The sequence below is a fragment of the Vicia villosa genome, linkage group LG2, assembly GCF_029867415.1.
Source record: "Vicia villosa cultivar HV-30 ecotype Madison, WI linkage group LG2, Vvil1.0, whole genome shotgun sequence".
NCBI lineage: Eukaryota > Viridiplantae > Streptophyta > Magnoliopsida > Fabales > Fabaceae > Vicia > Vicia villosa.
Window position 1 is genome coordinate 80,374,135 of NC_081181.1, and position 72,089 is coordinate 80,446,223.

General features: G+C 36.7%; 1 protein-coding gene and 2 long non-coding RNA genes across 6 annotated transcripts; 2 read left to right on the plus strand and 1 right to left on the minus strand.

Moving 5' to 3' along the window:
* Nucleotides 1-8,586: 8,586 nt before the first annotated feature.
* On the minus strand, nucleotides 8,587-15,488 carry LOC131651567 (protein COFACTOR ASSEMBLY OF COMPLEX C SUBUNIT B CCB4, chloroplastic). 2 transcript variants are annotated; one of them, XM_058921226.1, is made up of 7 exons: nucleotides 15,082-15,486; nucleotides 14,886-14,985; nucleotides 14,573-14,646; nucleotides 13,984-14,168; nucleotides 13,771-13,841; nucleotides 9,043-9,126; nucleotides 8,587-8,824 (listed from the first exon to the last, which is right to left on the minus strand). In XM_058921226.1, exons 1-7 carry the CDS (start codon nucleotides 15,378-15,380, stop codon nucleotides 8,744-8,746), a joined length of 894 nt encoding a protein of 297 aa, XP_058777209.1. In that variant the 5' UTR covers nucleotides 15,381-15,486; the 3' UTR covers nucleotides 8,587-8,743. The 2 variants fall into 2 exon arrangements, 1 of the variants encoding a protein (XP_058777209.1); XR_009298419.1 differs by having other exon boundaries at nucleotides 8,788-8,824; nucleotides 9,043-9,122; nucleotides 15,082-15,488.
* Nucleotides 15,489-27,137: 11,649 nt separating this feature from the next.
* Nucleotides 27,138-29,161, plus strand: LOC131651568 (uncharacterized). 2 transcript variants are annotated; one of them, XR_009298421.1, is made up of 4 exons: nucleotides 27,138-27,808; nucleotides 27,925-27,949; nucleotides 28,053-28,192; nucleotides 28,657-29,161. It is a non-coding gene; the product is annotated as an uncharacterized LOC131651568 (long non-coding RNA). The 2 variants fall into 2 exon arrangements; XR_009298420.1 differs by having other exon boundaries at nucleotides 27,139-27,949; nucleotides 28,657-29,160.
* Nucleotides 29,162-32,505: 3,344 nt separating this feature from the next.
* Nucleotides 32,506-35,581, plus strand: LOC131646342 (uncharacterized). 2 transcript variants are annotated; one of them, XR_009297426.1, is made up of 4 exons: nucleotides 32,506-32,878; nucleotides 33,130-33,204; nucleotides 33,609-33,727; nucleotides 34,311-35,580. It is a non-coding gene; the product is annotated as an uncharacterized LOC131646342 (long non-coding RNA). The 2 variants fall into 2 exon arrangements; XR_009297425.1 differs by having other exon boundaries at nucleotides 32,512-33,204; nucleotides 34,311-35,581.
* The last annotated feature ends 36,508 nt before the right edge of the window (nucleotides 35,582-72,089 follow it).

Sequence of the window (72,089 nt, forward strand, 5' to 3'; positions counted from 1 at the left end):
GGCTTCAGACAGGCGTTCCTCGGAAGATACTCTTCTAGCTTGTTCAACATACTGTTCGTTACGACAGTCGTTGTCTACCGAAGAGTCCCCCCAGTCATCGTCATCATGTCTTCACGTAAGTTCGTTTCCCTCTTCGTTGCTTTATTCTTTTCCTTAGGTTTTGTGTGCCCTTTCCTTAGGTTTTGTGTGCTTGTCTTCTTCGGCCTGCGTGCCATTTTATGTTTTGTTGGGTTATGCCCGGATTACTTTTGGGGGCCTGCGTGCCCGGCATTTTGATTGTAACCTTTGGACATCGCCGACCAATTTGGTCGGCCGTTTTAATGTTTTATAATCTTGCTTTCTTGCATCTGTTTATTTGCACCTTCAAAATGTTATCGTTGTATGTTCGCATCTTGATAACTTATCTGTTGTGCTCGTAAGTCGAGGTATTTCCTCCATACTTAGGATAACTTATCTGTTGATAACTGCTGACTTATGCTCGGATATGCCGAAGAGTTACCTCTATACTTGTGATATTATTGGTTTTTATGGACTATGCTCGGCCTAGATTGATTGCCCGGGCGTGTTGAGTACGGTCCGGGTGCGCAGAGCAGGTGTGCGCTGGTAGCGAGTACGAGACCGTGATTGGGGCCAAGTCCTCGCGGCGTGAACGATCCCATCGCGAGCTGGGGTTCTGCCGTGCAGGTACTTCCACGGAGGGTCTAGGTGTAGAGTCCTCCGTGTGGTCGGTCCTCCCGTTTTGTGGGGAAATTCGACCGTTGCTGTCGTGGAGTCCTCGCGTTCGTACCGAGGACGCGGGTTCCTGCCCGGCTAGCACCCGTGTTGGATACGGGTGTCTGGGGGCGTTAGGTTGGGTCTAACTGTAATAACGTCTGAGTTTTTCAGCGTTCCAAGGCCGAGCAAGTTTTACTCCGAGGAGATCCTCAAGGTAGTAGGCGCCGTTCTCGGTTTTATCGTAAACTCGGTACGGGCATTCCCAGTTTGGGGCTAGTTTACCCTCGCGCGAATCCTTCATATTTCTGCGGAGCACCAGGGCGCCGACTTCGAATTCGCGCTTGATAACTTTGGCGTTATAGCGGAGAGCTATCTGTTGTTTTAATTTTGCTTCTCGGAGGGAAGATCCTGTGCGGATCTCCTCGACCATGTCGAGCTCTTCCCTCATAGCTTCGTCGTTGAGCCCCTCTTCGAGGGGTGACTCGGTGCGCCGAGAAGGTTCTCGGATTTCCACGGGGATCACGGCTTCGGTGTCGTAGGTTAGCCTAAACGGAGTTTCGCCCGTGCTCGAGTGGGGGGTTGTCCTATATGCCCAAAGTACACTATGTAGTTCTTCGACCCAAGCTTTTTTGGCTTCGCCGAGTCTCCTCTTTAGTCCTCGGAGGATGACTCGGTTGGCTGCTTCGGCTTGCCCGTTCGTCTGAGGATGCTCGACTGAGGTGAAGTGTTGCTTCGTGCCGAGCTTGGCCACAAACTCTTGGAACTTTTTGTCAGTGAACTGGGTGCCATTGTCGGTGACTATGGCCTGAGGCACCCCGAACCGGGCGAGTATGTTTCGCTTGTAGAAACGGAGCACGTTTTGAGATGTGATCTTGGCGAGCGCCTCGGCTTCTATCCATTTCGTGAAGTAATCGACGGCGACCACGAGATATTTATTTTGGTACGAGCCGACCGGGAATGGTCCGAGGAGGTCCATTCCCCAGGTGGAGAAAGGCCAAGGTGATGATAGAGATTTAAGTTCGTTGGGGGGAGCCAAGTGCATGTCGGCATGACGCTGGCATTTGTCGCATTTACGGACATGTTCTTTGGCGTCTTGTTGCATGGTCGGCCAATAGTAGCCGGCCCTGAGGGCCTTCCTCGCTAGTGATCGGCCGCCGAGGTGTTGACCGTTGATCCCTTCGTGAAGCTCTTGGAGTATTTCGAGCGCTTGGGAGGCGTCGACACATTTAAGGAGAGGAATGGAGAAGCCTCGTCGGTATAATTTGTTTTCGATGATAGTGTACGAGCAGGCTCGCCTTTTAATGGCTGAAGCTTCCTTTGGGTCGGCGGGAAGTTCGTCTTTCGTGAGGAAGTTGTATACCGGGGTCATCCAGCAGTGGTCGTCCCCGATAGCGAATACTTGTGGAGTTTGGGCGCTTTTGTCTATGCTCGGTTTGGACAGGATTTCCTGGATTACCGACTTGTTTCCACCCTTTTTCCTTATGCTCGCGAGTTTGGATAATATGTCGGTGCGTGAGTTATGTTCCCGTGGAATATGCTCGACCTCCGCTTTGGCGAATCTTTTCATTTTTTCTTTGACGAGCATGAGGTACTCGGCTAGTGTGTCGTTTTTGGCTTGGTAATCGCCGCTGACTTGGGATGCGACGAGCTGGGAGTCGGTATAGATCATGACTTCGCGAGCACCTACGTCCTCGGCGAGGCGTAGGCCTGCCAGGAGAGCCTCGTATTTGGCCTGGTTGTTTGATGTGGTGAAAGATAAGACCAAGGATACTTCGATGACGAGCCCCTCGTCGTTTTCTAGGATTATTCCGGCTCCGCTTCCCGAGTTGCTCGAGGCTCCATCTACGTAGATGGTCCATTTGTTTTCGGCGGGAGCCGGGCAGCTAGAAATTGAGGTCATCTCGGCAACGAAATCGGCGAGTGCCTGAGCTTTAAGCGCCTTTCTTCCCTCGTATTGGATATCGAATTCGGATAGCTCGAGGGACCATCTTAGCATCCTCCCGGCCATGTCTGGTCGGCTGAGGAGTTGCTTGATGGGTTGGTCTGTCCGGACGACAATGGTGTGGGCGAGGAAATAGTATCTCAGCCTCCTGGCGGCCGTTATTAGGGCCAACGCGACTTTCTCTATCTGCTGATATCGCACCTCGGGCCCTTGTAGGGCTTTGCTCGTGAAGTATACGGGCTTCTGTCCGTCTTCCGTTTCTCGGATTAAGGCCGCGCTGGCCGCCTCGTTTGAGACAGCCAGGTAGAGATATAGGATCTCGTTGCCATCTGGTCGGGATAGGACGGGCGGTTTGGAAAGTACCTGTTTGAGATGAGATAATGCCCGTTCGCACTCCTCGGACCATTCGAAGGTCGCTTCTTTCCGAAGCAACTTAAAAAATGGGAGGGCATGCTGGGCGGATTTTGCGACGAAGCGGGATAGTGCTGTGAGCATTCCGTTTAGTACTTGGATAGATTTTTTATTGTTAGGGGTAGGAAGTTCCGAGAACGCTTGGCATTTATCCGGGTTGGCTTCTATTCCTCGCTCGGTTAGGTAGAATCCGAGGAACTTGCCCGCCCGTACTCCGAAGGTGCACTTCTCTGGGTTAAAACGCATCTTGCAGGATCTGGCCTGCTCGAACACCCGTTCAAGATGCGCCGTGTGGTCGGCGTCTTCTCGAGATTTGACGATCATGTCGTCCATGTATACCTCGAGGGTGTCGCCGATCTCTCCTCGGAAAACCTTGTTCATCATCCGTTGGTATGTGGCTCCGGCGTTCTTGAGTCCGAAGGGCATTACGTTGTAGTAATAATTGCCCGACTCGGTCATGAACGCCGTGCACTGCTTGTCGCATCTCGCCATGGGGATTTGATTGTATCCTGAATAAGCATCCATAAACGACAATAATTTATAGTCGGCCGAGTTGTCGACCAGCCTATCAATATTAGGCAATGGGTATGCATCTTTGGGGCATGCCCGGTTAACATCAGTATAATCAACACACATTCTCCATTTTCCATTAGATTTTTTTACTAGTACAACGTTTGAGAGCCAAGTTGAATACTTGGCCTCGGAAATAAAATTTGCCTCTAGGAGGTCTTTTACAGCTTTCTCGGCAGCCTCCGCTTTCTCGGGAGACTGCCGACGCCTACGTTGAACTACAGCTTTTGCGGTCGGATTGATGGAGAGTGTGTGGCAGGCGACCTCAGGGTCGAGTCCGGGCATCTCTGCTGCGCTCCAGGCGAACAAGTCGGCGTTGTTCCTTAGGCAAGCTATGAGCTGCTTCCTCGGTGTATCCGGGATGTTCTTGCCGATCTTCACAGCCTTGTCGGGGTTGTCACCCAGAGGAATGAGCTCGAAATCCCCGTCTGGAATGGGCCGGATAGGGTGAGCTGTCTTCGGTTGTGGCTCTTCGCCGTTCTTTAGCTCTTCTTCTGTGAACCGAGCGTCGAGGTCGACTGAGCTGACGTCTATTGTCGTCTGCCGATCTTCAGGAGGGGATTTAGCTTCAGCCCTTGGTTTTTTGTTGGAGCTGGAGGGTGGGGCGATTAGCTCCAGTCCCTTTACTGATGCGTCGAATATCCTCCTAGCAGCTTCGATGTCGGCATTGACAGTGACTACTCGTCCCCTCTTCGTGTAGAACTTCATCTTCAGGTGAACGGTTGAGGGGACGGCAGTGAGTTCGGCCAAAGTGGGGCGCCCGATGATGCAGTTGTAGAGGGTCTTGCAGTTTATCACCAAGAACCGTGTCTTGACTTGCCTGGAAGCTTCCCCCTCCCCGAAGGAGACGAGCAGTTCGACGTAACCCCACGGCTTTGTGGTTGTTCCGTTGAATCCTTGGAGGTCGGATCCTACGTAAGGAGTGAGATGTGAGTCGTCCAGCTGTAGGGTTTGGAAGAGGTGGGGTACATGATGTCGATCGAGCTTCCCTCGTCGACCAGGACCCGACGGACGTCGAAGTTCGCCATCCTCGCTCGCACGAGCAGTGGGATTGTGGCGTTCGGGGCGCCGCCGGGTAGCTCCTCCAAGTAGAAAGTGATCGGTTCTGACCTCCCTTTAAACCTCCTCAGGGTCGGGGTCAGGTCCGTGGTGGCGCTGATCAACTCGTCGAACTTCCTTTTCACGGAGCCGATTGTGAGGGAGCCAGGGTCCCCGCCGTTGGATATCAGCATTGCTGTCGGGAACCCTTCCCAGATGCTGAGGGCAGACGTCACTCCGACCGAGGGTATGAAGTCTTCTGGTCGGGCGACGGATAACGCCACCTGCAGCGGCCTGGCATTCGGTGAGTTGCCCTCGTCGGAGCTCCGACGGTCATTCCTTCTGGGAGGGTCTCCTCTCTTTGTGTACTTAGAAAGGTGACCCTCTTTGATCAGTGTCTCGATGGCGTCCTTCAGGTGTATGCACTCGTCCGTCAGGTGCCCGTGGCTCTTGTGATACTTGCAGTATTTGGACTTGTCGGTCCCCGGCCGGGAGGGATTCGGTTTCGGGGGCCTGATGTTGGAGTTTCTGAACTCGGTGTTTATGCACTCGGCCAGGATCTTCTCCCGTGAAACTTTCAGGGGGGTATAGTCGTTGAAGTGTCCTGCTGGCCCTCTGCGATCCTTTGTGTCGCGGGACCTGTCGTCCCTCTTTCTCTCGTTTGCTCGGGGTGCGGCGGACGGGTCTTGGCTCGAGCTCCGAGTAACGCCATTTCCCTTTGATGCTTTGACTGCGGCCGCTTCGCCTTCCTCGAAGGAGATGAAAGCCCGCGCCCTTTTCAAGATGGCGTTCATAGATCGCATTTTTTCGATCTTTATCGCTTTCCTGAATTCGCTGCCGGGGAGGAGCCCTCGCTCGAGGAGATACCTTTTCATGTAATCGGTCGTCTCCACTTGGACGGCCTCCTTGTTGAATCTGTCGAGGTAGTCTCGGAGAGGCTCGTTGGTCCCTTGGACTACAGCTTCGAGGTTTGCCTCTGATTTCGGTTGACGGCGGGAAGCAGTGAAGTGACTCAGAAAGAGTTCCTTGAGCTCGGCCCAAGACTTGATGGAGTTAGGAGGGAGATTCCTGTACCAGATCATTGCCCCCTTCTGGAGCGTGGTCGGGAAGATCCGACATTTGATGGAGCCGTGGACGACGTGATACTCCATGACGGCCTCCAGGTTCCTGATGTGATCGTCGGGATCTGTAGTCCCGTCGTACGCATCCAAAGTCGGGGGTTTTTCCATTCCTCGGGGAAGGCGGGCCCTTCGGATGCTTTCGGATAAGGGGCTGCGGAATTCCTCCTCGTCGCTGGCGCTCGGAGAGATCGAGTGTGTGTTACGCCGGGCGGGTTCCTCCTTGCGAGGTTTCCTCCCTTTCCTGGCGAGCCTTCTTTCCTCTCTGTCGGGAGAAGGGCTCTCCTCCTCTGTGGGCTCAGGCCTCCGATTTTTCTTGCTCTTTCGCAGAGGGGAGCGCGAGTAGGACCTCTGGCGGCGGGATCTTTTCGGTGGAGATCGCGAGGAGGATGGTGAGCGTCGGCGAGTCCTCCTAGGCGGGGAGCGCGAAGAGGAGGAACGCGATCGACGGTGCCTCCGCGGGGGAGAACGATGACGATGCCTCTTCTCCAGTTTCTCAATCCGTTCGCCCTGGAGTCGGATGAGGCGGTTGGTCCGCTGCAGCTCTTTGAGGATGACGAGGGTTGCGGGGTCGGTTTCCCCACGGGCATCAGTAGCATCCCGAGTCTGCCCATGGTGAGTTCTCGGTCTCTCAAGGGAACGGGTGGAGGAGGAGGCAGTCTGCCCGTCCCTGTGGTCAGTCTCGTGTTGGACGCGAGCCAGCGGTTGTTCAGGCTGGGTTTGGATCAACTCGGCGTTCCGATCGTTCCGAGCTGTTTCCTCTCCGTTGTTCTGAGGTTGGAGCTGCTCGGGCTCGTCATTCTGAGCCTGCTCGACGTGCTGAGGCGGTGGTCTTCTGATGGATTGGGGGGTCTCATGACCTGACCTCCCATTCCCTTCAGCAGAGCGTCGTCGTCCCCCCCGTCGATGCAGAGCCGGGTTGGATTCCTCGATCATTTTCGTGAGACGGAAAGGATCGGGGGTCGGGACGAGGACGGTGTTGTTGTTGTTGCCGGCCATGACAATCGAAGGATGGATTAGCTTTGATCTTTGTTTCTTTAAAGAAGGGGGAGCTTGTTCCCACAGACGGCGCCACTGATCGTACCTGATCAGAAGAGTCGTCAAGGCCTGCTCGGATGCTGGGTCTTCGTGAAGTGAGAGGGGGGGTGTACCCGCAAGGTACTCCGATGCCAAAGTGAGTAGAGGAGCAAAGGAGAGCAAGTACTAGCTAAGGTTAGAAGAGAATTGAATACCTGACCCTCTAGTCAAAGAGGGTATTTATAGCCCCCAGCGCTGGGCCATGATCTCGCTATTGGGTTGGATTCCCAAGCCCAACTAGGAGACTGCCAGGTTTCCTGAGCGGAAATATCGGAGGTGCGTGTATGCCCTCTGTCCTGGTTAACCGCTCCGAAGTTCAAGGGAGACGCGGTCTTTTAGGAGCCACGTGGGATCCGTGCTGTTCGGAGGGTTGGATATGAAGGAGCCCCGCGCGGAGCAGGGTCCTCGGCAACGGAGGTGCTCGTGGGAATGTTAGTGCCGAGCGCTGGCTCACGGGGAACACGCGATCATGCCGGGTGCCACATGCTCCGGGGATACGGGGCGGCCGAGCATGTCTAAGGTGAGCATCCTAGGTGCAGAAGAGGGTCATGGAGGAACGTGGGCCTCTGAGGTTTACTGGGCCGAAACTATATTGGGCCTAACTTTGGCCCAGTCCAGAACAATTTTTATGAAAATCTATTTGATATACCTTCAAAATTAAGTGATTTTTTAAAATTTTAATATCCAAATTTTTTCCCCACAAATAGATGAAATACCTAAAATCACATTTTAAGAATAACTATTCAAACAAAATTTTCATTTGAAAATTTTATAAAAAGTTTCTTTATAAAATTTTTTTTCACAAAATTTGGTAACACTATAAAAATCATTTTTAAAAAAAACCAAAACAAACGGACCCTAAGACACTAAGTTGCTCTACATCATTTAAAGATAGATTTTTTATCTACTCGCATCCAAATTCAATAACTAGGAGGAATTGTAATATTTTATTTATCCTCAAATTTCTGAGATTTGAGGTGTGAATGTCCAAACTCTACGATTCTAGAGAGTCAGTGCATCACAACAATTCACAAATATTATTTTATAAATAATTAAAATAAAAGTTAAATTTCAATAAGTATTTAACGGTTACGATTCATTAACAGTGTAAAACTGCTTTACACTGTCAGTGTATATCAATTAAATTCATAACTTTGTCCCCGTCTGACCTCCTTCCCAAAAATTAACGGGAAAAACTCGATTTAAACAGGGACAGTTGCGGGGTAGAGAAAATCCGAGTTTTATTTACAAAACAGGGATGCTAGCACCCGTCTCACACCTGCCAACTAAATTTAATTTATTTCATTTATTTTTAATAATTTTATTACTCATTTACACTTTTTAATCTTACAATATCATCATGTTTTTAGAATTATTATTTATTTTTTAAAAATACAATTTAAATAAAAATTATCATACATTATAATTATTTTTGAAATAATCAATTTTTTAGTTTAATTATTAATTTTTATTGTTATTGAAATAAATATTTAATTCAAAAAATATATAATTTATACAGATAAGGACAGGATGGAGAAACTCGTTTCTTGTTGAAGGCGGGAGCGGGCGAACAATTATTAACCCTGACCGAGTTTAGGAGCGGAGGCGGGTCTGCTTAAACCCGCCCCCGCCCCTGCCCCATTGCCATGCCTTGCCTATTCTGGAGGAATTGATTATTTAATCTTCTACAATATCTTCTTATTACTAACAAATGAATTAGACTGGCAAGCAATCAATTTAAAACTGCTGTAAATAATTAATAAAATAAATACATCGAATCAATTTTAACCTCGTATTCCTAATGAAGAACAAGGATATATTACTACTGTAATCAATTATAAACAAACAGAAGCTACTTGAACTTCTTTGAAACTTAAGTAACTAAGTAAGGGTGCGGTTTCACATATTTTGCAAGAGTAGAATCCAGCTTCTCTCCAATATAAGTTATCCATGCCTGTAAGCATTTCAATAGTTATGCCAAACAACAAATTTTAAACACTTGAAACAACCAAATTAATTTGTTTTGAAGAGGTAAAAACATGAAAACTTATTTTTATATATTAACATAACATATCGAAGTCCTCTGATAATATAACATGTTTAAAGATTAAAATATTTTGACATATTCAGATAGATGTCATTGAAAAAAAATATATGAAAGATGAGATGTACCTGATCAGAAGTAGTGAAACCACGTATTGTGTCACCACCAATAATTGCAATTCCTCTATCTCCAAGTGGTTGTAAAATTACTGCCTAACAGATAACAATTGTACCAATAACTTTCGTTATTAAACATTACTACAACATACTCCATCTAGACTCATACATAAGTAAAAGTAACCAATTTTACACTAGTTAAAAATATTATTTAACATCATTTACTTTTTTTCAATGTGCGAAAAAATACAGTTATATTTCTCAAACTACTCTTTCACTTCATTCAATTTTCTATAAGAACATTAGTAAAAGCTAGTGTTGAAATGATGGCATTGAACATAATGAAGTTAGTTGGAATTTGTTCATACTTGAGTATACTAAATATAACTTATTTTTTAAGTATATATCAGTTCGGAAGGAGTATTCGACAAAATCATAGAATGCAAAGGAGGGAATCAGAGGGCAAGGAAGAATGTTTCTGTAATCTCAAGAAAACAGAGCAGTTTTACATGATCAGAGGCAAGGAGATCAACGAGTCACAATTACCAATCAGTTTTTATCCTGGCCCTCCTTAAATTGTTTCCTTGCTTCTTTTCTTTGACTGACGTACATGATTCAGTCAGAAAGAGTTGCCAAAATCTTATATGGTAACTTTTTGCCATAGATGAAAGTTGCATCACTTAAGAATACATATAAAGATACAAATCACAAGCCAAAATAAGGCCTCCATATAAGATATTACTCCTTCTGTAGTTTTCTTTACACATACCTCCTATTCTATCTTAGATGGAATATGATAGGTATTTTGGTATTATATAATATAGTATGATATATGATGCCTCCACATAAGTAGTATGGGATGCTCATTAGAGTACTTAAGTGGCTTGGTTATTTCTTCTTAATTACTAGCTTTTAAGGGAATGTTCCCCAATTTCAAGTGACTGGGTACTTATCAGAATAGTGCTTCCCTTCAACAGAATGGGCAGATCTTGTCCATAAAAGGCTTTAAACTTTAAAGTAACTTGTCTCGGAGACATTGCTGAAACTAGTGTTGAACCATAATTTTGCCTTGGCATAACCAATCCAACAATTTCGTTAGTTTAGTCCTTATTATATAGCGCAGACAACCCACTCGGTAACTCAGCAAACCATCTCTTTAAGGTTGTTTGCTTGTGAGTAGGAGGCAATAATGAACTTCAATTAGGTACCCACCATCAAAAATAGTTTCTTCTATGATTCCCTCAATCTGGTCTCTCCGATAAAATGGATGAAAAGAAACCATGTAAACAAAACATCACAGTTATTTCACTGGCAGTGAAAGGATGGCTAAGGCCATAAAATGGGCATATTTGGCTAAGTGAAAGGATGGCTAAGGCCATAAAATGGGCATATTTGGCTAACCAATCAACCGCCACCCAAATAGAGTATAGACCTTTTGCTTATTCTAATATAACCCTCCTATAAAATGGTGCCACATCGAATTGCCTTCATTTATTGCCATCAATTATTTTTCTTACACTAACTTATTTTGGGCCATTCTGATAATGCTTGACTCTGAAATGCTTTTGTTCTACTTCCTTGCAGAGGTATATTGTCACAGACCATACTGAGGACCTGAACCATGCTGAAAAGGAAATGACACACGGGAAGAGGTTCCCCAAATCAGGCCAAACATAACAGGGTTAGGCCCAAATATTTGATAGGCCATGAGGTGCCTAAGAGCAGAGGAATTAACTAACAGGGTTAGGCCCAAATGTTTGAGAGGCCATGAGGTGCCTAACAGCAGAGGAATTAACTTGCCAAACCCCAAGTTGAACCTGACACCCCCCATATTTTGATAATTTCCAAACTGCCCATAGACAAATTTGAGTTAAAAAGTACGAACAAAATTTCCGGGAACATACATTTCAAAAAATTTGGTAAAAAATACAAGTGTTTTTACCATAAATTTCCGGTAAAAAAGCAAACATTTCAAAATTGATGGTAAAAAATTTCATGAATTTTTTATCGGAAATTTCAAAATTTCTAGTAAAAACGCATACATTTCAAAGTTGCTTGTAAAATTTTATGAGTTTTTACCTGAAATTTCAAAATTCCCGGTATAATTTCGAAATTTCCAGTAAAAACTCATACTTTTTAAAAATTGGTAACTTTAGGCAAGGGTATAATGGTAAAAGCATGCAATATGGAGAGCGACAGGTATAAGTAAGGGGGTGGCAAGTTAATTCCTCCTAAGAGCACCCACATCCAAAGAACCCATTTGGGTTCTTTAAATGGACCCGACTAAATATTTTATATTATTTCAAACTTCTCAATTATTTAAACAACTCCTCTACATTTTTAAAATATCCAAACAATCTATCAAAAACTCTATAATGGGTCCCATTAAACACAATATACCTCAAATTTAATTTTATATAAATATTTTTACCCCAATTTATTTATGTATAGGAGCATAATTGTGCAGAAAGACGCTTGCAAACTAAAACACGGGACAGCAAGGTGATTATCCATAGTTTTCTAACACGGTTACATCGGAATATGTGAAAGAACGGTAAAAATTTACTGATATTCATGCTCTAAGAGGCTCAAACGAGTGCACTCTAATATAAGGCCCATTCTCATGCAACCTAGCTTGTAAGAAAGATCTAGAAGATCTATCCCTGTTTTATCCTTAGGATTCTGTTGGTAAGGACAATTGCTAAATGTATGAATCATCATTGACGGCTATAATAGACTAACTAGAGTACTATAAATGTAAGAAAGGGGCTATGGACTAGTACATGAGAATAATCCAAAAATAAATATAGATTTGTTTAGTAGGAGTCCCCCTCGAAGGAGAACAAATTTTTCTTCTCTTGAAATTGTGCATTGAAAATTCATCCCATGATAATCTTTAAACAGGCTATGACTGAAGCCTCGGTTTTAGCTTTAGCTAACTTTGATGATGAGTATATGCTGGATACTGGTGGCTCTGGGCTTAGCATGAGGATTGAGGGCAGTTATCTCTTAGCAAGAACACCCAATTAGCTATTTTAGTAAGAAATTCTGCCCTAAAATACTTACTGCTTCAACATCTGAGGGAAGCTCTGTGCTATTTCTTCTGCAGTCAAGATGTGGAGAACTTACATCCTTGGCTGCAAATTAACCATTCACACTGATCAAAGAAGCTTAGGGAACTCATGACTCAGGTGATCCAAACCTCGGAGCAACAATTCAAAGTGGCTGAGCTCCTCAAGTACTGTTACGACATTGTTTATAAACCGGGCCCTCAGAACTATGTAGCAGATGCACCTTCTCTAATAAAAATGGTTGAACCACAATTAATGGCAATCACAGTCCCTCGCCTTGAGTTTTTGAAGAAGATGCAGGAATGACCAAGGAAATGATAACAAGTCTCCACGTAGATATCGCGAGAGGAGGGAGTGAAATCTTGTGATGTGTGGAGATTGGATTACCTAGTCAATTAACCTACGACGCTGATGTGCTATGGGTAGCCACATTGATCTACATGACACCAAGACTGGCATCACTTTCACTTCCAATCAGCTTGCCGAAATTTCCACCTTGAGGACAAGGTTTGGTGGATGAGGAGGGGGATATCGCGGTCCATGCGGAGGATATTCTAATACTTCAAAAAAAACAATTTTTTAAAAAACAAACAAATCTTTTATGTTTTTTTAAAAAAAGATTTTGTATAGAATGATATGTGAATGCTTATTATTAAAGCTTTTTTAATTTTTAGAATACTAAATCAACATAAATAATTTGAACAAATTGTCTAAGCCCTCCAAAACCCTCCAAACCCCTCCTCAAATACAATTTTTTAGTTCCCTCAAATTAGGGGTTTTTTGGTTTTTGAATAAAAATAAATTCTTCAAAACCTCCCCACCTAAATCCTTCTATTCTTTTCACTCGATCCTTCCCTTTCTTTAAAGTCCTCCCCTCCCTTCCCCTCCAAACTCCCAAGCAAAGCCTAAGTGTATAAATCATCACTGACAACTATAATAGTACTAGCTAGAGTAATATCTATGTAAGTAAGGGAATAAATAATACATGAGAATTATCGAAGAACTTCTTTATTTATTTAGGAGGAGCTCCCCTTAGAGGAGAACAAGCTTTTCTGCTCTTTAATTTGTGCATTGCAAATTCTTGGCATATATTGTCCCTAACCCCTTGCTAGAAGGGTCTATCTCAAGTCTCAACCATAAAATGTTGTGAAAATCCATGACTCCTGAGACTGGAAGCACTGAAATTACAGCCTTCTGTTTTCAAAATGCAGTTTGGGCCTTCTTGTCTCGCACATAACCGTCTTTAAGAAGTTGAGTTGCTATTTGGTTATCTTGATATATCCCGTCATGAAATATCTTCAGTAGCTTGTCAATTCAATATCTTAGCCCCTTTACATCTCTTGTTACAGGCAACAGACACACACACGGTGTCTATTTTACTAGGACCAGCCACAATTCCCTAGCAGAAATTATGTGCCCCAGTCCAAGAGTTTACTTATAGGAGAAAAAATGAGTCTACTGTGTCTACACATTTTATTCAGAATCAGACTATACCCAAAGGTTCACAACAGTTTCTTGATTTACTTGTCCCCAAAATCTACCTACACTCCACCCACGTTTCACTCTTTCTAAACAATAGTTTGTGCTTCATACAAGTTTTGAATATAGACCAAAGAATTAGTTAAAGCACAGGGTATTTGAACCAGTTTAACACAGAAAAACACAATACCTGAGTATTTGAAGGCAGAAATGGTAGCTCAGACTTCCCCGGATAAAGAGATAGATTAGCCAAATAACTCTCTGAAAATGTATAAAAAATATTCAAAACATTTTATTTACTACTGGAGCACACTTCAATGAAAAGTACTGAACTAGTGGCAACTAGAGCAGAGGCCCTTGTGAGGAATGATTCATGGTTGACAATATACTGTCAGAAACTTACGAGTTCCAGATTTCACAACACCCTGGTATACTGATCCTTGCATCAATTTATCGGTGTCCACACTTACAACCTCACCATTCCCAGGAGAAGACTCTGCAGCAAAACCAAATTGAAGCACACAACTGCTCTCATAAACAATAACAAGTGATCGGCAGCAGGTGACATCTGACAGAGATTCCCAAACCCTAATAATAGTTTATAAAAGATATTTTACTGTCAACAAACAAGGGAAAAGCTAATTATTTAAAGCAATAGCTTCCATATTACTGGCTGAGATCACAGCACATGAACTTTCCACATTATATAAGTAATAACATGTTGGCATGTTGCTTTCTTTTCACACCATTCATATCTAATTTATTTAAATCACAATAGTTAAGACAATCATAATATGAAATATCCAAGCCCTAAAGCATCCATTCTTTTACTTCACTTACTGCAAATTTGATGAATTATAACAACCAAAGAACGCCATATTAATTATCTAAATTTTCAATCATTAACTTTTTATATAGAATTGAAAAGTGCTTGACCAAGGGATGAGTTAAAAAGCCAAAATTAGCTAACAAGTTGACATAAAGAGCATTACCAGAGCAGCTCGGTAAGTGCAACATCGGGGAGGTCAGTGCACAGCTTCTTGCATTCAGCTCCCTGAGGATTTACCTGGACAGAAACAAGCCTATTATCGGCATCTTTAAGTCAGCTTATTTTGGAAAAACAATAGCTTCTAGAGAAAAAAAATTAAATTAGATTCTGATTTAAGAAAGTTTGAGGCTTTTTAGTTAGAGAAATAGTTAGAGAAAACACAAAACAAGCCATAACAGCCACACCTAAAAACAAATTATGAAGCTAAAATAACAAACAGATAAATGAAAATGGAAATGCAAAGGTAAGAGGCTCACCACAGCTATAGTTTTGGGTTTTATGGAAAGCCATACAAGGCCAGCCAAAATATTAGTGACAGCCAATCCTAAAGTTAAGAGATCTGCTCTAGATTGTGAACTGCAAAAATAAAACACTCTAATTAACAATCATTAACTCACTAATTAACAATCATTAACCTAACAACCTTTTAATTAATCGAGAGAGATTGAGGACCTGCCGGCGTCGGCGACGGGAGCTATGCCGGAGATGGCGCGATTGAAGAGGACAGCGAAGAGAGAGGTGGTTCCGATGTAGATTGGGAGGGGGCGAACGACGTCGTCGTTTTGTGAAGCCCAATCAGCGAGGAAATCGCGTTTGGGCTTTGGGCGTGGGAAACTGTGAACAGTGGAAGAATGAGAACGAGAAGGAGAAGATGAAAGAGTGAATGCGGTTTTGGGTTTTGAAGTGGGGTTTGATAGGGAAATGGGAGTGTGGAAAGTAAAATGGAGACGGAGCGCGGTTCCCGCTTCCATGGAAGCTTTTCGGTTTTGAAGATGAGGGTGATGCTGACAAACAATGGACTGAAATAATAGTAAAATGTTTTTTATTTTTAGAAAAGGATTTTTAGTTTTGGATAACAAAAACATTAGTCAAGATTAGTCTTTCTATCCTTTTTCTCAATACTGGTGCCTATAGTGTTTTGGATATCAATTTGAAATTTTGTGCGCAAATATGAATACTAATTATGAATACCAAAAATAAGAAAGTTTTTTTTTCAAATAACCACTATTTCAGAAGAAAAAAAATTAAAGTAACCACTTTTCAAACAATAAAAATTTACCACACCAGAATGCGTCACACTATGTGACACATTTATTAAAAATAAAGAGGAGGTGTCACACTGTGTAGCGCATGCATTGAAAATAAAGAGGAGGCGCCACAATGTTGGTGAATGCAATTAAAATTTAAAAGGAGGTGTCATTCAGTATAACTACTCAGTTGTTACCAAAACAACTAAGTAACCACACTAAATGGTGTCTCCTCTAAAAATTTAAGTACATGTCACATTGCATGGCATGACAGAGGTGCGTGCGCCATGCAGTGTAGCGTCTCCTTTTTATTTTTAATGCATGCGTCACACCGTGTGGCGCATCCTCTATGTGGCGATTTTTTTTATTTTGAAAGTGGTTACTTTGATATTTTTTCTGAAAGAGTGGTTATTTGAGTATTTTTTTTTAAAAAAAGAGGTTATTTAAAAAAATAGTCTTTCGTTATTTAAAAATTTAGAAGAAAAAGATTGTGGTTGAATCAGTTTTCAAATTTTTTAAGGAAAATGATATTTGATGTGTCTTGGTCTCTTGGGAAATGCCACTTAGTTGTATTCTTCTTGTCTCTTGGCCTCTTCGTCCACTTTCATCTCAACCTTTTGTGAAACTTCGACCATATTGACTTCGACACATGCATCTTCAGTGATGCCCATATCCTGCAACTTCACTACAAGGCCTTCAGTAGCCTTAGTCACGTCATCAACCTGCATGAAACCATTAGCAAATTCTGTTGTCACCATCTGGGTGGAACCTTCAGTGATTCCATGTGTGACATCCTCCACTTCGACCATAACCACCTCTTTGGCACAGTCTTCAGTGAGAGCAACCATGTTAATTGCAGATGATTCGGCATAATGAGCCTCACTTATTTGCAGGGGGTCAACATCGATCCTCATTTGGGTTTTTGATTTGTCCCCAAATTTCAGCCTTCCTTTAGTGATTGTCTTTTGAACGAGATCCCTGAAAAGAAAACATTGAGATGTCTTATGGCCCAAAAAATTATGATATTTGCATAAACCCCTCTTTTTCCTTTGTTCTAAAGGGGGTATTTTAGCACCTGGAGGTACTATCATTTGGTCATCTTTAACTAACAAATCAAAAATTTCATCACATTTAGTGACGTCGAAGGTATAAGTTTTATTAGGGAACCTATCTCCCTTATCAGGTTCGATTGGATTTTTACCATTCGAAGACGCCAAGCCCTTACAAAAGTTAGGGGTCCTTGCTTAAGTTCAGCAAAGTCTATTTCGCCTTCTTCGACATCGAAAGGCTCTTCATAGCACCCTTATTCGCCTTCATCGTATTTGACATAGGCTATCCATTATTTTCTATTATTCTTACTTGCTCTAGCTTTCTCAATTTTCAAGTGTTCTATTTGTTGAACCCTACCAGCCAATTGGGCCATGTCTCGCAGGTGTTGGGTATCTAGTTTCTTCCTAATGGAATAATCCAAACCCCCTACGGCCATTTCGACCAACTCATGTTCAAACACCTGAGTAAAACATCTGGCTTTGAGTAAACGAAACCTATTTAGATAATCATTTATTGGCTCAGTGAACTTTCACTTCACACTTGTCAATTCTTTCAAGTTAATCTTGGTTTGTCCCATGTAAAATTATTCATGGAACAATCTTTCCAATTGTGCCCAGATATGAATCGAATTCACTGGCAACGTAGTGAACCATGTAAAAGCCTTTTTTGTTAACGAACTTGGGAAGTACTTAATTCTAAGGTTCTCATTCATGACAATTTCACCTGCTTCTATTAAGTACCTAGCCACATGTTTAACAGTAAATTCGGTAGTGTCCCTAGAAAATTTGGTGAATTTGGGGACCTTCCATCTAGGGGGAATATCCAACTATAGGATGTATTCGTTCAGAGGGAAAGTGTAACTTGGCCAATGAAGGCCAACATTTTCACCGTTTCGAGCCATGATTCGTTCGATTATGGCTGCCAAATTGTTGTCTACTGCCATATTATCATGTCAAATTTGATGTATGACTTCGTCAACATTCCGGTCTCTATCCACCATTACTACCCTTGGTTCTCTCTCCCTCTCTCTTGGGATCTGTTGTTCTTGCCTAAGATGTTCGATCCTTGGTGGTTCGACAGCCCCTCCTTGATTTACCATATTTGGTTGGGGTGTATTTCGTTGATTTTGGTTTATTGTTGGGTCTTCTCCAAGAGTTGCCCTTTGATTTTCTCTTATCCAGACCCTTTGAATTTGTGGTGGGGGTTGGGGTACACAAAAAAACTTAGCGATGCGCGTCATTTACGCTGCAATGTACTGGTTCGCCTGAGTGGTGTTTTAGATTAAAGGGTTAAAAATGGTATCCATTGTTTGTGCAAGCATTTGGACTATTTCATGGTTTCTTTCTTCCATTTGTTGTCTAATCACTCCTACGGAGTTATTTGTGAAATTTGCCATTTGGGACGAGAATCATGTCCCAAAAGGTTGGCTAATTCGACCCATGTTATTGACAACATACCTAGAACCTTGTAATGGAGAGGTTATGTTCATTATAGGTTCTGAATATGTCAAAGTTGAATTATGAAAACCGGTCATAAACGAAGTTGGCATGCCATAAGGTTGTTCGCGACCATTCATAGGCATAGTAAAACTGGGAGGCCCTAAGGGCCTTTGAGAAATATTCCCTGTAACACCCCAAATCTACCCCGAAATAAACAGGAAAATCAGAGTGCAAAAATCTTAAAACTAATTCAAACATCATGATTCGAGGCGTCACATTTAATCGACTAATAACACATTCACATGCCATGCTCATCAACATAGATACATAACACATATAAAGGAGGGCCATATTCAATGCATTAGTCATCAATGCCAAAAAGTAATCACATCGCAGCGGAAATCAAATATGAACAACAATTTAAGTCATAACATCATGGCCAACATGGCGCAATATATCCCACAAGTCTCGACATAACATAATGATGAAATCCAACAAAAGGTAAACAACAAGAAGCAAGACATAAGCAAGTAATTCGACATCCCCCTGAGTGTTACGTATCAGAGCATCGACACATTGACTCGAGCTATAAGGTACACGACTACTCTACGTCATTACCTGCACGTTACCAACAGAGGATAACATTCAAACAGAAGGGGTGAGATATTATTCAGTATAAAGAAACGTATGATAATATTCAAAGCGTAGTAAAGATCATACACATATCACCACTTCTCATCACATAACATGTTATACAGTTCAATTCGCTAAACATCTAGCCATACGGTAAGATCGTCAAGTAACAAGTATAACTTCATATTCCATTCACAAATATAACACCAATACATCAAGCAAACATCTCATCGCTACGTCTCAACAACATCACATCACCATATCATACAAACACATATTGAGCATAACATTACATTCCATTTAAATGCGACTCGACTTATGCAAATGCATGTGGTATCAATTTGGAGTAAAACTCCCACCGTCTCAATTTTGCCATTGGGCACACCGTCGCTATTTGCCAATAAGGCCACTGTCGCTTTTGCCAAAAGGCCACCGTCACTTATGCAAATGGATATGAACAATGAATGCAACATCCACACCAACACAACACATACAACACAGACAATATGTCACAACACCACTAAAAATGACCATCATCCATAAGAATGCATCACGTCATTATCACGTCACTATGTTGCATCATCATACAACAACAATTCATCTCACAACAACAATTACATCATACAATAATCCAATTCAAGAAAAGGATCCATAAGAGTTTCCAAAGATATTCAAAGCATATACACTAGAAAGACATCAATTAGAGCTTCACGAAGGTTCAAACGGCATACAAAAAGGAGTTACGGATCAAAAGATACATTATTTTAAAGTTTGGACAAGTTTGGTAAAACAGGGTCCGCTTAGCGGCCCACAAGCGTGCTTGGCAGAATCTTTTTACGAAACAGGCTTCGCTTAGCGGACTGGATCCTCTTAGCGAGCCTCTTTAGTTTTCCAGATAAAACAACATCCGCTTAGCGGACCCACATCCGCTTAGCGGGAGCACGATTTTGCAGAAAAACGATAACAGCAATCAGACCTGCATAATCACCCTTTCTCCAGCCAAAACTCATTCTAAACAGCAATTAAACATGTATAAACACGAAATCTACCATCATCTAACATCAAACATCAATCAAAACACATTTCTAATCACAAATTCATGCATTTTGTTCATAAACCCTAACATTTCTACACAAGGATAATCCATGGTTCAATCATATAATCCAACCCACCCTAAACATCATCATACATCCCTTTAGCATGAAAAAATTTCACCCTTACCTTAGGTTTGGGTTGAAGCCAACTCTATCTTCAACCTTGAGATTCTCCTCTTCCCTCATCTCTTCTCTTCTTTCACCAAAATCCCCAAAGGAGCTTCTAATTTCTATTTCCTCTAAAACCCTTGTTTTGTGAAACTCTTACTAACTTTTTAATTGCTAATGGGCTCTAATTAACACTCCCCACTCACTAATGTCCACTTAGGCCCAATAACTCGTCTAACTCACTAACTCATGATATTTATTATAAAAACTCAATGAATAACACGAATATCACATAAGCATATAATTTATCACTTAATGATTAAATAAATCACATAGCACATAATTAAATAAAATACTTAAATGAAAAACGGGTGTTACATTCCCCATCGGTGGGGGGTCCCTGGTGGACCATGTGGTCCTACATAAGTCAAAATAGGGCCAATTTGAGTGTTCGACTGCATTGGCGTCGAACTTGTTAAAGACGATATAGCATCTGAAATGGGTGCCAAAATCGAAGAGACTAGGGTGGTACTTCATTATTGTTAGGGGAATTTTGGCTACTTGGCAGACTTTGATTTGCCATTTTCCTAATGTATCTTCTTTTAGGTATTTCTCCGTTATTTGCGGCTAATTTACCACTTCTAAGTCTCGTACAACAAAGAAAAATACTAGAAAATAATGAAGAATTTTGTTTTTACAAGAACAAATATTTTCAATTGAAGCACAAGTCCCACTAGGCATGCCAATTTGTTTACAGTAAAAATTAGTAAACAAACGCTAGTCTTCCAAAAAACAAGAGTCTTTGGTTACTCACAGAATCGACTAGATTGATCCTAGGACATGTGTTATTTTACTTTAAACTTTGTTCTTGAGAATGAAGAACATTTTGACAATGCTCATGATTTTATGATAACATTTGTTTTTTTTATCTAAGTGATTCTTTAAAGTAATGTCATAAACTTGTAAAGAAAGCAAAATAAAGGCAATTGAAAGTAAATTAAAAGAAGTAAAACTCTGGAAATAATAAGTTATAAAACTGTAAAAAAAAGATAAAGATGGTGTTTACACGTACATTCTCAAGGGACTCTTTTATCAACATGTAGATACTTTGAGTGTTTAGTGAGATTTTGTACCCAAATGAACACACGAATTCTGATGCTAAGACTCTTATATATACTAAATTGAAAATAAGCGTTTCTAACGGTCTTTCGTTCAGAACATGTCACGTTTTGTTCGACATGCCTTCCTTTCTCCCTGAAGCTCCATGCGTCTTCTAATAAAACGAATAAGGACGAAGTTCAGTTATTCCTTTATTCAAATTCAACTTATCCGTCGAAGGCCACACCCCTTTCTTCGAACAAACATAAAACTTAGCAAATATTTCTAAGTTCACGTCCAATGCTTCCTTCTTACAAAGGGTGAATTCGACGGCATTTCAACAAACATGTTCTTTTGTCGAAAAACTCGTAATATCTTAAAAAAGATATTTTCTTTCCTTTGTTGATAACATGGTGTCGAAAACTCCATCTAACAACTTGATAATCAATTATATGGATAACCTAATCAATTATCAACATTAAAAATGCTTGTGGGTCTTTTCCTTTTTTAGCCAACTTTTGTCCTACAAATAGAAGGATCTCTTTCACTTCCTTACACACCAGAAAATGCATTTGAAGTGCATTTATCTCACTATTCTCTCTTTGTCCCTTTATTTTCTTACTTTTGCCTTAGTGATTTTGAGAGTGGTGTTTTATATTTGTGAGGTTTTGTGTGGTGTAAGGAAAATATTGTAAATTATCATTAGGATAAATTTTTGTTTTGGTTGTAAGCTAAACCAAGTGAAAATGTATTGTTTGGTTGTAGAGGTAAACTAGTTAAAACTTATGTTTTGTTGGGAGGTCTCCGTTATTAAAACTCTCAATCGGTTTGTGAGCTTGCCCTGTGATAATAGCTCTCTGTTAGTTCGAGATTGTCTTGGTGGTAGTATCTCAGTTGGCTGTGGAGGGTCTCAGTAGTTAAAACCACGTGTTTGATTAGGAAGTTAGCCGTTGTAAAACTCCAATCCTTGTATAAGGAGGTTCGTGGTCAAAACCTGTCAAAAGCTCTCAGCTTAATGGAAACTCCCAAGAAGGATTCCTTGGGGAGAGGAATAAGTCACTTCACGAGACGTAACATATATAAATCTCAGGTTCTTTTCTCTCTTCCCTTAACTCTTTACTTTCCAATTATTTATTTCTCCTGCATTTCCATTATCTCATTTCTAATGCTTTTATCGTGTTCGTTTTTCCAAAATATTTTTAAACTCTGATTATGTGAAATTTTTGTTTTGAAAATGTTTTTCAAACCCACACAATTCACCCACGTCTTATGTTTAGAGTCATTTGACCAAAAACTTCAAGGGGAATGTTCTAAATCACCTGACAATTTCTCCTTCACATTTGCACTTAGTGAGCTAGGCTTACATCAAAGTCTTCCAATATTGGTATGAATATAAAAAAAATGTTCTGACCTTGACACTCTTTTTCATCTATTTAAAGCCCATCGTAATTATGTTGACTCTTTGTTGGGTCAAGGTTTGATTTCTCTCTTACAGAATTGCAAGATGTTCCAGGTTTATTATATTAAGGTTTAATATCCTTTTTAGTCCCGTATGCTAACCTCTGGTTCATTTTAGTCCCTTAACTTAAAGAAGTATCATATTGATCCCCTAACTCTTCAAAGTGTACCATGTTAGTCCTTTTTACCTAATTAGCAATGAATTTTGCGTAATATTTTTGAGTTTTTCCTTCTCTAATTAGATAAAAAAAATGACTAATATGGTAAGTTTTGAAGAGTTAAAAGACCAATATAGTATTTTAAGTTTAAGGACTAAAATAAACCCTGAGGTTAACATTCGGGGACCAAAATGGAATTAATCTTATATATTAAATGTGTTATTAGATATAATTATCAACGCCTCGTGAACCTAGAGATGTTACACATATAAGGACATATTGTGTGATTTTGCAATGCACTAGCATTAATTATAGAAACATGGTACACTGTAAGGCAGTGTGTACTTAAGTGCAATAAAGAACACCATAAGGTACAATATACTTAAATAAAATTAGGAGCACCATAAGGTACGATGTATTTAAGTAAAATACGAAACATCATAACATACGATACACTTAAGTGAAATATATACCCTGTAAGGTACAATGTGTTTATTGAGCTTGTTTAGCTTGTAGCTCACACAAGCAGTTGGAGGTGGAGAAAAACACAAGAAAGGAGGGTTTGAATTGTGTTCTTCAATATTTATTTCCCTTTTTGATAGATCTTTCCTTCCTTCTAATAGCTCGTCTTTTTGGATATGCTTTAGATAGTGTTGCGGAAGCATTATAATGCATAACCAACGAGACATACATTCATTTAGTTTCTTTTCTTTATCAGAACTTCTGACTTGGTTAAGCAAACTTCTGAATAAGGATTGCATAGAAAGTTTGAGTTAAATGAAGGTTCAAAAAGTAAAAGACACATTCATTTTTATCCTGGTTCACCTTCTCAATAAGGCTACCTCTAGTCCACCCTCCTCAGGTGATTTTGCCTCTCTCAGCCGAGGACTTAATCCACTATAATCAATCTTGATTACAACTGCACAAGTAACCTTCTTGTGACTAACCATCCATACAAGCTACCCGCAAGTGACTAACCCTAGATGATGAATCGTTCAATGATCTTAGCAAGATATAACGTTCATCAACCTAGAAACTCCTGCACAAGCTACCTGCAAGTGACTAACCCTAGACAATGAACGGTTCAGTGATCTCAATAAGATATAACGTTCATTGACTATACACCTCTAATAGTCTAACTAGAATTCTTGGACATCTCAAGTATCCAAATCAAAGGGGTACTCAAGGAACACCAATTCAAACTAGAATTTTTCTTCTGAAGATTACAAGTGTGCTTCTAATTAAGCATATTTTTCTCCTATTCTAAGTGCGTATTTTTTATGACACACTGACTAGCAGTCACTTCTGGTGCCTAAACAATCTATCAAAAGTTTCTTAAGAAATAACATAATACGAGCAACAACTCTTGTGTTTTACATATTATTACAAGAAAAAATATCTCGTAGTCTTCAACTTCTGGATGTGATCTTCTTCTTCTGAAAGCAGATTAAGAGCAATAGCTCTTGTTTCAAATTGTTTCTTTAACTTGGTCTTCTCTTTCTTGAGTAAGGGATTAGAGCTACAACTCTTGAATGTAATTCCTTCTTGTAAGCCAGTTTCTGATACAATCATTATTCTTGTTTTTGATGAATGTCGTATAAGGCCTTTTAGCATAACATCTGCACACTCAATGAAATCATTAGTAATAAAATTGTTACTTACAAAATATATGCTTGTTATCATCAAAACCAAATTCTGAACATAGATCTTAATCTTGTTCTAACAGTAGTTATATAAACAAAACCCTTGTGCTAAAGTATTTGTTACTTGACCAAATTCGGTTTGTAAAACCTTAGCAGCACCTCTCTCGCTCTCTCTCACTCAAAGTCTTCATTCATAACATCTAGCACCAAGATTGAAGACCATCTTCGTGTGAACTAATTAGAGCTCTTGTTATTCGTTCAACGCTCATGATCATTTTTAATTCCGCATCAATAGTTAATCACCGCAAGAGGTAACAATTGATCATACAATTATTAAAAATAATAATAATAATAATAATAATAATAATAATAATAATAATAATAATAATAACACTACTAGAAATTCACGATTTACCAGCGGAATTTCCTGGGACAATATTAAATTCAGATAATTTTCCTACAGATCAAGATTTTGCAGAAAATTCCGCAGGAATACCTGCGGATTTTGCTGCAGATATATATTTTGAATGAAAAACAAAACTATATTACTGAATCTGCAGATTAAACCACACTAGATTACATTATCCTAATCCGCAGGTAACTCCGGAGCAAAGCTTTCTGCGGATTTCCTTTTTATTATTTTTTGATTTTTAAAATATTTTTCTTTTAAAATAAAATGTTTTTTTTTGCAAAAAATTTAATATATTTAAATTTTTTTAAATTTAATAAAAGTTAGTTTTTAAAATTTAATATAATTCTTCAATTTATGTTTTAATAAATAGTATTTCTATGTTTAGTATTTCTTATCATTTGAAAAATAAAATTAAAATATGTTTAGTATTTCTTATATGAATTTAATGGAAATACACCGACAGTGTAAAGTAGTTTTACACTGTCAGTGAAATCCAAACCGTTAACTTTTATAAATGTTTGACTTTTTCTTTAAATAAAAATTAAAATATTTATTTTTAAGGGTTGTGATGCACTGACTGTGTAAAGAATTTTACAACGAACGACAGTGCACTACCTTTGAGCTCTATATGAATTTAATGGAATTTAAGGGTTCTTATAATTATTCAGTATAAAAATATTTATTAATTATAGGTTAATTAGTGTATATGAATAATGGTGGGGAGAAAAAATAGGGTTCAATCGTGCTCTCCTCCTAATTTCTCTTGATTTTTTTATTTAAAAAAATTGATTTAATTATAACCGAATTAGTGTGTATGAATAAAGTTTTATTTAATAAAAGACAATTTTTTAATATAAATCTAATTGCTTAATAAATTGTTAAAATAATTTAATTTAGTCAGATTAATTTATTACTTAACTTTGAATTAATTATAATCACTTAATTTTATCAATTATTTTTAATTTTATAATATTAAATTATGACAATATTTTTATTAGACTAAAACTTAATCAAATAAAAGTCATAGTTAAACAAAAATAAAAATAAAAATAAAAGATATGAAAATTTAAAAAATAAAATTGAAAACCACAAAACTCAAAGCCCAACCCATTCATTTGAAGAGTATGTTATGTTAATCGCATTTTTTAAGCGTGCAAGGAAAATGACTAATTGAGTATCATATCAAAACCCTAAAATCCACAAAACTCAGATACATCCGCCGTATTATCGAAATCAAATTGGAGTTGCATCAAACTCATCTTCCGGGAAAACGCCGCCACACCTCACCGCCGTTAACCACACCTCGCCGCCGGCCACCACAAACTCTTCCAGGTTTTCCTTTTTCATTCACTTTATTTCTCCGATGTCCCTTCCCTTTCCGTTATCGCACACAACGATTCCACGATTCCATTATTGCACGCTTAGAAAATGCTATTAACATATTAGGGAATAGTTTAATTTTAATCAACAATTAGGTGAGTTTGGTTGTGTTATTTATTAGGGGATTAGGGTAATTGATTTAAAAAACATCAACTTTATGCACTGTTTTTATTTTGTAATTGATTTATCTGTTTCTGCCAAGATAGGGTAATTGATTATGTGGGTTTATCTGAATGAATGAGCTTGTGTTTGGTTATGGGTTGGTAAATTGAGTGAATCTAGACCATCACCATTTCTTGAAGATAATGGCTTTTCCTAAAGTGCTTTTTAGTTGAATCTAGATCATGGCAGGTGTCATACGGCTCGGAATTAGGCAACCGCGGTCCAATGTTTGACATGGATTTGTCTGATTTCATGGACGAAGACAAGCCAATCTCATATAAGAAAGCAAGAAAATACTTTGCTCAAGGTCCATCGCCAAAGTTGGTAACACAAGTGCATCACTTCATACACACAAGCCATTACCAGAATCCTATTATGCTAATATATGATTAATGACGAACTAATCATGTATAGATAGCTCATTAACTTTTTTCCAAATTCTGATGAAAATTGTCTTGAATGTAGAATGGCAAACAACCTACAAACAATGCAAGGCCTCCAACAATGCACATAAGGGGACAGCCAGTTGGACAGAAGTGTGTGTGCTGCTCATTTTAACCACAAGATATCTTCTAATCTATTTCATTTGGTTTACTGATCATTGCTTGTAAGATTTTTTTTTGCTATGTTATTATATGACTAAAATAGTGGGCCAATGTAAGAATTTGCCTGGTGGTTTGGAACTGACATTAGTTTGTTTTCGTTTTTCGTGTTTGCAGCGTTGAGAAGCATTATGAAGTTCGGACTCACATTTGTGGATCTCTGTGCTTTTGTTCTGTCAGAACCCATTTCTTCTGTTTATGCATCAAGAGGGATTCAATTCTTACAGGCAAAAATAATATTAGCATTTTTTATAATAATAATTTTTTTCAAAAAAATTCATGTTTATCCTTGAATCATGGAAATTGTGCTAAAGGTTGTCTGTAACATTTTATTTTGACTTTCAAATACATGAGTTTTTGTTAATATCAAAAAATTATAATCTTTTTATTAAATATTTTTATTTTCATACCTGTCCCTACATTTATTGATTTGTTTACTGGAATTTATTATTTATGGTAAAAAAATAAGTGGGTTTTCTTGTTATATTTTGGTACCGTGAATGGGATAGATAGATTTGAAAAAGGTGTCATAAAAAAAATAATTGAATTTCAATAGTTATGTCTGCTTATGTCCACCACTTGATTAACTTTCTGCTATTGACAATATATATTTTTTATTTCAATTCGATACTCTAGATTTCTAATTCATTGAGATTGCTATTTTATTTATTATCAGAGGTAAAGGTAATGATAAAAATAAATTCTAGTAATGGTTTACTTTAATGTTCCTATTTACCCTGTGATCTTGCATAACAGATGAGTTTAATATTCTTTCAGGGTTCTGTTACTGCAAGTGTGGGAATCTGCCAGTTTTATGGGGTCTCACAGTACTTGCCATTGTTCTGGGTTGATTTTTCTGCTATTGCTCTCTGTTTCAAATCTCTGCATTCTGCGTTGCTTAAATAGTGGACCAATGTAAGAATTTTCCTGGTGGTTTGGAACTGACCTTTTTTTTTTTTTAAGAATTCCTTTTCTCCGTAAGCACGCATCATGAGGTCAGTTCGCCTTTGATAAATTCTGATGTGGTGCAGGTCTGTTTGTTGGTGTATATAACAGGTCCGTGTTGCTGCGAATCTAGTGATGTTTTGGAATGATTTTGGTACAGAATTTAACAAGGTCACGGCATGGTTTTGTTGATATCTTGGAACTGTTTTGACAGGTTGTGGAGGCATTGTATCATGGTTTTGTGATGAATGAAGATGAAGGAACACATGGGAAATTGGAAGCTTAATGAAGAGACCTTGAAGCAATTTTGAGGAGGCTTATGGAAATATGGTCACGTACCTATGAAAGATCAAGGTGAATTAATAGTGGTAATTAATTGTTAATAAACATAGCTTTATAATAGTTTAATAATATTTTGTAAACATAGATTAATTTCATGATTTGCTTGTTTAATTATACAAACATGGCTTTTTCTCTCTTATCATCAACCAACCCTTAGCTTTGTTCAACGTGCTTCTGTTATGTTATGTGTATGATAATTGATTACAGTATAGGCATGTAAAGTGTGTATACTCTATCTTAATCTTCCTGTTGTTCATCCATCAATGTGCTTTTTGTTATATCTTCCTGTTATTGATCGAGTCTTTTGATAATCAACATTCATATAAGGGGTTTTGAATTTTTCATCTTTATTTTATATGTTATCCCTTGGTCATCATTGTATTGTATATTTATTTATTTATGTACCTGAAACTACATATGAGATATTTATTTATAAAGGAGTAATAATGGTATTGATCATGTACATGAAACTACAGATGTCAAAGCATTGTGGATTACTAGGCAACAGAAAGTTAAAGAAGCTTTTACTCATGCGTTGTTGGGCTACAAAAAATATGCAATGGGTTATGATGAACTTATGCCGGTTAGCCAACATGGAACCGATAGATTGGGGGGGATTAGGGGCAACAGTAGTGGATGCTCTTGATACAGCTATGATAATGGGTATTGACGAAGTCGTTGCTGAAGTGGGATCCTGGGTTGAAGAAAATCTTTCAGAGAGAATTAGCAATAAAGGCCAAGTAAATTTATTTGCAAATTGTAACCGTTCTTAATTAGTTACACCAATTAGTTATTGTTTAATATAGACTTAACCATTAGCCTGTAGGGAGATATGAACTTAATGTTATTGTTTATTGTTCTGTTCTGCTATGGATATTAGTATTGTGTGTATATAAATAATTTTTTATTATTATAATTGGCTTATCTATTTTTTATTTATTTTGATCCATAACTACTGTCTTTATCTTATAATAATGCTTAATCTTAATGCATCATTGGCTAGAGTTGTCACCTATTTCAAATTAATAAATTTGAGATAGAAATGACCTGCGGAAATTTCCTGTGGATTTAGCTGCGGGTGTTTTCCTGCGGATTTAGATGCGGACTTACCTGCGGAATTTTCTGCCGAAATTATAACTCACGAAGGTTTTAGCTAGGGATGATAAACCGCAGGAAAATCCGCAGGTAACGTGTTTCCTGCGGAAATTTAACTCAAATCCGCAGGTAAATCCGCAGGAAATTCGAGTATTTCTAAAAGTGTAATAATAATAATAATAATAATAATAATAATAATAATAATAATAATAATAATAATAATAATAATAATAATACATATAATTTAATAGATCAAAGTGAGACGGAATATGCGCAGGTCAAGTACTAGCATTCATTGCCTTCGTAATTAAAAATTGAATTTTATTCGTATCCATCATTGATTAAATCGATTTTTTTCTATTTGATCCAAGACGGAGGCGGGTGGGTCAGACCGGATTCGGATTTTTTACTATGTTCTAATTAGAAGTTGATGAATCTATCCATGCTTCTTTGCGAACAAAAAAGTAGTGCTATTTTGATTTGAATCACCCATTTAACGTGCTAGTTTTATATGACTTTATATCCCTTTTTGTCGCCAAATCACACCATCACACTCACACCACTCAACTTTCAACGCCATTGCTTACCCTATCAAAGCTGAAAACTAGTAAAATCTAACTATCTCTCACAAAAAGTTGCCAAGTGCCAACCACATACCCACCATCAAGAACAAGTCACTACCACAACCACATAAAAAAGCTATGTAGATGATTTGTAGGGTCCATTTTTCTTATCATATATTCAAGCATAAAACCACACCCACAACTTTGGATGATTTTAACAAGACAGAAATGCTATTACTATTTTACTATAACGTACGATACAATCAAATCTTTTTCAAAGTTGCATCGAATATTCTCAATTCACGGTTCATAAACACCCTTGTTTTCCACCATCCCCTTCTTTTTTCTTTTTTAATATAAAAATATTATTTGCTTGTATTATTAGAATTTGATTAAATATAATTCATTAGTTTTTATAAAGCTATATATTTTCCATTCACATGCTCACATTTTCCACCAATTATATCCATGAGTGGCAAAGTGGAAACTTTCAACATCAAGGATCAACGCATCTGAGATATTTTAAGTTTATTAATCATGTAAGTTTAGGCTTTCATGATGTGTATATATTGATAGGCTTTTGCTTCCAATACTTAAAGTTTTTATGAGGTCAATTTCATATCCTAGCTACAATCACATCCTACCCACACTTCACACCTACCAACGAGCCTTTTAATTAGAATATCATTTCTACTATTTACATATAAACACTTCTTGTAAGTTGTATCCTTAATTTATATGTTTCTACTTTTACCCTTCACAAAATAATAATCGTTTTGTTTTTATTATAAAAAAAATTCTTTTTAAATATTTTGAATAATTAATATATATATATATATATATATATATATATATATATATATATATATATATATATATATATATATATATATATATATATATATATATATATATATATTGAGAGAGAGAGAGAGAGAGGAGGGATCGAATTACACCCGAAGAGTTACACTCGCTCAATAACTTCATTTTGAATAATTTGTTTTTAAAATCAACCGTTGGATTGAAACATACTATCATATAGAACATTCCATAAAGTTTGAGATTAATCTATAATGATTTACCATGTCATTGAATTACATCAAAATTTACATTATATGAAAGTTCATTTTGACATTAATCTTTGAATATAAATTTAAATAATATGTTTACTGCAAGAACTGTCCGATTGGAAGATCTAACTGTTATTTTGCAGGAAGTTTCCATATCCCAGCATGTGGACGATGGCTTTCTTTGGCGGTTGGATCCTTCAGGATTTTGCGTCAGATCCTGTTTTGACTGACTAGCTGGGTTTCATTTTGCAGGTGATCGAATTCATTCAATCTTGCATCAGGCCATCCATAATTTGTGGAAGTTGAAAGCCCTAACAAATTTATTGTGTTTGGTTGGAGAGTCTTGCGCAACATCCTTCCAACAAAATAGGAGCTTTCTCAGAGGATCGTGTTGCCTGATCCACTAGACTAGAGCTGCCCCAACTATTTTGAAGACTTTGAATAAAGCATCCATATGTTTCTTTAATGTCACGTTGCAAAACAACTATGAAACATGGATGTTGTTTGGCTTGTTGAAGTTGTTGGTCGATCAAAACTTTCTTTGCCTAGTCATTTTAAGACTTAAGAGGTAAGCTATCCATTGGAATTCGTGGTTTTATTTGGGTTGTTGTTTGTTGGTCCATATGGACAAATAGAAATAGTATTCTATTTAGGGAAAATTTTAAAGATGTAAAGAAAATGCTAGCAATTGTTATCTTGGGAATGGTTGGTTGTCAAATTCAATGATTTTGACAATGTAATTTAGTCGATTGGATTGCAAATCCTTTGTCTTGTATTTCTAGGAACTTATAGCTCTCTTTTATAATGGTTTGAGTACCCCTTCTACTCATTCTTGCTTACAAAAAAAATCAATTTTGGTGAATGATTCAAAACCAGAATGTTAAAATACACACAAAACAATAATGCCACAAATTTTATGAGAAATTACAAGAATACAAACACTCCAGGATCTAGAGTTTGGCCTCTTCCTTTCCAAAATATTTGAGAGTTGAGTCTCTTACACTACTCACTTAATAATTCCTAAATACTCATTTCCACTAAGGGCGACATGAAACGTGTGCCATTTTTTACCTTAGTCGAGGTTCCACCAAGGAGAAAGACTTAATGGTCATGAGTTCGTTCTCCAAAAACTGCATTTTCATTATTTCCAGAACTGTATGGCGCGCCCCACAATTTCTCTCGATTATGAGAAAAACTGAGATAATAGAGTAGTATTATTACCTCGGTTAATAATTTTATCCGATGGGATATCATTGTTATTTCATTTTTTCTATAATTTCATTTTAACTTGTATTTTAGATTTTTTTTGCCATTTTTTGAAACTGAAACATACCTTTTGCCCATTTCACAAACACAGGCTCTCAAACAGAAATATTGTACCAAAAATATTTATAAACATCAATTACAAAGTCAAATGGCACACACCTTATCATACAATAGAAAAAAGTAAGATGAGAATTTGGACAACTTTGACAAGTGTGATGCTCACATCAATTCTCATCTTTTGTGACGTTACTTTAAAAGGAAACTTTTTTCAAAAATAACTGTATAACTTTTAAAATATTATTATAATTTATGCTTTGTTTTAAATTTTCACATGAAATCAAAAAAGGTTGGGTCACTGGATATTTCAAACGTCTATTAATATTTGATCTTTCCAATATTTGTTGTGCTTACCCTTTTCCTACCACATTAAATCTCAACCCTAACTCCATCTCTTTTGTTTCTAGCACCGGTTCTTCAAGAAGTTAATTTCCTTCTCTTTTTTAAGACCTGGTTCATGGCATCTTCAAGTTTGTTTTGGTCTTCAGTTGTGAGGCGGAAGTCTGGGCGATGGTGGTTGTTGTGCGAGATTGAGTGGTGCTTCGCGAACAGCAGACAGAGGGAGTTCCTTCGAATCTGTAGGTGGCACGACGACGCGGTTTCGTGGCGAGGAGCGGTGGAGCACGATTATGGGAGTCGCATTTATGGTGGCAGCTTCTTTCATTATCGTCGGAAACCTTAGATTCAGTCCTCTATTTCTTTTTCTCTATTTTAGATTTTCCGTCTTTTCTCCCCCTTGCAATGAACTTCGTGGTCCTTTAGATTTAGGAAGCTTCATATTTGATTTTTGACAATTTTAATCCTTATTTTGTCTTGAGGTTCAAGTCTAGTAACTTATGTAAAGATATAATTATCGATTTGGGTAGATTAATGAAAAATATCTGTTTTTGTGATGCAGATTTGGATGAGGAGGATTCAGAAGATTTTGAGTGAAGATACAATTGAATTGTGAAGATTTGGACCTCTTTTACTGGTAGGAGAAACATGGATCTATTTTGATTTTGATTTTGATTTTTCTTATCTTTTTAATAACAACTATTAAATAAAGGAAATACCAATAATGACCTAATAATATTTTAACAAATAACAGTAGCAAAAAATTTAAACTGCCTATTTGACATGAATGATGATGATTTTGTTGATATAATATTAATAGGTAATCAAATTACTCAATATTTCTTTGGTAATATAATGACATGCTATTATTTGAGAATTTCTCAATGTTTCTCTGGTAGTCAAACTGTTTAACTTGAATATCAGTTAATAATAATCTTAACTGTGCTATTAGGTGTAAACTATTTCCAACGAAGCAAGTCATGATTAAAAATATTGTTCACTATACTTTCAGCATAAGTGTGAGTTGTTGTTTTGTGATAGGGTTCGAATACTGAAAGTTAATTTCAACGGAGTTGATGCATGTGAATAATTGGCCTACGAGAAAGCGGCCGAAAAAAAGGAATTTACAGAAACCTCACCATAGTGCTTTGGGATTGCAGGTGAGAATTATGAATAATTTTGCTTTATATTCAATTATTTTAAGTTATATGATTTTAGAATATTCTATAGATTCATGAACACACTTTAAAGAAAAACTTTACGGCTATGTTTGGATATCATAAAATCAACGGAGAGGAATGGAGTGGAGCGGAGTGGCATGGAGCGGAGTGGAACGAAGATACCATTCCATTGTTTGGAAATTTTAGGACGGAACAAGGTAAGTTGTTCATTCCGCCCAAATCGGAGGGTAAGAAAAGTTGTGGTAAGTGATGGAATGGAATGGAATCCATACCATTCTATTCCGCTCTGCTCCGTTCCATCCTTTTTAAATTATTCAAACAATGGAATATCATTTTATTCCATCCCATTCCGCTCCGCTCCATCCGATTCCATCAATCCAAACAAAGCCTACATTTTATACAAAGAGGCAGTTAGTTTGCGAAACTTAGAAGCATAACTTTTATTCAGTAAAAATAAGCTTATTTAGTTCTGATGCTACGATTCATTTGAGCTTGCTAAATGCTATTTTTACATTCATTGATAATAATTGATGGCTATAAGAAGATGCTTTTGATTTTGTAGCGTAGTCTGTTGTATTGTTGAAGGATAGAATAATATGACACGAGCTTTAAGAATTTGAGTTGAAGAATTCAAGATTAAACCAAGAGCTAAATTGGAGACCCTGAAGATGTGATAGCACATATATATGTAAAATGAATGAATTTTTGTTGTATAAAAACAATATTTTAGCATAAACATCATTTCATATATAATTTATTCCAAGTAGTATAATTCCTTGTGTTTACCATAGATAGCATCTAAATAGTATAAGTTAAATGATTATATACTTAATGTTATCAAATAATTGTAGTATTACTAACACTTGCTTATATTAAATTCAATTATTGAAAATTTCTTCTCTAAATGGAATGGAGCAATATTACTATTACTACTAAATCACAAGTTCAATAACAGGTAGGAGAAAACAAATCCAATAATTGTTACGTTTGAAATAAGATTGATTTTAGAACATGATTGTGTTAATTTTGTTATATGATGTTAATTGTTAGAATTAGACTTGATTGTTAGTAAAATCAGTTGGACTGCAATGAAGTAGTAAATGGTGGTCACGTCTAAAATAGTTAAAAGTCGTATAGATGATGAATTTCCTAATGATATTGAGACTCAACATTTTAGGCAGTTGAACCAGTAAACCATCAGATATATCAAAGTTCTGGTTTTCCAAAAGGGAATGATTTTGTGTGGTTTTTGGTTGAGATTTGATTTTGTTTGGTTTAAATGGGATTGTGATTTTGTGTGGTTTTTGGTTGAGATTTGATTTTGTTTGGTTTAACTGGGATTGTGATTTTGTGTGATTTTTGGTTGAGATTTGATTTTGTTTTTAATTTGATTTTGAAATGATGAAGATTTGAATAGAATTTGATTTGATTCATCATCTTGGTGTCTTTTTCTTATGGTTAATAGATAGAGACAGTAGTAAATAATAACAAACAATAATACTATTAATAATTCTAATACTTGATAATATAATACTTATAGACAAAAAAGACTGAAATAAAAAATAGGAAATGGTTAGAATTTAAAAAAAAAACTGAACTAAACTTAATTTCAAGTACAAAATAATTTGACTACAGTTATTTGAAATTTTAGTATATACATGTTTCTAAGTACTATTGCAAAGTTTATTTAATTTTTTTTGTGTTTCATATTTTTTTTAGTACTTAAAAGGACTATTCAATTACTATTATTTATCTTTTATAATTTATTAAAATATTTTTTCTTATATTTCTACAAATTGTTTTAAAAAAATTTGGAAATTATTACTACTAATATAATTTAAAACTATATTAATTAATTAAAAAACTAGAATAAAGTGATTACATTAAATTTATATAATTGTGTTACACATTAGTATAATTAATTTGATATCAATTTTAATTTACTACTACTCATCACATTAAATTTATATAACTGACATTCATACCAATTTAAATTATTATTTTAAAATTATTTAATTGTATTTGAAATTAATTTAACTAATTTTATTTTTGATATTATAAATAAATTTGATTTTAATAATTAAAATTAATATCAATTTTAATTCTGATATAAATTTTGATTTACTACCGTTAATAGTCATATCAATTTATTTTTGATTTACTACTCATCATATTGAATTTATATAACTAACATTCATACCAATTTAAGAAAAATTTCTGTCTCGTGCCTCGCAGGGGAATACACACTAATAATGTTATAAAGAACTAAAATAAATTATAAATCAACAAAAGAAATAACTAAAATTCAAATTGTTGTAGGCCATCCAAAAGTTCTCATATTTGATTTGTAACCGACCATTAAACACCTATAATTTGAATATCATTTGAAACCAACTAAGATAATCAACAACAACATTAAATATTTTAACCATTGATCTCAACAACAACAACATTTAAAATTCAATCTTCAACAACAAATTCAAACTTCAATATCAAAATCATGCATCATATAACACTAACTTTATGGGGGTTTTTAATTTTCTAACTTTTACTTATAAAACTATGCAACATAGAGTATCCTTCGACATCTCTACATGTTGGAAGAAAATAAATATTAGTAAAAAGAATAAAAAAGTAAAATTAATAAATATACATTACTAAGTGATATGTAACATTTACTCACTAGTTTTCTCATATCTCCTCTTGATGGTCATGACGAATAGCATGCATATCGTCTAAATCATTTTCTTCAAATGAGAGACGTACATGTGTGGCGAAAGAAGGGGTCTCAAAATCTAAATCTTGATTTTCATCACTACCAGAAATATGTTTTCCTAGTAAATAAGCTGCCTTTCGAAGATCAACCTGTATAAACCCTAATTCATCGGTTTCTACATCAACGTTACTTTTAATCCACTTGCACTTAAATAAATACACTTTAACAGTAACATAATTAATCTCCAAAATCTCTTCAATGATCCCAAAGTATGTTCTAGATGCTAGTACATGATTGTTATCTTTGGAAATAGAGAAGTACGTGGATTCAGCTTCAATTATAACCTCACTATTTTGCATGGTACTACGATCATCCTTTGGTTTTGTATAGAATGAAAATTTAGTAATATCGTATGCATTCAAATTGATTACATTAAACTTTGACATACATGACTTCCATTAAATTTTCTCTGATGCACTACTCTCTTTAGAAACCATTTCATTAAACCAAGTCATGAAATTTTTGTTATGCTCTGTCAAATTGATTACATTAAACTTTGACATACATGACTTCCATTAAATTTTCTCTGATGCACTACTCTCTTTAGAAACTATTTCATTAAACCAAGTCATGAAATTTTTGTTATGCTCTGTCAAAATCAATTTTTTACTCATCCGGGGGAATTTTTCCTTGATAAGACTTTTGTGAGTGGATAAGTAAGGTTTAACTTCATCAACGTTATTCAATATTGTAGCTATGAAAAATTGAGACCGAGACCATTGGATTGACCTGACTCGTATTTTAGTGAAAGTCGCCACCGCACTTTATTGTTTCCAAAGGAAATGGGAAAAAGAGCGAAACGAAACCCAAATAAGTTTTACAAATCAAAGCTAATAAAAGAAAACAGAGATCTTAGGTTCGGGGGTTGGTTATGCAAGGGGAAGATATTAGCACCCCTCACATTTATAGTACTCTACGGGAACCTCTTTGAAATATATATTATTGTTTTATTGGCATAATTGTTGTTTGTGAAAATAGAGTGAGATGGTGAGAAAAGAAATTTTAAAAGTGTGCTCGGCAAGATGTAACACCCGTATTTCGATTTATTAATTAATTTGAATTATTTTAGTAATTATCGAGTTTTGGCGAATTTTGAGCGACCGAGTCGGTATTGTTACGCGATAGCGGGTCGATAGTTAATTATAAATTTCAATATTTTTAGTATTAGAAATATTATTAAAATAATATTTAACGTTTTGGGAATTTTCCGAGTAATTAAAATTAGACCGAGAATTTGAGACAATGAGTAAAGGAGGCATACTGTGAGTAAATTAAATGGGCTAGAGGTAAGTGTTGTGCGTGTAATATTGTTTAGGCCCAAAGTGAAATTGAGTAGTGATGCAAGTGGAGTATACCACTTAGGTTTTAGAAAACCAGGAAAAAAACATAACATGGTGGAAAAAGAGCAAAAGTAGCAGAGAAGAGAAAAGTAGGAGAAGAGAGAGTACGAGCAATTGCATAGCAGAACGATTTTGGGATTTCGATAGGAACGAGAAGTAAGCGACCTTCGATCCAAAGGTAAGGGTGGGGTTATTGCTTTATAAACGAGGGTATGATGAATTGTATGTGGGTTTAGGGGATTATATTATCTCTGTGTTTTCTTTTGATTTTTTTAATTGTGTGATGTTGCTGTGTTGCTATACTGGAAAGTGTATGAAAAATTATGTGGTTATGTGATTATTACTTGATGTTGTGATGTCTGTGATTTGGAATAAATCGAATTTACGATCGGTGAAGATGAATATATTTTCTGTGATATGAATGAGTTTATGATGCTGTAATAATAAAATTTTCTGAAAATTGGAAATCATGAATATATTTTCTGTAATATGAATGAGTTTATGATGCTGTGATAATAAATTTTCTGGAAATTGGAATTTTTTTTGCGTAAATATTAAGACCGGAGTGAAAAACAAGTATGGGAAGAGGAAGAAGGAGATAAGGGGCGGGGGCCATATGCCCTGGGACGGGTGTCCCTTAAATGGATGGTGGGGAAGACCCACATTAGTGGGGCGGGCGGCCCTTGCATTAGGGGCGGGTGCCTTAGCCACTAGGATGTCTCACTTGGGACGGTTGGCACTTGAATGGGACGGTGGTCCCATGTCCATTACTCCAGTTTCATTAAATTAAATTAGAACCTGTACATTAACCTTAGCATATCAAGTATTAAGTTTTATACTTAGCATAAATAGGTATCACTGGTAAATTGAACTAAGAACCTAAATCAATTAATTAGCAACATCAAATGAATTAGCATATTAGTACACGATCAATTAGTAACAGAAGAACATAATTTTGGAATTTAGTAGAATAACTTTATGACAGTAACAATGTTAGCATTTAGCAGAACAAACTTCTTTAGCAGTAGCAGATTAAACTCTTAGTAGTGGCAGAGTAACACTTAAATAGTATGTCAGTGACATGAAATAAACCTTCAGTAGACCGGAACTAATTTAACCGAGTAGAATCAATTAGGCGTGTTCGGAATGATTCGGTATCCCCAATTTATGACGTTTTGGCAATGTCGTGACGTGATGAACATTATGAAATATTGTGAGTTTTGTGAATTGTAGGAAAAATAAAGTGACGGTAATTATCAATACTTATTGATAACTTTTTGGTGATATAGGCGAGCCTCTGTGACGATATTTAGCGATGTGTGTGAGATTGCTGCATTTCATCTGTGTCTCATGAACCGCATATTTTGGTGACGGTCTAAATTTGGCGAACAGTGAAGAAGGCTTATGCCTGTTGGATTGCCTCTATTTATTGGCAACTGACGATGGGGGCTGAAGCCCTGGGTACCACATGCATTTGCATTGTCGTGTCTCATTCATCTTAATTGTTGTGACGTTGTATGAATTTTGATTTGTAAACCGTGTTGGCAGGAAATGTGAATTGAGATATATAGTGACTTGAATCGTAAATATACTATTTATCATAACTTCATTTATATTGTTTGATATCTCACCCTTTACTTTTTTTCACCATTACCTTTATATTGGTTAACGTGTAGGTGATGGCAGTGAGTGAAGATTACCCGCCATGAGTCGAGTCGGTTGTCGCTATGATACGTAGCACTCGGGGGGACAAAGGAATGTTTTCTTTAATTATTTGTTTTCTGAATTTTTAGTGACGTTTTGCTTTGGTTTGTAATGTAAATTTAATTTGTGAAGATGCTATGATGATTAAACTGAATTTTGGTTAAGTTTTATGAATTCCGCTGCGAGATTTATTTTATTTGATGAAGTGATTTGGAAGATTAAATTAATTATTATAATTGTCCGTTTTGTATTATATGTGCTATGTATCTATGTGAAGGCGTGTATATCGTAAATGATTTAAAAGACAAAATGTGATATCCCAGTTGTATATTTTGGAATTGTTATACTCTGATTTTCGATTAAATGATCGGGTAGAATTGGGGTGTTACATTAGTGGTATCAGAGCAGATCGGTCCGTCCGGCCAGGTGTCGTGTCTTAGTTTGTCTAACAATTGATTATTGTTATTTGATGATAAACCTTGTTTGTGTTGTAGTGATAAGTTGATGAGCTGACTAAGTTCTATCAGCATTATGATGGACCAATTGGAGATTTCTTGAGGTGCATCAAGTTTGAGAACGGGTTGCGTCCAAAAATCACGAAGGTTGTTAGTTACCAGAAGATTAGGGTATTTGCTGATTTGATTGATAGTTGCCGGATATATGAGGAAGACAACAATGCTCATTATAAGTTTTAAAAAGGGTTAGTAAACATTGTATATATATGTACAAAGATAAACCTAACCAAAACATATAGTACAAGGATATAAATCATCAAACATATATATACAAGTGGATAAACAAATAGATATCATGACAATCAAGTTAACATTAACATGGTATTGCTTTGAAATCAAGGAGAAATATCATGGATCTTAAAATTAGGCTTTTAGCATACATGTACTAACCTAATCATTTAAAAGTTGGATAAATCTTAAGTGAATAACTAAGGGATCATGATATAAACTTCAAAGAAATCTATTTGTTTTAACCCTAAAAGAAGTTCACAAGTTAAAACGATTTACATGGTGAAGGAAACATTTGAAAATATTGAATTAAAAGTATTTAAAAGTACCATTTTTTTTAATTGAAAGTTGATTAAATAAATTTTTTTTTTGTTTTTTAAATTATATTTACAAAATAGATATGATAAATAAGAGGTGTGCTAAAAATCAAGTGAAAATAATTATTTTGGCTATAATAAATAAATATTTAAAGTTATGAAGAAAACAAAAAAATTAGTGGTAAAAATATGGTTTTTTGGCCCCTAAGACTTAAACCCACGCCATCTAGGTCACAACTTAAAACGTTTACCACTGGGCCAAGCGCCTATGGTGATAAAATGACCAGCCCAATTTATAAAATATGAAACAAGTTAGAAAACTATGAAAAATAAAAAAAGATCACAAAAGTCTGGGGCGAGGGGGATTCGAACCCCAAACTTTAGGCACAAGGAAACTAAATGCGCGCTTTCTACCACTGGAGTGGCTATACATACAATGTTAGAAACGCGTCCAACTCATTATATTATAAAACAAGTTCAAAAATTCAATTTTTCAAACTTCATCTTCAACCTTTGAACATCAATTTTTGGAAGTTTGAATTCCTTCAATTCTCAACCAAATGGAAAATTGTAAACATGAAAGTTGCTTTAAATTTAATCATGATTCCAGAAATGTATCAAAAATGAAATTATTTTAACTATAACTCAAGAATTTTCCAAAAAATCATATGAATTCTAAAACTTCAAAATGAAATTAAATGATCCACAACAACAATAAATGAAAACTAATTGAGGGCTTTTTATCCTCACATGATTCTAAACAAGATAGAATCGAGTTTTGTTGAAAATGATTCAGAAATGAAATAGTCCAAGTTTGAAAAACTTATCTCTGTAGGTGGAGATTGAACATTGGATTGGAGGACTTCCAGACGAGTTTTGATGATCTGGATAGCTTCCTGGTACCTTGGAGATTCCAACTCGATGCTTAGTTCACCTTGAGATAGCCTGAGCTTTCTTACCTGAATCAAGTTGTAAGAGCTTGATGTGAAAATGGAAGCTGGACTTGGAGTGATTACATATGCAATGTGGGTGATCAAACAACTTCTATGTGGTGTATAGGGTTCGTTTGAATGGTTATTACACACATAAATTAATTGGAACTCGAAAATCACAAGTTTGTGCAAAATGAATTTTGGAGCTTTTCAAGTGAGATAGTAAATTGGAGATTTTTTGTGTGTTTGATTCAAGAGGCAGAGACCTCTATTTATAGGCATAATTTGTGGTTTGTGGAGGTAAAAATAAGATCAAAATGAGGCTCCAAGTTCAACTTAACTTGGTTTGCTTCTTGGGGAAGCAATGTGAAAGTTATGGTTTCAATGGTCCTTGCAAACTTTAATCAAGAACGTAGGGAGGTTTTTCTACATCTTAGATGGTTTCTCGTTAGATTTGAAGTGCTTTTGGATGTAGAAGCAACAAGGTATGGGCTCAAGACAAAGTTTTGGTGATTAAAGCTTCTTTTCTAAAATGTGAATGGTGCCTTTAGTCTTGAAATGGAAATAATGGCCAAAACACTGGGATAATGCTTGATTAACTTGTGTAAACTTATGATTAGAGGGATATTTACCAGTTATATGGTCTGTAACACAAAGATCTCGTAGAGTTGCTTCAAGTTGCAACTTGGTTCTTCATGAAATGGACCTATAATTCAAGCATGGATTGCCAACTTCATCTCTTCGATTCTCCTTGCTCAAAAATGCTATGGATGAGTTCTTGTACTTTTTGGAAAGCCCCAAACATCCTCTACAACTTTGTTTTTACAAGTTTTCTTAAATTCTCAAGGGATCTTGATGGAAAATGGCCTCAATGTTGATTACTTTTTAGGATCAAATCTGACTTGTAAAAGTTGAAAGAAAAGTCATCAACTTCATGGCTTCATAACTCAAAATCCTTTCATTTTTGGGAGATTCCATCATAAGGACAAAGTTGTAGATCATAAATTTCTCTTCAATTTAAGCTTTGGAGCACAAAAATTGGTTGCTCAATGAAGAAGTTATGAGCTTTCAAAGTTGAGCATTAAACATGTAATTTCTTCATGAAAAAGTCAAAACCCTAATGTTGACTTTTGAATCTTTAGTTGATTTTCTTGATTAATCTTGATCAAATGACTTCAATAATCATATATTCATGATTTTAATCTCCAGAAGTCTATGGTTAACCAGATTTTTCAAAAGTTAAAGTTGATCCTAGATAGTTGACTTTTTCCATATGAATTGTATTCTTCCATGTATCAATTGAATCAAGCTTCTCTAGCCAAATGAATGATATGAATGTATTATGATGAGGCATTGGAGATCCTTGATTCATGTCTTGAGCCATAAGACCTTGCCTTGATCAAAAGTCAACTTTTCCAAAGAATTAGGTCAAAACCCTAGTTGTGTACCAGATGAATTTGAAAGTTGTTAATCTTGATTTGAACCATACTTGGGCTTGGATATTGATGAAGGAAATAACTTGAGCATATGATAAAGCTGAAGTTATTTTGAGAGCCTCAAAACCCTAATTTTCACAAGCTCCTTGACCATTCACCTACCCTATGAAACAAGCAACAAGCAAACATAATGTTTTTTTGTATATTTTTGGTTACTAAATGGTGCATGCATGATCTTTATATGAGATGAATGATGATAATGAGGATCAAAATCTTTTAGATTTAATGCAAATGGGGTGGGATCTTAGAGGGAAAATTGAGGTATGACAAATATATACAAATGTGCTTGAAGAATTACATCGTGGTTCATTGTCTTAACAATGAAACCTTGAGCACCTCTACCTTTATATCTTCCATCATGACGAAACTCGGTAATTGCTATAGAGTTTGATTCTGACAAATATTTTGTACAAAACTCAATAGCTTCTTTTGTAATGTAGCGTTCAACGATCAAAGTTTCTGGACAATGAAGATTCTTTGTATACCCTTTAAAGATCTTCGTGTATCGCTCTACCTCATACATCAACCTTAAATAAACTGAACCAAAAAATCTAATCTCCCTTACTAGATTAACAACTTAGTAAACCATAATGTTAAAAAAAAGATGGAGGGAAATACATTTATACTTAACACAATATAAATGCAGCCTCATGTTCCAACTCATCTAAATTTCCAAAAATAATGACTTTAGAGCATATAGCATTGAAGAATAAGCATTATCTGGTTATATTTACCCTTACATTTTTTGGTAAAATTCCAAGGATAGCCATTGGTAGAAGTTGTTGCATCTAGACATGACAATCATGAGATTTTAAGCCAATTAAACTGAGATTTTCATTGACACGTGTTTCTTCACATTTGATGAGTACCCTTGGGAAACTTTAATACCCTGCAAACTATTGCAAAAACTTTTTTTCTTTTTTAGATAGAGTGTGGCATGTTGAGAGAAAATATGTTTTATTTCTTATTCCTTTGGGGCTAACTCTTATCGTATACCTATCACTACCATATCTAGATGAGATTTTTTACAATCATTTGTCTTGCCTTTTATGTTGAAAAGTGTTCCAATCAAATTATCACATACGTTTTTATCCACATGCATCACATCAAAATAATGTCTTACATTGAGATTAGACCAATATGAAATATCAAAGAACACCGACCTCTTTTTCCAAATATTTTTCTCCACATGCCCTTCTTGTTTCTTTCCAAAGACAATACTAATATGTTGTTGTCTTTTATAAACTTCCTTCCCAAGTAAGGGCTTTGAGCGACGCCAAACTCCTGTTCTCCATTAAAAGCCTTCTACACTCTACGGTATGAATGATTAGGTCTTATAAATTTTCGATGCCCAAGGTAAATAGTCTTTTACCCATTTTGTAATTGGTGGGAGCATGTATCATCTTCACATATAGAATGTAACACCCTTCTAAACCCCCGCAGCAAATAATAATTAAATCAGAGTACATGCAACCAAGGGTGCCACAATTGATAATAAAATATACAATTATCTGTCACTGTCATGCATTTACTAGGGAATAATCCTTCATAACTCATCAACCTCATGTTTACACAGCGGAATAAATGATCCAAATAACATTTTATCATCGATACCCCAAATCCTCAAAATTAATTCAAAACAAAACAGAGTTATTAAATTAATTTCAAAACATAACGTTCCCCAGTGTTACATCTATCAGAGCATGACACATGACGCTAACTAAACGAAGACTCATGAGCTAATCCTCACCGAGTCGAAGCCGCTATCCTCAATCTGAAAAATATAATGTAAGGGTGAGTCTCATCGCAATTAACAAGTATTATTGCATCATAAATAATAACACATCATAGTTATATTAATCACCCAATTGTATTATATTTCAGACAATACCACAAATACACAACCAACACATCATCACTTCATAACACTGAAACACATTCAATCATGTTATGAAAATCATGCATATGAATGAAGTGACACTATGCATGTGGTACCAAACATCATCAATGGGAATAACTCACCGACCGATCCAACATCATCAAGATACGGCCCTGCCGGCACAAATTCCACACAATGAGAATTATGCCCTTCACTGAATCCACAACATCATCTGGATTCAGCCCTCAACATATGATTATGAATGAATGCAACATATATAACATACTTATACCATCATCATCATCATCATCATCAAGTATGTTTAAATATATATTAGCATCATTCAAATATCATCCGATCGTCATCATACAATTCATAAATCATCACATGATTATTACTTCAAACATAGCATGTAATTAACATATCTCATCACATATATGTATAATACATCATTCATCAAGAAATAAAATCATGTTTCAAAATAATTTGAATTACACCTCATTTCATCATGTATACTCATAGGTTATCTCATGAGGTTCATTGTACTCAAAACGGCACCAAAAACAGGCCAACAATTCAAAAGATACGTCATTTTCAAGTTTGGACAATTTTCTGCACAGCAAGGTCCTGTCAGCGGACCACTAGCGACGTGAGGCAGAAGTGAACTTCCTTCATACCTCCGCTCAACGGACCACTAGCTACCTCGGACAGAAGCTAACTAGGTTGGGTCCTCCGCTTAGCGGACCCCCTCCCGCTTAGCGGACCTGCGATTTTACCAATTCTCAGGTCTGCAACAGACCTTGCGATTTCACACATACTAGGTCTAAAATCGATTACAAACATCATTTACAGACAGTTAATCATCAATTGCATCATTATTCATCATCTCACATCAAAACAACACATTATTAACCAATAATCTATGCAATTTCATCAATTATAACCTCCCTAAACCTAACCTATAATCCAATTGATCTAGACAATATCCTAATCAATTTTATCATCCAAGACACAATAAGAAATGCTAACTGGAGAGTCCCCCCTTACCTTAGCAAATTGTTTGACTTTGGTCTCTTCCTCTTCCGTTCCTCTTTACGTTCTTCAGCTCTTCCCTTCAACTTCTTCTTTTTCACGTTCTGCTCTTTCTTTCCCAATTCCTTGTTATTTTATGAAAAATAATATTTTAATTTAGTAACGGACTTTACTACACAACACCCCCTTACTTGCTAACCTCTCACATGGCCTAAATGCCATAAACCATCCTTCTCCAATTATTTTCATAAAACTCATAATACTTCTAATTTTTAATTAAACTTCCAAATTAAATTAAAATAAAAAATATACGGGTGTTACATAGAACACGCTTTATGTCCCTTAATATTGTACCCAGACAAATTACCATATGCAGGAAAGTCATTGATTGTGCAAAACAGCATGGAACACGTCTTAAATTTATCACTCGTATACGCTTCAATAAACCTTAACACCTTCCTCCAACAAAACTCTTAAATCTGTAATCAATGGCATTAAATAAACATTTATGTCGTTCACTGTTTGTTTTGGACCTAAAATCATCATTAATAACATCACATATTTGCATTTCATGCACAATGTTAGTTCTCTATGTTTTAGGATTGACATTAATTTTAGTAAAACAAATATTGCAGCACTATGATAAATAGGATATATTATCTTGGTAAAAAGAATAGGCTAAACAAGATGTCCCATGTGTCAAAGGAACATGTTGATTTGAGATAACGGAACATGTCAGATAAGATGTCCTATGCAGAAGCTATTCGACATCGTGACTTCTATGGAGTGAGCTGTTGGATCATGTCAAGATTCAACATATGCATAATATTCTAGGAATATTATGCTGGTCTATGTGGCACAGATTTATAGGTCTGAAAGATTCAAGTCAGAATCAAGAAGAATATTCACTTTCTAATTATGGAATATCTTAGGAAGATTTGATTGAAGATCTATTTTTATGCAGAATCTTCTGCAGATTTATAGCAGTTGATAAGTTGTGTTGTTGAAGCCCAAATCCAGTTAGAAAAAGGTTATAAATAGAAGCATTGTAACCTAGAAAAGACACGGGTCCAAGATGTAGAAGAATTAGGGCTTAGTTATTGTGCGACTCTCTAGGAGAGTTGGTTTATGTGATCCACTCGGGTTGTAAGTTGGACTGTGTTATAGAGTTGTAAGTATCTATTATTATTCTTCTCGAGGCTGTGAAGCAAGAGTGAGTATTGTTCTTGATCAAAGCTTTTAAGAAAGATCAAATATTTTTTGATTAAGAGAGTCTTAATCATGTTTTGTTTGTAATTAAAGATTTTGGTAAAGGGCCGTCAATATCAATAACCAGGGTAGTTATTGTGAGACATCACTGCGGTGATTGGAAGTGAGAGGGGTTTATCTTATCTAGGAAGCTCTTAGGTAGAATTTGCATTGGGTAGGGATTAAGTGAGAAGTTGTAAACTAGAGTTTGTTTAGCTTCAAATTGATACTCCTAATAGTGGATTTCCTTCCTGGCTTGGTAGACCCCAGAGTAGGTGTTGTTGTACACCGAACTGGGTTAACAATCATGTGTGTTCAATTACCTTCCAACATTGTTTTAATTTATGAATATCTGTCTGTTGTATGTTGTGTTAGATGAGATGTCCCAACATGTCATAGGAAATCTTGAGTCTGAAGGCCAGAACTTCAATTGGTAACAGAGCAAGCATCAGGTTCTGTATTTGGGTGAGATCAGGGAAGATACATTATGGCTCAATGGACAGGGAAAAAGGATTTAATGATCAAATTCATGAAGAAAAACAAATACTGGATAGTGTATGACAGAGGAAAGTATATGGAACTCAGTTGCTACAAAAAGGAGAGAATCTTCTCCGTGGTGTAGCTTAGAGTGTCTACAGGGACATATGTCTCCAAAAGATGTCAAGACATGCCGAGAAAAGTTTGGAGAATGTATTTTTCTCCATAATATGTATATTGGTTCCTATGCTAAGGATATTGCGTATGATCTATTTTCAAACCAATGGTTGAATTAAGGTCAACAGGACTGGAATACCTAAGTGCAGAAGACGTTAAGGTACACCCAAGAGTTTCTAAAGAACTTGTGTTCTTGAAGAAGTTCTGCTGCTTGCTTTGAAGGATATTGGGTAAGCATAGATCAGAAGATTGGTCTCAGTACTCTAACTAAGGGAAAGAAGCTTCTGGTTCTCGGTAGCAGGTTTGAAGATTGATGGATCATGCAAGGATGTCAGATATAATGTTGTAACATTCATCTGTCTGGTTGAAAGTATTGTGCCTCTCAATGCTGATGTGTACAGATTCCACTGACTAACATATCCTACATGTTCTGTTTTGTTGTACCTCTGGTTGTGGAATCCCTATTGTGTGATTTCGTCTCTACAGGGCTGAGTGATTTAAGGGTTTGATTCATCTTCAAATTTCTGATGCTCTCTAGTACCCATGGATGGAGGATAGTTTGATCCTCTTTAAAGGTGTATTATATGGGTATAGTATTCTTGGAAGGTAACTTCGAATGGCCTATAAAAGTGAGGTTATCTCAAGTCCACTCATAAAGGCACTTAACAATCGGATTGATGAGAATCTGAAGAGAAATGGATCAATGGTGATCATATACCGCTGCATGGATATTCCTAGTGTGTGAATAAATTAGGAAAGTGATCTTGACCCTATTTTTGTTAGAAGATGGACCTCCATTGAAGACCTTGAAGGTGATCAAGGAGAAGGGAACTGATGTTCTACTAAACGTTGGAACATCATATCAGCAGGTGTGCAGATCCCTGTTGAATAACATATGCTTTGGGTGCTAAACGAATGTGTGATAATCACATATGTTTGGAACCTACTCCTGATTTGAAAGAGGATGCATCTAAAATATGTACCTAAAATGTTTTATCCAGAAAACATGTCTTAGATAAGTGGTCCTATTTAATGATGATCAACATATTAATTACTTCTTGGTTCAGTTTATTTTTGATCCAAGAAAGTAGAAGTGCAAAGGCTGAGCTCTAGTGTCCAGTAGAGATTTTTTATCGCATCCAAGGTCCCTACATATGGAGTTCAGGCTCATATGTCAAGGATATTTTCTCTACCATCTGGAAGATCAAAGTAGCCAGTTATGTGATTTTTTTCAATTGGAACAAGTTCTGTTTGTGTTGGAACAAAGAAAGTATTGTATGGGTGTGCACTAACCATAAGTTGTGCTGCCATTAAAGGGGGAGAATGTATTAATATCGAGGTGCTCCTAGCAGTTGGTGAAGGAGAATCCCTAATTTGGAGTTGGAGATTCTTGAAGAGATGTCAGATACAACGTCTTGACATCATTGTACTGAGAAATTATTTTTATAAATATATTTTACTGGTATTTCTCTCAAATAGGATGTAAGTTGTTTAATCAAACTAGATATCACCTATGAAGTCTATGAGAACACATAACTCTTGTTCAGATTAATTTGAAGATGCATCCAAGGGTTTGTCTGTAATGGCAGATGTGTCAACCTAAGACAAGTGGATGATTGGTGCCTGCAGTGATGAAATGTCATCCAAATCACCTAGGATGAGCATTTTATATTTTTGTCTGGAGTAAGGAGGAGTTGGTAGTTTTTTCTTGTTATGGACCAAAGGATCATGGCTCTTAAGAAAGGAAGTTTGATCATTCTTCCCTATTATTTGTTTTTACAAGGATTGAAGGGTATCCTCGTGTCTTGAGGAATTGGGAGAAGCAGACTTATTCTGAGCGGTGTGTTTGATGATCAGTCGATGCCATGTTTGTTGTAGTCTGCTCTAGATACCTGTTAGAGGAAATCTCCTCTTTAGATGCAGAAGGATTGCATCTAACACCTCAAAGTCAGATAGGAGGTCTCGACATTGTTTCTCTAAGAAAAAGATTCTTGAGGTGTGCATGCTATTGCATGTTTCTATGGTCTGATCTTGAAGGTTGATCAACTGCTGATGAGTTTCTCTCGTTTCCCTTGCAAGATTTGTGCATGGACTTCCATGGGTATTGTCTCCAAAGCCATGATAAAAGGTTAAGTCCATATGTTTTAGGCTGATGTTTGAACCGATGTTGGAACATCATTTCAGTTGGCTGCTTCTTCAACTAAGGAAGGTTGTATTGCTCATGATGGAGTGTAAGGTCAAGCCTCTGACCTAATCTGGCATGGTGTGTCCAGTCGCTGGAGTAATTTTGGCATGACTATTTGGCATGATGAATAATCCTTATGTACTAGTGGCATACAGAAGAAGGAAGTCAGATCAATTATGCTAACAGTTGTGGTAGGGAAGCATCATCTGATGTTTGGTATGAGGAAATTTTCCTCTAATGAAAAATACCTTGTCGGGAGCTGGATATTAGTGTGATATGTTGAAGATGTGCATGTGACTGATGGTAAAGACCTTGTCGAGAGCTGGGTACTTATCTGATGTGTGGATGCAAATCTTCTTTCTGAACTCTTTGCTTCAGAAAGTGTGTGAGATTTTATTTCTCTCCATGGTATTCAGGTGTATATGATAGCCTAAATAAGCCGCAGAAGGTGTGTTTTAAGAGCTTCTTGAAGGACTTCTCTGCATAATGAGTTCTTTGGATGATGAATCAAGAACCAAATGATTAGGGTCAGTGATAAGAAGCTGATTTCCTAAATGATGTTGGAACATCATCTGTGTTGATTGTATTGGAAAGATGCTTGGGGCTGAATGTATTATTAGAAGAGGCATTTTCTGACCATATGGATTAGAATGTGCAGATTCTGATCGTGTCTACAGTAGTGTGCCTGGAAAATGCATGACTACCGCGTTGAAGACTTCACTAGTATCAGCAATTGTTAGTGAATGTGAGGGCAGAGGAATGTTGTCAAATGATATAATCTAGTATATTTTTCGAGATGTTTTCTTTTGTAGCAAGTAACCCTAGGAGGTATTGGGTTAGCCTGGACTCAGTAAATCTTTTAAGAAAACCGAGACATTTAGAGTAGAGTGCATGATATCCTGGTCCTCTGAGAATCATTACATGGGAGGACATTGTTCAAATGTGTCCTTGGTAAAGTGAAGAAGTCAGAAGATTTTGTTGTGCTCCCATGGAGTGAGAGTGTTTGACTCAGGATTAACTCTATCGTATGTAAAGGTGTTCAACAAGTATGAGAAGCTGAAAATCTTCACTATAAGAGTATGAAGTCTTTCATGTGCTTTCATCTTGTGTTCAAGTGGTTATATTCAAAAGAAGCACTAGTTATCCATGTTAGGTATCTATGGATTGTTACTACAAGGGTGCATATTATTTTGAAGCTTGCATGTTGTTCAAGCTTGTGGAGTTTTAACACCTCTTATGAGGTTGTGATGTTAGACAACTTGTCGTGACATAAGGCTATTGGATGTAGTTATTGGTGCTCTAGACAAGGCATGGTTGGTTCTAGCCTGTGAAGTCTGGTGAGGAATGTTTCTTGAATTGAGAACCAATCATCATCATAAAGTGTAAAGGATGCTTGAACGTAATGGTTTGGTTCGAATCAAGATGTAAGAGGAGTTGTTATATAAAAATGAAGAGTTTGAACAACTGATCATTCTCCTCATGTGAACCAAATGCTACTCTTTGGTGTTGGATGGCGTGCTGCATTATAGCTCATTCAGAATGCTGGAAAGAAGATGTCAAAAAAGATGTTTTGTTGTCTACATTTTTTGTAATTCTGAGTCGTAGTGTATTTATTTATTTTAGCCAAAATTTTCCAAAGGGGGGAGATTGTTAGTTCTCTATGTTTTAGGATTGACATTAATTTTAGTAAAACAAATATTGCAGCACTACGATAAATAGGATATATTATCTTGGTAAAAAGAATAGGATAAACAAGATGTTCTATGTGTCAAAGGAACATGTTGAGTTGAGATAACGGAACATGTCAGATTAGATGTCCTATGCAAAAGCTATTCGACATCGTGACTTTTATGGAGTGAGCTATTGGATCAGGTCAAGATTCAATAGATGCAGAATGTTTTGTGAATATTACGTTGGTCTATGTGGTGCAGATTGATGGGTCTAAAATATTCAAGTCAAAATCAAGAAGAATATTCACTTTCTAATTATGGAGATAACTTAGGAATATTTGATTGAAGATCTATTTTTATGCAGAATCTTCTGCAGATTTATAGCAGTTGATATCCTGTGTTGTTGAAGCCTAAATCCAGTTGGGAAAAGGTTATAAATAAAAGCATTGTAACCTAGAAAAGACACAAGTCCAATATGTAGAAGCATTAGGGCTTAGTCATTATGCCACTCTCTAGGAGAGTTAGTTTGTGTGATCCACTCGGGTTGTGAGTTAGATTGTGTTATAGAGTTGTAAGTCTATATTATTGTTCTCCTCGAAGCTGTGAAGAAAGAGTGAGTATTGTTCTTGATCAAAGCTTTTAATCAAGATCAAATATGTGTTGATGAAGAGAGTCTTAATCATGTTTTGTTTGTGTACATATTTGGGATGTTTAGACCGACCGGGAAAGCCGACACATGAAGGAGGAAGTAGGCACGAGATAAAGATTGGGGATAAATCTTTAGAAGCCTAGTTGGATCTTCAACCCGACAGGGACTCACTGTCGACGGGGATTCCTCAATTCGGAGTGGATGTCCAAGTTGGTTAGGGTCATTAGCTCGGCCAGGAAGAGCTCGCAAGTACGCAAACAACCGTTTCACCCTAGTCGACCATAACCGCCACCTACACATAAAGGACCCTGGCGTTACGGGAGTTACAACCCCTTTATGACCGGGCGGCGGGGGTTTCTATAGTTCGCTCATTATGGAGAGAATCCAAGGTCCCTCCATTAATGACAGTGATTATGGCTCCATCAGCTATAAAAAGGGCTCCCATACAAGGGATAAGTAAGATGCATTCTATCTTGAGCTTGCACTACTTATACTGCTTAAATTCCTAAAGTTAAACACTACAAATTCCTGTGTGACCTTGCCGGAATCTTCTTCCAGGAGGTAATCAAAAGTGTTCTACAGGAACATTTGGCTCCCACCGTGGGGCCTAGGTAAAACTTTCCCAAGCCGCATATTCTCCACACGGATCTACCGAAGAACAAACCAAAACATCCACCATGGATGAAAGTGCCTTGTCTAGTTTCATCCACTTGCTAACCATGGCAGAAGCGTTAAAACACCAGAACAAATCACTACAAGGTTTTGTGCAATTCCTACAATCTCAAATACCCAAAGAGAACGGGATTACGCATGAATCACCTTATTTCCAACCTCTGTCAGACACCGTATGGGCATAAGGGATCCTAAAAACTTTAAACTCCCTCCTTTACCTGTTTTCAACGGCATGATAGATCCCGGGCAACATATCCGAGCCATGGACGATCAGGCCACCACACTTGGGGCTACGAACACCCTCAAATGCGTTATGATACTGGGGACTTTCAAAGGCGAGGCGCTAGACTGATACATTGGCCTTCTGAGAGCTTCTGTCTCATGATACCTCGACCTAGTTTGGAAGATAAGCCAATCCTTCCCGATTCGCAAGCACTAGGAACCTCCTGTCGCCATTCCGCCCGACAATCACTCGGGGTTTGTCGGGCATGCTCGAGAATATCAAGCTTGTTTCAATGAAAGAACTATTCATAATACTGGGGCTCCCTAGGGCAACAGCCAGGCAGGCGGGTCGGAAGGGCCATCAATTAAAAAACCAAAAGCTTCCACAAAAGAGCCAATAAACCTCCTCATCTAGGCCTTACAATTAGACCACCACGGGCACGTAAAGTGACAATAACCAGTGGGAAAGAGCCGCGGTGCTTGTTTCATCGCGTAGGAGGTCATCATACTGAGGACTGCATGCAACTCAAAAAGGAGATAGAGGCCCTGATTCATCAAGGTAATTTATCATTTTATGTAAACAATTTCTTTTTGTCATCTGCTGGCAAGAAGAGCCTGACACAGTCAAGAGCAACAAAGAGGAGGTCATACGCGGAGGAAGGCAAAAAATCTCGAGAAGAATATTCAAGGGGCTCACTTCCTGGCACGCCTTATAAAGAGCCGTGAACTATGGGGAAGGCGAGGGCAAGGACAATATGGAGATCCGAGGAGGGAGAGATCCATCAGAAATAAGCATGCCCCATCGTCAGGCAGAGGCCAACAATTTAGTTTGTTTTTAGGATTTGGACATCAAATAAAGTTACTACTGTTCCCTGAGGGGGAACTCTGTAAAAGTTGGGGTCGAAAAGAGTACTCTTTTTCCTTAATAAGGTTTTTAATGAGGCACCCCCGACCTCCTTATTCAGGACAACATTGAATTATGTTTAAAACAAAAAAATTGAACAACAAGCACTGGTAGAGAGATTGAACAAGCGAAGGACTAACCGAAGCAAAAAGACGACAAGGCCATCATGAACCTTTTTGCACCAGTCATATTGTGCCCTCGTGACCACTTTGATCAAGACGACTAGGCCATCGCGGACCTTTTCGCACCAGTCAAATTGCGCCATCACGGCCGATTTGATCAAGACGACTAGGCCATCGCGGACCTTTTCGCACCATTCAAATAGCGCCATCGCAAACCTTTTCGAACTAGTCAAATTGCACCATCGTGGTCGCTTTGATCAAGATGACTAAGCCATCACGTACCTTTTCGCACCAGTCAAATTGCATCATCGTTGTCGCTTTGATCAAAACGACTAGGCCATCGCGGGCCTTTTCGCACCAGTCAAATTACACCATCGTGGCCGCTTTGTCAAGACAACTAAGATAAAAGGGATATCTGAATAAGATATTGAATAAGATACCCGACCTTGCAGTCGAGTAGGTTGCACGGATAAGTATAACTTGGAGCACAAAAGCATTTAATATTAGGTGTTATAGTAGATAAAAACGATTGGGGCTTACATCACATAAAGCTTTCATTCAGTTTCGTGATCGGAAAGCTGTATAAACTGTCATAACAACAATAAAGGGAATGCAAAATATTTATTCATGATTGACAATAGCAGTACAAAACGCAAGTACACGAATAAACATTTTTCTTTATTCATGGAACTTATGGCCTTCCAAATGGAGGTACTCAAGCCAATCTTCGTCAGCCTCGGAATTAGAGTCATGCTTCATAACTGCATCTTCAACCTTCAAAGACTGTGACCTAGTCTTCATGGCCTAACTCTTCCTAGAGCGAGAAGCATCTTCAGAGGAACGCTTCAACTAAGTGGCTGACTTCACAGCAATCCCTTTCTACCTTCTCATATCACGTGGTTTTGAGACTTTAGAGAATTTTTCGCCTTTAGTCTTATCCATGGATAAAAGGAAAAAAGATCTTAGGAGAAAAGTTTCCTTTTCCTCCCATTATATAAGAAGTTTGGGAAAAAGCGCAAACATAGGTAATATCGAAAGCATTTAATACCAAGATTTTATCGTGGACGCTGCACAGAAATCCAGTCTCGAGCCGGTTTTGCGAAAGCGGCTAATGACTACTCGGATGAGATGTGAACTATAAAATGATAAGGCAATTGAATTGGCTAAATCATAAAAATATAAATTAAAGGGCCACGAGGGTCGTGACCATTGTGCATGCCACCAGGGCTTCAAAATATTACAAACAAATAACACAAAAATATAACAACGTTAAGCATAAATATCACTGGTCGAGTTGCTCAACAGGCTCATCGCCAATTTGTTCTACGAGGGGCTCTTTCTCAGGCACTGTTTCGGAGACGTCGGATTCTTGGTCCACCACCTGACCATCACGGTCAATCTTAAAAAAGTCCATGGTCTCAACATCCAGATCAGGTTGTAAAACCAAAGCCTGCGCTTTGGCTCTCTCAAAGGCTTCGTCATCAGCAAAAAGGACGTCGAGTCGCGTTGCCTTTAGAGAAATCTCAAGCTAGGCATTGGACTCCTTAAGCTCCTTGACCTCCTTGATCGATTCCTTGAACTTCTCAACTTCTTGAGTAAGGTTGGCCAGAAGGGCTTCCAAGATTTTTCTTTCCTCTAACAGCTAGGTTAATTGTTTGTTGACCTCTTCAAACTTTTCATTTCGGGTCCTCAAATATTCCTTCAACTTAGTCACTTCCTATGATAAACGGTGCTCAGCTTAATCGGAGTCATCCCCCACCTCAAATAGAGCCCGGACCATCATGACACTCTGCATCAGGTAAGCCCCTAGGTTGGCGGTAAGTTGTTGAGGACCAATGGATTTTGATTTAGCAATGTCTTCATCTGAATTTAAATGGTCGTATAGGAACCCCAGGCTGTCAAAACTATTCTCTCAGAACTTGAATTGTGGATCTGGATGGGACGGTCGGTTACCCTGCCCAGTTTCTTGCATCACATCAGAGACAGCATGATCAATGCTACTGGTGGGCTCAGCCAGGGCAAGTTTTTGTTTCTTGGTAGGAGGAGGCACAAAGGAAGTATGGAGATTGGAGATATTTTTTGGGATTACTTGTGTTTCTTTGCTGGCTTCGGTTTTCTTCTTACGAAGAACTCGGGTTTGGAGATCGGAGCGATCCAATTTCAACGTAGTTTGAGTAGCAGCGCGCCTCACCCTGGCTTCAACAATTAATTTTCGCCGCTCCTTAAGATTAGCTATCGTCATTTTTCATGCATAAAAGGAAAACTTGGATTAAACTATGAGATGAACAAATAATCTACATGATACAATGAGTATAAAAGCGGTACCTAAATAAGCCAAGAGTGTGACTTCATCATCTGACTTCTCCATAATATCCTTGGTTTTCATCAAAGAAAAGGAGTCTAAAATGGAAAGATCTTGAATCTCATCGACGTTCAGTTTATCGTAGTCATAGCCAACTATAGGGACGGGGTCCTCGGTCTTGTAAAAAGAAAAGCATCGGCTCCCATCAGAGGCATATAAAACTTTCGAGCACCCATCACTTCCTTTTATCCGAATAAATCGGTTCTTGAAGTCCTTATAGTTTGAAGTATAAGCCCGAAGAAAATTCCTGCCCGGGGACCCATTGATGCTTATCCAACTACCTTTATCAGCTCCTTTGGACTCAAAAAGGGAGAAGAAGATACCCAGAGTTTGGTCGATAAGAAGAACTTTGCATATGAACTCAGAGGCTTTAGTAAAACCCCGTCCGTTTGGTGGAGTCTAGACGGGGGATGCATTCATGGTGGGTAATAACTCGGCCTCAAAATTGGTGAAGGGAAGCTGAATCCGAAAATCGTCTAAAAGACTCAGATAAAAGTAGAAAAACTCATTACCGACACCCCTTGGGCGAAAGAGGCATACGACTTCGCCCTCCTCGCACAAGTCCAAAATCACGTCTCTTCATTCCCAGTAGAAGAGATGCTCTTTTTATAGCAAAGTATCTCTATGTCATCATAATCTACCGAGTTACTCTTGTATCTGAATACTTCCGCGTCGATCAAAGATCCTCTTATTTCCGTAAGAACCTCTACGGAACCTGACGACCCAGATTCCGAGTCAGTGTCTCTAAAAGATTCATAAAGGTCACCATACACTTCGTGAATGATTTGGTTGAATTTAATCCGACTCATATGACCCTTACAGGAATCCATACATTGCTTCCAGAGAGTTTTTCTCTCTTCAGCAGTTTGGGGAACAACAATGTTCCCCGACTCATCACATTCTCTAATGATAACCATGATGAAAGGAAAAGCGAAAGAATAAAAGGAATGGAGAGAAAAAAATACCTGATGGAGAAAGCTGGAACGAAAGGGAAAACACTTCTCAGCAAGCTTTGAGAGGAAATGCTTGGAAATCGCAGGAGGGGGGAAAAGGAAGGGCAAACGTTTTGATTAAATTTAAAATCAGGTTTAAGGGATTAATAAAGCAAGTTTATGTTACCCATAAATACTAATCATTACTAGGAAATTCGAGAAATTAAATGTGGTAATAAGTAAGGCAAATATCCTGATACACGCAAGGGAAAATTCTTTTCTAACCGTTGGATGAACTTGAGAGCCAACTTTCCAGATCGGCCCGAAAAAAACTCTTGAAGGACCAAACTATCTGTCCCTGCGAGACTCTAGATTGGGGGGCTTGTACATATTTGGTATGCGTAGGCCGACCAGGCAAGCCGACACCTAAAGGAGGAAGTAGGCACGAGATAAATCTTTAGAAGCCCGGTTGGATCTTCAAACCGACAAGGACTTACAACTCGGCGGGGATTCCCCAACTCGGGATGGATGTCCAAATCGTTTAGGGTCGTTATCCCGGACATGACGAGCTCACAAGTAGGCACGCAACAGTTTCACCCTAGTCGGCCATAACCGCCACCTACACATAAAGGACCCTGTCGTTACATGAGTTACAACCCCTTTATGACCGAGCGGTGGAGGTTACTATAATTCTATCATTATGGAGGGAATCCAAGGTCCCTCCATTAATGACAGTGATTATGGCTCCAGCAGCTATAAAAAGGGATCTCATACGAGGGATAAGCAAGACACATTCTATCTTGAGCTTGCACTACTTGTACTGCTCAAATCCCTAAAGTTTAACACTACAAATTCATGTGTGACCTCGCCGAAGTCTTCTTCTGGGAGGTAATCAAAAGTGGTAAAGGGTCGTCAATATCAGTAACTAGGGTAGTTATTATGAGACATCACTGCGGTCATTGGAAGTGAGAGGTGTTTCTCTTATCTAGGAAGTTCTATGGTAGAAGTTGCACTTGTAGGGATTAAGTGAGAAGTTGTAAACTGGAGGTTGTTTAGCTTCAAATTGATACTGGTAACAATGGATTTCCTTCTGGCTTTGTAGCCCGCAGAGTAGGTGTTGTTTTATTCTGAACTGGGTTAACAATCTTGTGCATTCTACCTTCCAACATTGTTTTAATTCATGAATATATGTCTGTTGTATGATGTGTCATATCAGATGTCCCAACAAGTCATAGGACATCTTGAGTTTGAAGGCTAGAATTTCACACAATCACAAAGATAGATTGTAAATTATGAGAAGAACATGCCATGAAGTATGGTTAGTACTCAAACTTCCAAACGGGTTCATTCCATCGGTGGCAAGTCTAAGCCTATGGGTCCTTGGCTCAAGGGAAAAACCTAGAAACAACGAATAAATTTTCTTCTATTGCAATGAATCATCTATATGGCTTATTTTTCCATCACATATCCTTTCATCTGTATGCCAAATAGTAGTATTTGCATATTTTACATTTTCAAATAGTCTCTTGAACCTTTAATTATTGGTAGGTACCACATCACTTTGGAAGGAACACCCTTTCTAGTTATACCATCACCATCTTCAATACCATTATCCTCCTGCTGGTAGCGTGACTCCCCATATCTCGGGCACTCCTTTAAGTTTTCATTCTCTTTTCTGTATAATATGAGATCATTAAGACATGCATGTATTTTGATATATTCCAAACCTATTGGACGCAGTATCTTTGTGGCCTCATAACTACAGTTCGACAACATGTTACCTTCTGGAAGCATTACTTGCAACAATTCAAGCAATTCAGTGAAACTTATATTCACCCACCTACCTCTTGCCTTTGGATTAAATATTCTTAATGTAGCTGACAATCTTGTAAATTTTTTGCATCCCAGATAACTCTTCCATGTCTCTTTGCAAAGTATCTTCCCCATGGGCTTTCTTAAAATCATATACTCTAATATCTCGAATCACATCTTCTAGAGTATCATTCATAAATTCATCAATTTCAACTTTATGTGATGCATGTCTTTTTTTGTCACTTCACCATGCCATACCCATTTCGTGTAATTTTGAATAATTCCATCACAACCTAAATGATTGAATATAACATCCCTCAGATGTTTTTGCGTATTTCGACTTTTTCTACAAGGACACCGAAAATCCCATTATCGTTAGGAAGGTTTTCTCTGCGAATTCAAGAAATTGAATCACTCCATTCTCATACTCTTTACTTAATCTATTGACTTTCATCCAACTAATATCCATAATCACATACAACTTCTGAAAATAAAATGAAAAGCGTACATAACCAACAAAAATGAACATTCCATAATAAAACAACAAGAACAATAAACAACAACTACAAATACTTGAAAAACAACATTACATTATACCATAAGTCTCATAAACCATAACAATAACAATAATAATAACAACAACAATAACAACATTAATAATAACGACGACAATAACAACAACAATGACGACAACAACAATAACATTACTGGTACATTCATGAAAAAAGTTTTACATACCGAAAACATGATGGGAGAGTCAAAGAAAAGTGTTGGTTTGAGGTTCGAGCTTTTTAGAGAAGAAGAATGATGATGTTTCAGCTCGTTAGGTGGAGAAGACGAAGAATGATGTTTCTTTTGTTCGCTAGGGTGCAAAAAGTGAATGAAACTTAACATTCTAATGACTGAATAAAATATTGTTTAGAGTTTACATCTCGGTTTTTAGAAAAACCGAGGTAAAAAAATGGGTTCAATTTAATTAAACAAAATATTAATCAACATTTCATGTTGGTTTTCCTAAAAATAGAGGGATAAGATGATTTATATAATAAGAGCGCCATTTGGGTTCTAAATAAAGCATAAAATTGCAGGAGCTGGGAATCGAAGCTCAAATCATGAGCTACATTTCATGTCGGTTTTCTATAAAACCGAGGGATAAGATTTAATTTTTAAAAGTAAATAAATAAAATGACGCGTTTCTGGTTATTTGACTTCAGCTTTTCATGGACTGAGGTGAATGCTTTGTCATGAAATGTATTATTTGAAGTACTGTTCCCATTTCTTTTTCTTTATTTATTCTGAAAATATAAATCATACATAACTGACTCATCTAATTATTAATTATAATAATAATTGCATAATTATCTACTATAATTATAATAAAAAAGACACAACTAGTTAATAAAATAAAACATACACATTCAAATTATAATTGTACACAAATTGTTTATGGTTTTCATGTCTGATCTCATATAATATTCCTTGTCTAACAATACTTAACTCCTTAAAGTTCCACATTATCCTAAAGGTGAAGGGTTATACAAGTGTCTACCAATGTTCCACAACTTAAAGTAGCGTGATACAATAAGGTGTGAAATGTGAGAACTCGATCCTGAGTCATACACTTTATTTTGGGTGCACTGTTTGACCTAAAAATAGAGTATGGCGGTATTATGACTTATCTCCACCAAAACATACTTAGGATCCCTTTTATAATTCCAAAATAAGACAATCCTTGGTTGGTAAGGTGGTAAATTGTATCCCATTGAATCTAATTATTGAAAGCTTTGAGTTTCTATTTTTCAAATACAAAACATAAGAGGAATGGGGTCCTGTAATTGTCTCGTTTCTGAACAACAAATTTCTCATTTCTTAATTAAAAAAATAGTTAAATGCAATAGGCTTAAGAACCATTTAGGCCATTTACTTTTAGAAATATTATTTTGTGAAGCCATGGGACTTTTTCTCCATAAAAACAATTTGATTATGTCCTTATCAATAGTGTTATCTTTTATTTTTGTCTCAAATCCAAGGTTTCTAATATATTGCTTCGTAACTGTTATCCATATGATACTAGATGGTTGAAAATTTTAGGTTTTTTTTTTCATGGAAACCACTTATCCTATAGGGATAGAAGAACATTCCCATATCATGTTAGTTTGCCTCCATTTTTCTATGGTATGTATTGTGTTCAAGTTCACAAATCTCCCCAAGTTACCCATCGCTCATTCTACAAACTGCTAAAGGTATTTTTCCTATGAACTCTCTTTTTCTCCTGATTGTTCTAATGAATCTGAATGTTTTGACGATGTTAGTTTGACTAAACAATATGAGGCTCCACCTTTCATCAATGACATGTTTGGATTATGAGAATTCAAAAGAGGCAAAGATTAGTCATTTAGTCCTGCCCTTGGTTCAACCTTATTGCTCATATCATGTCCATCAAAGTGTCTACCAAAACACTAAATTTTCATAAATATTATTTTCTATCTTTCATTGTATTTATAATCGTGGCATTCACAAGGATATTTTGCCATTTTTTCTATTTCCCGCACACCTTTCTTTTATGATATCATTGTTGTATTTTGATTTCCTCTGTTAATATCTTTCAACTGAACATTAAATGAACCTTGAGCGGTCCATGAATCTAATTCAATTTCAAATTCCTATTAATATTCACAAGATATATGCAATATGTCCCAATATTTTGGCTTAAAATGTCAAATATCTGCAAGATAAAAGGTTTGCAAACTAACTTTTTATGGCGTTGATTCCATCGGTGTTATCATTAGCGAACATGGCTTTTAAATAACTTCAAATCCTTATCAAATTTCTCCCATTCTGGTTTTTCATTCATTTCAGAATATTCCTTAGTGCATAATATCCACTAGTATGCATCTTCTTCTCCATCAAACTCAAAAATTCATTTCCATCACGATGTACCATAGATAAAAAATAAATGTTCTCTTATACCATAGAATAGAAACTTACACCTAATAGGAAGTAGTGTTACAATATAATGATTTATGATATTTGAAATTCGTCGTAGTTTTCCCCTTAATTTTGAAGTTTATGTAGCCTTGGTTGCACAAGTTTATTATTTAAGGAGAGTCCCTCATGAAATGCTTGGGGGGAGTAGTCCTTGGTGTGGATCCTTTAGTGGTGGTCCTGTGGTGATATGTGTCATAAGAGGTGGGGATCCTTTAGTGAATATCCAACATATAATTTCCTTATAGGCGACAAGGATCCTTTAGTGCAGGTCTAACATATAATTTCCTTATATTTGAAAAGGATCCTTTAGTGAAGATCCAAAATATAATGGCCTTATAGATAACAAGGATCCTTCAATGAAGGTCCAATATATTATTACCTTATAGGCGACTATAATCCTTCAGTGAAGGTCCAATATATAATTGTCTTATAGGTGGCAATGATCCTTCAGTGAAGGTTTAACATATGACTACCTTATAAGAGACAAGGATCCTTCAATGAAGGTCCAGCATATAATTTCTTTATTGGTGGAAAGAATCCTTCAGTGAAGGTCCAACATATAACTTATTATAAGATTAGTTGGTTTAAAAGATATGAAGCTTCAATAGAAACCCTACCCATGCAGGTGAAAGAGAGTGATTCTACCTATGATACTTTAAAACTAAATCATTGAGAGAGTTCATAAATTAGCGGGCTAAAGCCTTCACTTATTCAATAGGAAACATACATAATTAACTGTAATAGTATCTAAGATTAATTGGGTTATATGTTCTAAGGATAAGTCTTTCGTTTAGTTCTTCGAGCTTGAAGGATTTACGTGGTAGCTTCTAGTATATTTGATACAAACCTTCCTAGTTAGGTAGCAACTTTCCCAACCAAGTAGGTGTGACCACTTACCTAAGTATGAGGCCACCTTCTTGAATTTCCCTTGGGGCCACCTTCGAGTTGGATCTTTTTAGAGGCTCTCTGTATGTTTGATTGGCTCTAGTGCTAGTGGAAGATTGTTGTTGTAGGCCATACATTTTATTAGAACTTGGTACTTGTATAAAATTATCTATTAATAATAATAAGGAATTTATTAATTATGATTGTTTTCTAAAGTAATAAAGTCCGTAGAATAGATAGGTTGTTTAATGAAGCAATAAGCGTGAGTTAATCATGAGACCCCATCAAACATAAAGACATTATTCTTAAAGTATATGTAGTAAAATTTTATTGTGAAGTGGGAAAACATTAAAGCATTGAGACTATTAAGTGAATAGACAAATGATTGCATCTTATGGACCATAGATAAATAGTTATCAAGTCTTTATCGCTATACATATTAAGATTAATATTTATACTAGATTTGATTTCCATGAGAATACAGTATAAAAAGTTATGCAAGTGTCATAAGTTATTTTCAAGGTGATGGTGGTGTATACCACTCTTCAACCTGAAACCACTATGGACCCTAGATTTGGAGTCAAATACTTTATTGCTGATTAAACATTGCTTGCAACAAGATGACCATAAAGATCATTGGTGGGTACTCTATAAATCATGTTGAGGGACATGAACCTAAATGGAATTTTCCCATCTTTGGTAACATGATAAATGTATTAGGGCCTAATATTTAATTGTACAAGGGTGGCACGTGTGGATCTATGTGCTTACATGTATGATTTTTACAACAATATATTTGGTTTTAATGATGACAACACTATAAAGTCAAGTCTTTATCAGAAGTATTGATCAAGTCTATATGGTGTTGATGATAACACTATGAGGTGAATTTGTCATCTGATGTGATGATCAAGTCATGGTGCTTAAATATTAAGATATCAAAGCTCATCAATGTGGGGATCAAGTTGTGGTGCTTAAAGATCAAGATATAAAATCACAAATCTAGAGGACAATACCTAATGTCAAGCGCGTTTAGTGAAGCCAGATAACATATTTGATCAAGTAGTGTGTATGATGATGGTGTATATATCTAATAGTCATCTCAAGTCTCATTAGGAATTGGCTTAAGGTTCCAGCGAAGTTCTAAAATCAAAGATAATGTAGCAAGGATCCTGGAGCTTTAGGGTTGTGAAAGAGTGAAAATATGAAAGATCGTCGTGTCTGACTCAATTAATATGTGCCTGTAAAGGTATAAAATTAGCTCTTGAATTTCCAACACAAATCACACACACACACACACACACACACACACTTTTGAATGATTAGAAAGCCTATCTTAATTAATTAAATCAACCAAAAAATGCTTTTTACATGGCATAATCGATTAGCCCATTAGAATTAACCAATAATAAGTTTTTTAAACCTAATAATCAATTATCAGGTCTCTAGATCAATTAGTGAAGGTTCCTTTATAAACCTTACTTTTTTGTACTACATAATCTATGATCACTATCATATAATCAGTTATGAGCTTAAAAAGGCTCGTGGATCCTTTCCTTTTTGAGCCACAATTTGATCTATAAATAGATGATTTCCCATTATTTCATTTCACACCAGAAAAATGTATTACAAATATGTTTCTCTCACTCTTCTCTCCATATGTTTCTCTCACTCTTCACTTTTTCATTAGTGCTTTTGAGAGTGAATATTTTATATGTGCGGTGTTTGGGTCTGGTGTAAGGGCATTATTGTATAATCTCATTGTGAGAAATTTATTTTGGTTTTGAGCTAAACCAATTAAAATTTATTGTTTAGTTGTTAAGGTGAACGTGTTAAAACCTCTAGTTGGTTGAGAGGTCTCCATAATTAAAACTCTCATTTGGTTCGTGATCTCAACTTGGTGTTAAAAGCTCTTAGTTGGTTTAATATTGTCTTAGTGGTACAATGTTTTTTTTAGGAGGTATACATAGTTAAAAATCCTGTGTTTGGTTGAGAGGAAAGCCATTGGAGAACTCTAGTCCTTTTGTAAAGAGGTTTATGGACAAAACCTGTCAAAAGCTTACATCATAGTGGAAACTCTCAAGATGGAATTATTGGGGAGAGGAAAAATCATATGGTCGAACCTCTATATTTCTCTAGTTTGTCTTTCTCTTCCCTTATATCTTAATATTTTATTTGTTTATTTCCTTTGCATTTCCTTCTCCTTGATTTACTATATTTTGCAGCTTAATTTCTTGTTTATTTTACAAACTCATTTGGAACTTTATTTTATTAAAAAAAATTATATGGAAATCGTTTTTCAACCCCACACAATTCACCCCTCATTCTTGTGTTTAGAGTCACTTGTCCAACAACATGATGACAAAAGGGTAATTATACATATAAATATTATCACAGAAAGCTTTTGGCAAATCACTTAAAATTTTTGTGACTTTAGTAGCAATGATGTGTTACGAGACACTGCTCAGTGTTTATTATATTAAATGTGGGATTCGATATAAGTGTTAATGTCTCGAGAACCTACATGGTCAAACACATAAGGATAGATTGATGGGAGAAAATAAATATATGAATCTTATTGGATTATGTGTTCTTGCAATGCACTAACATTAATTTGAGAAACACACTACACTGCAAGGTACAATTACTTAAGTGCAATATGGAAAACTTTAATGTACAATGTAACTCATTAAAATAAGGAACACCATAAGGTACAAACTACTTGAGCAAAATAAGGAACACCGTAAGATATGATGCACTTAAGTGAAATGCAGTACACTTTAAGGTACAATGTGCTTAATGGACTTGTTTAGCTTGTATCGTGCATACGCGGTTCTATAAATAGAACCTTTGTGATGAAGTATTTGTTACTTGACCAAATTAGGTTTGTGAAACTGTAACCTCACATACCCTCTCTCTCTCTCTCTCTCTCTCTCTCTCTCTCTCTCACTTCCTCTCTTCATTCGTAGTAGCTACCACTAAGATTGAAGGCACTTTGTTTTTGTGGTTTGAGTAAAGGAGTTGTTCTTTGTTTATCGCCCATGATCATTCTCTAGATTCTCCATAAATGGTTACATGCCAAATGAGATAAACATTCTATTACACTTTATGTCCATTCATAAGAATCAACTTAAGGGAACTTTTTTGTTTTCCTCTGTTTTTAATATCATGATTTCCTTTAAGTGATATCATGATAATTATTTGTATTATGTACTTTATGTCTTAATTTGATTAAACATACATAATGAATTAAATAATAATAATAATAATAATAATAATAATAATAATAATAATAATAATAATAATAATAATAAAGAAATTAAAAGTTGGCATCATGTTTTGTATAATTTGGATGTTTGATGTTGACCATGCTTTGGAATGGGAAATTTGTATGGTGAAGCAGGCATACTTCGATCATCGATAAGTGATACAAATATGATTGATTAATTTATATATGATATAAATAATTTTGGTGCAATGTTAGTGTATTTGATATACAATTTTGTGTCTTCTATTCGATTACTGTAGTGATAGTTATACATTTGAATGATCAATGTTGATTCTGCTTCAGAATCTGAAATTTTATTGTGAAGCAATGGCATTTCAATCAGTCATATTGAACATCTGATCATTATGTTTTTGATGGTATGAACATGTTGAATTAGGGTTTATGGCGGTACAAGACTTATGTTGTTATGAGTTATACAATTAGGGTTTGTGACGCGCAAGAGCTATGCCTTTAGAGTTCCAAAAAGCATCAAGTGTTGATGATAAAAAACGGCGCTGATCCAAAGTGTATTGTTCGTTAAGACTTTACGTGGAGGCGTTACCCTTGACAACCCCAAAAGGTGACTGGGCTGCGGAACCCCCAACTAACTCTACGTAGTGTGATCAATCACCAAAATTTAATTTATTTTATTTTATTAACATAATTTAATATTAATAATAATAATGGTAATAAAGATGTGTTTATTATTGTTATTGATGTTCCTTTTGGGATTGGCTGCATTATGTAAAACAACATGGAGTTTGTTTAAGCTAGTTCTCGTGCAGAAGGGACACATGTGGAACCCGACGTTCTAACACGTGGGTTGCAACATCTCATCTCTTACAACAGAAATATGTTATTGTAGCATTGGTTCAGACTTATTCTATCCAAGATTCACTCTACAAAGAAGATTTACATATTCATGATGAAGAGTTAATTTGGTTGTAATTGTGCAACATGTTGAACATGATGTTTCAACATGTGTGCAGTGCAACATTTGGCCTTGACAACAAGCCATATGGATATTGTTTGGTGCATAATTTCTGATTAGGATTTAATCAGATTTGTTGTAGTTATTTTAGCAATGTCTGTTTGATTTGTTTGAAAATTGGAGATGTTTAAATCAGATTTAAATGGAGATTTAAAATTGAAATATAACAAAGAGAATCGACTATTTTATGGACTAAATCAAATCAAATATCCAAAGGATAAAATTCCAGAAGACATTGCTATATAAGGAGGCTCAAGCCTCACATTTGAGACATGGATTTTGTGTGAAAATACTAGGTTCTTTGTACAAGGGTTTTGAGTCTTTGTAAATTGTATTCCACGCTAATGCCATCATAAGGGTTAGGGTTGAATCTTTGTGTGCAACACTCTATATTTCAGCTACTTGGCATAGTTGTTGGTTTGTCTTTGTTGAGTTATAAATTCAACATTCAATAGGGTTTTATTGAAGTTGATCACTTAGGATTAGTGATTAAGAGAAAGTGAAAGGGGTTTTCATATTTAAGGAGAGACCTAAATAAAAAGTCACTAGGATTAGGAATAGACATTGAACATCATGAGGTTGGTGTTCATAGAATACTAACTATACTAGTTCAAAGTAATGAATTTCCTTTCTTAGGTAGAGTGCCCTCAAGAAGTAGATGTTGTTTGCACCGAACTAGGTTACCAATATCTGGTGTTATTTATTGTTTTTACATTAAATATGTATTGTTGTCCATTTGTGTATTAAATTAGATTTAACTTGTTGGGCCAGTTGTTCCATCATGTTTAACATATGTCCCCTCAAGAACAAAATTTCAGTTGTCATGTGGTGTGCAGTTATGGCCTTAGTTTTCTTTTATTTTGTTTTGGGATTATTAAATATGATATGAGTGCCATGATTTTCTCTCTGCTCTCTATATGTAACTTCTTTTCTCATCTCACTCCCTCGTACGTAAAATGAGTACTATTTTATGTAATGTAATGGGAAAAAAGAAGAATACAAGATCAAAGGAGGACAACCATGGAGGTCTGACATGGAGAATCATAAATCGTTCTTAGATTTAACTTAGGTTCTCTTATTAGCTTTTGGGAACAATTGCATCAGGAGCCACAACTGTATCATTTTATTTTATGTATAGGTTGATGCATGTGAGAGATTATTTATATAATAGATAAGTTGGTGAGTAATGGGTCTGTATATAGAGTCTAAAATAACTACAAGTGCACAGCCTATCGAAGTAATATAAAAGATTATTGAACCACATAGACCAATCGTCAATCTATCAACTCTATTGTTAAGGTGCTTATCTAAGGCGGATGAAAATATTTGAGATGTGTGCAGTGCAAGAAAATAAAAGAATAAAGTAAATAGTAGATAAAAACAACGGGTTTGAATGTAATTCACGCAAATCAGACAATGTTCTAGTTGTATGTTGGTAGAACTACTTATGGAGCAATATTTTCTACTTATAGAAAGGAACAATATTTTCGCGTACTAAGAACCGAGTTTACTCTTTAATCCTATCCTTTTATTGTCACTTATAAAAGGTGCCTCAAACCTTAAAGTAGTAAACCTATTTTTAAGAAATTAGTTACTTGTCTTAGTGGAAAAGTGATTTTAACTTGGAAAGATTAACTTAAAGAGATTCTTGGCTTTTAGGCCAAGAATCGGATTTCAAACCCATAAAACCGTCCGAAAATAGTTTCAAAATCGTTTTTTAAAAATATGTTAAAGATTCCTAATTAACTGAACAAACTGCTTTCGCCCTTTTTGTTCGGTTAAAAACTAATCAAGTTCAATCTTAAGTATGGACGGCTTTCGATCTTACCCACAAACATTTTAAGTAGAACAAACTTGAATTAAAAGCTAAAACATCCCCAATAGTATTTCTATTAATACAATATTTGGAACATGATCGTGACAACGATCTTTACATTCTAACCCTTAGAAATTTAGCCAGACATGGAAATAAAATTAAACATATAAAAGCAGTTGGACATGGTAATTAAAAGTGAGTGTGGGGAATAAAGTAATGTAAATCAAGGCAATCAAATAAAGTAGAGCATGTAAAGAAAGTAAAGGCAAGCAAGGTAATAAATCAAGTAAAAGAGGTTGCTGGAAGTAAAGTAAATAAAGCAGTGCAAGTAAATCGATTAAAATAAAGCGTGTAAATAAAAACCCGCTCCAATCGGAGTCTTTAAATCTGGTACAGGAAAGTAAATTGCAACTGAATGTAAATTGCGACAAGATTAACTTCTATCAAGGTGCTCCTCGATTACAAACTCAATCAACAGTGTGATAACTCTTCGATATGAAGGGATTACCACTTACAAGATCTGACAGTATATGGCTTAAGCTTGTAACTAATCTTGGATGAAAAGAAAAAATGAAAAACGAAAACTATTTATAGAGGTTCCTTGAGTTGCGTAAAGACATGGATGCCCCTCAACTTCTTCTGAGCGGGAAACTTTTAACAAAGACCGCGCCCGTGGAGGGGGGGGGGGGGTCGGCAGCTGCCGAGTAGGCCGAGGTGGAGATCGTGGGAACGTGGCAGTTACCCCTCTGGACGAAACGGAACACGTCACCGCGCTCCCTACAGCCGGCGCTGAGCTGGATGCCATGTGTGTAAAACGAATGGAAATCCCAATTTTTCTGGCCTTTTCACTTTTTTTTTCTTTAAAAGAGTGAATAAAAGGGACGATACCTGCAAAACAAGCCAAGAATCAAAATAACACACGAAAATAACCTAAAAAGTAATGAAAAACATGTGCAAATCGAGTCAATTATACGGTGCAATTCAGTGTGATCAAATTCTCCCACACTTAAACCTTTGCTTATCCTCAAGCAACAACTCTCAGAAGTAAATGAAAGAAAAGACAGTATTTACAAGATTTAGGGCTAAAAGGGCTTCTAAGTTCGAGTAAGGGTGTGCTGATGGGTACTAACTATCTGAACCAAGGATATCGTAATGACACTTTTCGCGAAAATGCGGACATAAACCTCGTACTTATGTAAATCAATCCTTATTATCCCACTTTTCTAAGACTTCATCTTTTGGTGAGGTCCTTTTTCATTCTGGTGCAATCACATTAAGCCCGTTATACGTACATACTCATGGTATAGTGACCGGTTAGTGACTCTGATCTCAAGCAATGGGGCTCTGGTACAAAAATTAGTGTAACCTCTTTCATTTACCCGATTTCAGTTATGGGAGATCGGACCATAATCGGTCCTACCAAGTTCATCACCAGATACCTCTGAACCAACTACAATGGGTATGCCTTTTATTATTTTCTTTTCTTTTTTCTTTTTCTTTTTCTGAATGTTTACAACAATTTGAACTAAGTGACCGTGTGAGAGTCACCTAGCTCAGGGTTGCAATCATACATGTTTAATATTTTAAGGCAAAGAGAGATTATTCACTTATATTTATCGATCCTACACTTAGAGCATGCTTAGGCCGGAACCGACTGCAAGGATAAGCTACTTAAGGACCTATTTATACAATTCTTAAGGTCATACCATAATGGGAAATGGAATTAATTTTAATATTTACAAGGTACAGAAGATCAATCTGCTCAGGTAGAACAAGACCATCGTAGGTCAAACAGGATACGTCACCAATCTGAAAGATATGGGTATCTCATAGCTGATTAAGGTAATGTATTAATCGTGGATCAATATGAGTCAGTGACCTACAAAGAGGCTATCACTGGTCCTGAGTCAGAAAAATGGCTAGAGTCCATGAAGTCTAAAATGGATTCAATGTACACAAACAGAGTTTGGACCTTGGTAGAGCCTCATATAGGAGTTAGTCTTATATTATACAAGTAAGTCTTCAAAAATAATACTGACATGGATGATAAGGTACATACCTATAAGGCACATTTGGTTTCTAAGGGCTATAAACAAATTCATGGTGTTGACTATGATGAAACCTTTTTTCCAGTTATAATGCTCGAATTTGTGCATATTTTACTTGTTATCGTTGCATATCATAATTATGAAATATGGATTATGAATGTTAAAACTACTTTACATAATGGGAATCTCTTTGAGGATGTGTACATGACATATCTTGAAGGATTTGACATACTATAAGAAACCAAAATGATAGGCAATTTAAAATGATCAATCTATGGATTAAAGCAAGCTTCCTAAAGCTGTAATCTTCATTTTGATGAAACAATAAAATAGTATGGATTCATTAAAAACAAAGATGAACCTTATGTATACAATAAGGTGAATAGGAGCACGATCGTGTTTCTGATTTATATGTACATGACATATTACACATTGTAATCGATGTCCCTACCATGCAGCAAGTAAAAACTTAGCCAGGGAAATGCTTTTCCATGAAGGAACTTGGTGAAGCAGCCTATATAATAGGAATCAGGATTTATAGAGATATATTACAAAAACTATTTGGCCTAAGTCAAAGTACATACATAGCAAAAGTGTTAAGACACTTTAATATGTATTATTTCAAGAAAGGATTCCTTCATATGGAACATGGCTTGTGTCTATCAAAAACACAATCTCCTTCAACTATGGGGGG

Bases quoted from the DNA above. Each gene is read 5' to 3' on its own strand.
- LOC131651567 (XM_058921226.1), bottom strand. From the start codon at position 15,380: ATGGAAGCGGGAACCGCGCTCCGTCTCCATTTTACTTTCCACACTCCC. The intron at 14,986-15,081 runs GTCCTCAATCTC...TTATTTTTGCAG, and splicing joins CCCGTCGCCGACGCCGGCAG to TTCACAATCTAGAGCAGATC. The intron at 9,127-13,770 runs GTATTGTGTTTT...GTTATCTGTTAG, and splicing joins TTCTGCCTTCAAATACTCAG to GCAGTAATTTTACAACCACT.